Below are 60,948 nucleotides of genomic sequence, written 5' to 3' on the forward strand. Positions count from 1 at the left end.
CCAAAATTGAACTTTTTTGCCAACAATGCAAAACGTTATGTTTGGCGTAAAAGCAACACAGCTCATCACCCTGAACACGCCATCCCCACTGTCAAACATGGTGGTGGCAGCATCATGGTTTGGGCCTGCTTTTCTTCAGCAGGGACAGGGAAGATGGTTAAAATTGATGGGAAGATGGATGGAGCCAAATACAGGACCATTCTGGAAGAAAACCTGATGGAGTCTGCAAAAGACCTGAGACTGGGACGGAGATTTGTCTTCCAACAAGACAATGATCCAAAACATAAAGCAAAATCTACAATGGAATGGTTCAAAAATAAACATATCCAGGTGTTAGAATGGCCAAGTCAAAGTCCAGACCTGAATCCAATCGAGAATCTGTGGAAAGAACTGAAAACTGCTGTTCACAAATGCTCTCCATCCAACCTCACTGAGCTCGAGCTGTTTTGCAAGGAGGAATGGGAAAAAATGTCAGTCTCTCGATGTGCAAAACTGATAGAGACATACCCCAAGCGACTTACAGCTGTAATCGCAGCAAAAGGTGGCGCTACAAAGTATTAACTTAAGGGGGCTGAATAATTTTGCACGCCCAATTTTTCAGTTTTTGATTTGTTAAAAAAGTTTGAAATATCCAATAAATGTCGTTCCACTTCATGATTGTGTCCCACTTGTTGTTGATTCTTCACAAAAAAATACAGTTTTATGTCTTTATGTTTGAAGCCTGAAATGTGGCAAAAGGTCGCAAAGTTCAAGGGGGCCGAATACTTTCGCAAGGCACTGTACAGTTGATGTAGGAAGTTGACATACACCTTAGCCAAATACGTTTGAACTGAGTTTTTCACCATTTCTGACATATAATCCTAGTAAATATTCCCTGATTTAGGTCAGTTAGGATTACCACTTCATTTTAAGAATGTGAAATGTCAGAATAATAGTAGAGAGAATTATTTATTTCCGCTGTTATTTCTTTCATCACATTCACAGTGGGTCAGAAGTTAACATACACTCAATTAGTATTTGGTAGCATTGCCTTTACATTGTTTAACTTGGGTCAAACGTTTCAGGTAGCCTTCCACAAGCTTCCCACAATAAGTTGGGTGAATTTTGGCTCATTCCTCCTGACGGAGCTGGTGCAACTGAGTCAGGTTTGTAGGCCTCCTTGCTTGCACATACTTTTTCAGTTCTGGCCACAAATTTTCTATGGGGTTGAGGTCAGGGCTTTGTGATGGCCACTCCAATACCTTGACCTTGTTGTCCTTAAGACATTTCGCCACAACTTTGGAAGTATGCTTGGGGTCATTGTCCATTTGGAAGACCCATTTGTGATCAAGCTTTAACTTCCTGACTGATGTCTTGAGATGTTGCTTCAATATATCCACAAAATGTTCCCCCCTCATGATGCCATCTATTTTGTGAAGTGCACCAGTCCCTCCTGCAGCAGAGCACCCCCACAACATGATGCTGCCACCCCCGTGCTTCACGGTTGGGATGGTGTTCTCCGGCTTGCAAGCCTCCCCCTTTTTCCTCAAAACATAATGGTCATTATGGCCAAACAGTTCTATTTTTGTTTCATCAGACCAGAGGACATTTCTCCAAAAAGTACGATCTTTGTCCCCATGTGCAGTTGCAAACCGTTGTCTGGATTTTTTTATGTTGGTTTTGGAGCAGTGGCTTCTTCCTTGCTGAGCATTTTACTGTGGATATAAATACTTTTGTACCTGTTTCCTCCCGCATCTTCACAGGGTCCGTTGCTGTTGTTCTGAGATTGATTTGCACTTTTTGCACCAAAGTACATTCATCTCTAGGAGACAGAACGCATCTCCTTCCTGAGCGGTATGACGCTGCGTGGTCCCATGGTGTTTATACTTGCGAACTATTGTTTGTATAGTTGAATGTGGTACCTTCAGATGTTTGGAAATTGCTCCCAAGGATGAACCAGACTTGTGGAGGTCTACAATTTTTTTATGAGGTCTTGGCTGATTTCTTTTAATTTTCAAGCAAAGAGGCACTGAGATTGAAGGTAGGCCTTGAAATACATCCACAGGTACACCTACAATTGACTCAAATTATGTCAATTAGCCAATCAGAAGCTTCTAAAGCCATGACATCATTTTCTGGAATTTTCCAAGCTGTTTAATGGCACAGTCAACTTAGTGTATGTAAACTTCTGACCCAATGGAATTGTGATACAGTGAATTATAAGTGAAATAATCTGTCTGTAAACAATTGTTAGAAAAATGACTTGTGTCATGCACAAAGTAGATGTCCTAACCTGACAAAACTATAGTTTGTTAACAAGAAATTTGTGGAGTGGTTGAAAAACAAGTTTTAATGACTCCAACCTAAGTGTATGTAAACTTCTGACTTCAACAGTAACGTACGTAATCTTTCTAATTCATTAGGCACTACAGATATACAGTATCATTGATTGAAAAAGCTATTTGCATGTGAAAATAACCTGGGATGCATTTGTTTCCATGTCATTTCAACCAAAAAATGATACTGTATGTGATGACGTTGAATCAATGTGGAAAACTGATTGGATTTTAAAAAGTAATTAAAGTAAGTGAATGTAGTCTTTTTTTCCACCATCTTTGAACCTAAATCGTTGAACTGATGTTGAACTGACATTTGTGCCCAGTGGGATGCTAGTTGATGAAGTACAAGATGTAAACAATAACAACATAATTTACAAGCCCAACAGCAACTTCCTTAATGGTCATGGAAGTACTGGGTGTCAGAAATACATACAGCATCACAGCACAATCTGGAGACTGGGGATTGCTTTAGAACCCACCCTAATAATAGAGAATATTGAATGTTATCAGCTGCCATTTGAGCTGTATGCTAGAGGATATGGCCTTATATAGACACAGGTTACAACAGGTTGACAGGTTTGAAGTTGTTTGAGTAGCAGCTGCCCGGGTAACTGGGGTCACAGAGGAGATTCCTCCAGTTCAGCCCTGAAAGGAAGTGAATGCAAGTGACAGCACAGGAGTCCAAAATACATTGAGAAACACAAAGGAGTCCAAAAGTATTTCTGAATGTGTGCTATGTAGATTATTTGATAGCAGGCCATTTGTTTGAGGAAAGATGGTCCTGTCTGTCCATGAAAGAGTTAAAAATAAGACTAAGAATAATAGACCTAACTGATTGGATTTATATAGTGCTTTTCTAGAGCTCAAGGATCTTTACATAGTAAAACTTGAGGTAGTCTCCTGAGTTTGGCAGCTGTCGTAGTAATAGCCTTGAATACTGGGCAGCAGCTGTTTTCTCTGTGGGACACTGAATTCAACGGCTTTCACACCACGGCTGTTTAGTCCTGCAATCCACCCCACAAACAGGACTATATCTTGAGGGAACATGGCAATGGACATTAGACAGTCATAAAAGTAAACAGAATATTTAATGTCGTAAGAAATATGATTGTGAAATTAAAGTGATGCTTCTTTGTTGTTTCCAAACAAGATGTGGCAGCATTAGCTTACTTTGGCCTGGTTTTTCTGTAACATGGCTGTCTCTTAGCTACATTGTATAGCAATTGTAATATCCCAGACAGAGTAGAGGGTGCCATAAACAGCCACTTGAGCTCCCCATGACCCCAGACACTCCACGCAAAAGCCATCTTAGTCCGACTCTCTGGGGCCCATAAAAGTGACCATCACCTGTCTCACATCAGTATGTAGTGAATTTACAACCAGACACATTCTGGCTGTCACCTCCCACTCTGGGATTAAGGTGGGGATAAGGAGGCCAACGGATGCAGAGATGCAACCTCAAGTCAAAACCTGCAGTGGAGACAGCCTATAGTATAAACACATTTAAAAATAACCCCACATCTCACTCCAATACCATCTGGTCAAACAAACCACGCCAAATGTAACCCAGTGATGCTAATCTGAGATATATTGGCAATAAAGTTAAAATAGCAGTGGCTTGTGAGGTCCAGCAGTTGGTGCCGCTGCTGACCCATGTATACCAGGGGGGTCGATGTGGGTTTGAACCTGACCCACTGCCCTTGTGAGTTGAATTCCTGTCTTTTCTCCACTGTCCTATCTGTTAAATAAAATGACAATTTCCACTCCTTAAAAAAAAGGAATAGTACAAGCAAAGTGGTTAACTTTGTGGTTAACATTCCATCTAATTGAGCAGTTCTCAATTAATCTTATTTTAAATTATTTAACAATCTTTTCATTCTTCAACTGATTATGATAAACACTGGTAGCTGAATCTAAAACTATGAAACAGTACATTTCAAAAATACATTTAAATAACATTAATAGTACGGGACCAATGTGTCTGCTTAATTAGTCTTCTCATCCCATGTCATTACTTCTGGGTTTAGGATCACTTTAGAGAGAGTGTAATATAATGCTTGTTAGGAAGTCACAATTATTTCAAATTTTATTGGACCACAAACTCCTCCACAGTTAATCCCTTCCCTTCCTGCTTCCTCTGGCAAAAAAAGGATGGGCGGCCAATGGTTGCGTCCTACGTAATCAACTGTGTGACTGTGTCATCGACTGCACTGAGTCTTAATGGCATGTTGGTGCGTTCAAGACAACTGGGAACTCAGAAATATACGAGGTCAAATCATGACGTTAGTGATCTTCAGGTCGGGAAGTCGGTGCTCTAGCAAGAGGCCCGAGTTACTGAGTTGGAATTCCAAGTTGGATGACTGTTCGAAACGATTTTTCCCAGTTGGAGCTATTTTTTCCAGAGTTCCCAGTAGTCTTGAACGCACTGAAGTCAGAGATTTCCGAGTTCCAAGTTGTTTTGAATTAAGACATATTTCATCAACTGACAGATTGCTATAACGTATGATGTTAGTTGATAGGTAAAGTACCTATCCAGGCGTTGTAAGATCTGGCAAGGTCTAAGCAGTGGAACATAACCCTTGATTTCAGATAATCAGATGAGGTAGTTCAGGGCGACAACAACATTGTGACTGCCTTAACCTCTACCTACAGCCCCTTGATCACGTATCTGACAGGGCTAAATAGATGGAAGCAGTAAGTTGGAAACACTACCTCCAACATAAAGTGAGTTTATGTGTATCAATAGTGCTGGCTTCACGCGCTTGTCGGAATTGGGCAACTGGGAAGTCGTAAATGCGACATGATTGTGTTCATGCGCTATTAAACTCGGAACAATTCTTCAACCAATAAATAGCCTAAGACTTTAGCTAACAAAATGTTTTACTAATAAAGTTAACTAGCTTGCTTAACATTGACAATGGCCATACTAGCTAAATTATACATATTGATAGGTTAGTAATAGTCAAAAACGGATTTGCAGTCATTTTTTGGTTGAAAATGTAAAAAATCAGTGGTGAAACTTCACAACTCGGCTTGATTTTCTCACTTCCCCACTTTTAATTCTCACTAAAAGGGTCATTCAAGTGAAATTTCCAATTGGGAACTCATTCCGACAGCATGTAAACTCAGCATAGGTCTGGGCTCCTTCAGCCAGGTAATGTGCTTGCCTAGTCACCCACTACCAAAGGAGACCGACTGCTTTGCCCCAAGTAAGCAAAGCAAAATAGGTGCGCTCACTTTAATTAAGGAAGGTTGCGATTTCACCGGTCGTCACTAGTTACCACAGCCACAAACCCCGCAAATTCCTACAATTTCGCTTCTTAAAATGTGAACCATAACGAAACTACTAACATTATGCCTAACCTTAACTTCAAATTAAGACCAAAATCTAATTTTAGTTTCAATAAATTTTTACGATAGCCAATGTTGACTTTGTGGCTATGGTAACCGATTCCACCGGTGGATAGATCCAAAATGGACGCCGGAGTAAAAACTGCACTGAGCTTTAAAAACTTCAGGAATAACAAAAGGGCAAAGAGGATACAATCAAGAGTAGACACACCTTCTTCGTTATAACCAGAAGAATCGTAAAACGGTTGGAAGGCTAAATTATGAATCTTCCGGTAATGACACAAATTGATTGTTGACTGTAAATATAGACAAATTGCATTGGCTAGTGTTAACTAAGCTAATGTAACCTGTCTGCCCTCCGCTTTATGATATTCACGGATGATGATGCACGATAGTGATGACTTGATAACAGTGATGTGTGTTTCAGGTAATGTCAGCAGGTAATGTCAAACTGTTTAGCTAGCTCGCTAACATTAGCTAGTTAATTTATAGCTAACGGACTAGTTAACTAACCTTATCGGACCAGCCAGCTAACATTACCTGGCGTTCTAGTTAACAACTGGGAGATGAATTGCTAGCTAATTGAGCAAATGATAGCCATACCACCTCTAGATATAACCTAGGTTCTGGTCCAAACACTTAAAAAACACACCCTCAAATTAAGTGAACACTTCTGATGACGTCTGACGAGTATACACTTTCAGGGCGAGGTATGTATGATTTTTTATGTATTGATTTGATATTAATAAATAAAATAAAAATGGTATGAATGATTTTTAAATGGACCACACTTGGCCGGAAACTCGTCACTCGTTCATCCCGCGATGATTGTGTTCTCAGCCACCCGTAGCTTGTGGGTGTTTTTATATGCGCTACAGTCAATTATGAGTGTATGTCTACTTATATTAAATATATAATTATTAATATACGCCTACTGTATGATAGCTTGCAAATTAATTAGCTAACAAACGTTAGCCTGTCTAGCTGGAACATATTCTACAATTTCCAAAAGATAACCAAACAAAAACATATTTACTTTTTATGTAGTAGCAAAATGTCTAACTTATTTGCATTTATTTTTACTTACTGTATGTTAACTTATCCATTTGATATTGTTTTTAAGTTTTCGTGGACTTTTCTTAGCGGATGTACAATCATAGCGAATTGAATTATGGGGAGTTTCAGGCCCGGAGTGAACACTCGCGAAGCCGACTAAAAACGAGGACTGAGGGGCTGACATTGCAAACTTCCCTTGCTTAGCTAATCATTTGCACCACCCTCCAAGATGGCGACGGGGATTCCCCCAAGGGCATAAGTGGATGAGGGTGTCTTTTGGATTGTAGCCCTAGTATTACTATTTACCCATTGTCATGATTAGGACATTTCGGTCACCATGGATACTAGCAGCATAATTAGATGGCTAATAGTAAGCTAGCTAGCTGATCGTTAGTCATGATATAGCCCAAAGACCAGCAGATGGCGATATTGAGTCGTTTCATCATACGTCCAAACACATTAGCTGTGTTCGACCACACTAACCATACGATTTGTGATGTAAATTGAGTATGTAGTATACTTATTGGTCATAGTATGGATAGTTAGTATGCCAAAAGTTCCCAGCAGTACTACATTCTACAAAATACGAAGAATTCACTCAGAGGACACTGTCTGTACTTTTAAGGCCCGTAATGAAATTCTTCAGAAAATGTGCGTGGCTTCACACCGTTTTCAGATTTGAGGAGGAAAATATACAGTCCGACAAGAGCAGATACAAATTCATTGCTTTAACTAATTTTGACAAATGTTAAGAAAATGTTGAGCAATGTAATAAACTAATGACTTTTCAAATAAATAACACAACACGTTTTGTTGGCTCACAATGTGTTGGCTACGCTATCTTTACGAACCGCATATCATTACAGCAGTAGGTATGTTAGTTAGCTACCTCATTAGTTGGCTACTAATATATTGAACTTGCCAGTGTATTAACTATATGCTAACTAACTGCCCAACGTTTATTGATTTGATTATTCACATCATCCTAAGCTAAGTGGTATAGTCAAATCAAATTTTATTTGTCACATACACATGTTTAGCAGATGTTAATGCGAGTGTTGCGAAATGCTTGTGCTTCTAGTTCTGGCAATACAGTAATAACCAACGAGTAATCTAACCTAACAATTCCACAACTACTACCTTATACACACAAGTGTAAAGGGATAAAGAATATGTACATAAAGATAAATTAATGAGTGATGGTACAGAACGGCATAGGCAAGATACAGTAGATGGTATAGAGTACAGTACATATGAGATGAGTAATGTAGGGTATGTAAACATTATATTAAGTGGCATTGTTTAAAGTGGCTAGTGATACATTTTTACATCAATTTACATTATTAAAGTGGCTGGAGTTCAGTCAGTAGGTTGGCAGCAGCCACTCAATGTTAGTGGTGGCTGTTTAACAGTCTGATGGCGTTGAGATAGAAGCTGTTTTTCAGTCTCTCGGTCCCTGCTTTGATGCACCTGTACTGACCTCGCCTTCTGGATGATTGCAGGGTGAACAGGCAGTGGCTCGGGTGGTTGTTGTCCTTGATGATCTTTATGTCCTTCCTGTGACATCGGGTGGTGTAGGTGTCCTGGAGGGCAGGTAGTTTGCCCCCGGTGATGCTTTGTGCAGACCTCACTACCCTCTGGAGAGCCTTACGGTTGTGGGCGGAGCAGTTGCCGTACCAGGCGGTGATACAGCCCGACAGCATGCTCTCGATTGTGCATCTGTAGAATTTTTTGAGTGCTTTTGATGACAAGCCAAATTTCTTCAGCCTCCTGAGGTTGAAGAGGCGCTGCTGCGCCTTCTTCACAACGCTGTCTGTGTGGGTGGACCAATTCAGTTTGTCTGTGATGTGTACGCCGAGGAACTTAAAACTTACCAACCTCTCCACTACTGTCCCGTCGATGTGGATAGGGGGGTGCTCCCTCTGCAGTTTCCTGAAATCCACAATCATCTCCTTTGTTTTGTTGACGTTGTGTGTGAGGTTATTTTCCTGACACCACACTCCGAGGGCCCTCACCTCCTCCCTGTAGGCCGTCTCGTCGTTGTTGGTAATCAAGCCTACCACTGTAGTGTCGTCCGCAAACTTGATGATTGAGTTGGAGGCATGCATGGTCATGCAGTCGTGGGTGAACAGGGAGTACAGGAGAGGGCTCAGGATGGACCCTTGTGGGGCCCCAGTGTTGAGGATCAGCGGGGTGGAGATGTTGTTACCTACCCTCACCACCTGGGGGCGGCCCGCCAGGAAGTCCAGTACCCAGTTGCACAGGGCGGGGTCGAGACCCATGGTCTCGAGCTTGATGACGAGCTTGGAGGGTACTATGGTGTTAAATGCTGAGCTGTAGTTGATGAACAGCATTCTCAAATAGGTATTCTTCTTGTCCAGATGGGTTAGGGCAGTGTGCAGTGTGGTTGCGATTGCGTAGTCGGTGGACCTATTGGGGCGGTAAGCAAATTGGAGTGGGTCTAGGGTGTCAGGTAGGGTGAAGGTGATCTGGTCCTTGACTATGGTCCTTGACTAATAATTTTGCAAGCCCAATTTTTCACTTTTTGATTTGTTAAAAAAGTTTGAAATATCCAATAAATGTCGTTCCACTTCATGATTGTGTCCCACTTGTTGTTGATTCTTCACAAAAATACAGTTTTATATCTTTATGTTTGAAGCCTGAAATGTGGCAAAAGGTCGCAAAGTTCAAGGGGGCCGAATACTTTCGCAAGGCACTGTATAATCGAAGAGAATTCCTTTGGTACATAATGAGGTCGACATTTGATTGTGAGGAATTCTAAGTCAGGTGAACAGAAGGACTTGAGTTCCTGTATGTTGTTATGATCACACCACGTCTCATTAATCATAAGGCATACCCCCCCGCCCCTCTTCTTACCAGAAAAATGCTTGTTTCTGTCGGCGCGATGCGTAAAGAAACCAGCTGGCTGCACCGACTCCGTTAGCGTGTCTCGAGTGAGCCATGTTTCCGTGAAGCAAAGAACGTTACAGTCTCTGATGTCCTTCTGGAAGGCAACCCTTGCTCGGATTTCATCAACCTTGTTGTCAAGAGACTGGACATTGGCGAGTAGTATGCTAGGGAGTGGTGTGCGATGTGCCCGTCTCCGGAGCCTGACCAGAAGACCGCTTCGTTTGCCCCTTTTACTGCATCGTTGTTTAGTGTCGCCGGCTGTGCTGCAGACGTTTACTGACACCGGCCATATTAAACGGAAGTTGAGCGTTGGTAAATTCATCAGTTATTCTGCGCTCTGGCACACTCAGACGAGAGTGCTCTGAAATCGGAGTAGATAGCCAGAGTGAATTTATGTCCATTATGTCCATACTTCCGACAGAGATGGCCGCCTCGCTTCGTGTTCCTAGGAAACTATGCAGTATTTAGTTTTTTTACGTGTTATTTCTTACATTAGTACCCCAGGTAATCTTAGGTTTCATTACATACAGTCGGGAGGAACTACTGAATATAAGAGCAACGTCAACTCACCATCATTTCGACCAGGAATATGACTTTCCCGAAGCGGATCCTGTGTTTTGCATAAATTGGTCATAACATTTGATCTGATCTTCATCTAGGTCACAACAATAGACAAACACTGAACGTTTGACATCCCTAGTAGTATTCATAGTAGTACAACATATGTACACCATAGGCAGTGGTGGAAAAAGTACACAATTGTCATACTTGGGTAAAAGTAAAGATACATAATAGAAAATGACTCAAGTGAAAGTCACCCAGTAAAATACTATACTGAACAAAAATATAAACGCATCATCTAAAGTGGTGATCCCATGTTTCAGGAACTGAAATAAAAGATCCCAGAAACGTTCCATACGCACAGGTGCACCTTGTGCTGGGGACAATAAAAGACCACTCTAAAATATGCAGTTTTGTGAAACAATGCCACAGATGTCTCATGTTTTGAGTGGGGGTTATGGTATGGGCAGGCATAAGTGTGCAATTGGCATGACTGCAAGAATGTCCACCAGAGCTGTTGTCAGAGAATGTTATGTTTAGTTCTTTACCATAAGCCCTCACTTTAGAGACATGGTACGTCCAACCGGCATCTTTAGCGCAGACCACGTGTAACCATACCAGCCCATGACCTCCACATCCAGCTTCTTCACCTGCAGGATCGTCTGAGACCAGCCACCCGGACAGCTGATGAAACTGATGCATATTTTTGTCTGTAATAAAGCCCTTTTGTGTGGAAATACTCATTCTGGTTGGCTGGGCTGACTATCCAGTGGGTGGGCCTATGGCCTCCCAGGCCCACCCATGGCTGCATCCCTGCCCAGTCATGTGAAATCCATAGATTAGGGCCTAATTAATGTATTTAAATTGACTGATTTCCTTTTATAAAACTGTAAAATCATTGAAATTTGCATTATATTATATATATATTTTATTAAGACAAAAATATATATATTTTTTTAATTTAAAAAATGTTTATCCCCTTTTCTCCCCAATTTCGTGGTATCCAATTGTTAGTAGTTACTATCTTGTCTCATCGCTACAACTCCCGTACGGGCTCGGGAGATACGAAGGTCGAAAGCCATGCGTCCTCCGAAACACAACCCAACCAAGCCGCACTGCTTCTTAACACAGCGCGCATCCAACCCGGAAGCCAGCCGCACCAATGTGTTGGAGGAACATCGTGCACCTGGCGACCTGGTTAGCGTGCACTGCGCCCGGCCCGCCACAGGAGTCGCTAGTGCGTGATGAGACAAGGATATCCCTACCGGCCAAACCCTCCCTAACCCAGACGACGCTAGGCCAATTGTGCGACGCTAGGCCAATTGTGCATCGCCCCACGGACGTCACGGCCGGCTGCGACAGAGCCTGGGCGGTGGCACAGCTAGCACTGCAAGGCAGTGCCCTAGACCACTGTTGTTCAATAGATTTGAGTGAGTCTAAAAGTATCTGCTTTTAAATATCAAAATTAATAGTAAATGCTCAAATATACTTAAGTATCAAAATTATAAATATAAAAATAATAAATCATTTCGAATTCTTTATATTAAGCAAACCAGAAAGCAAGATTTTCTTGTTCTTATTGGTATTTGATATTTTATTATGATCCTCATTAGCTGTTGCAAAAGCAGTAGCTACTCTTTCTGGGGTCCACACAAAACATGAAACATAATACAGAACATTAATAGAACAGTAATGTTATTTGAATTTACAGATAACCATGGGCACACTCCAACACTCAGACATAATTTACAAACAAAGCATTTGTGTTTAGTGAGTCCTCCAGATCAGACGCAGTAGATGACCAGGGATGTTCTCTTGATAAGTGCGTGAATTGTACCATTTTCCTGTCCTGCTAAGCATTTGAAAAGTATATATTTTCTTTGGAATGTAGTGGAGTAAAGGTTGCCAAAAATGTAAAAAGTACAGACACCACCAAAAAACTCCTTCAAATTATGTAGAAATATAAAGTGGATAGTGTCTTTGTCATGTAGTAGAATAAATGGTGTATAATTCATGATTGGTATCCATTTGTTGCTACGATTTCAATATTTGTATACATCTACAATGACTAGCTGGCTGTTTTCTCACATTAAGGGTTGCCCTAGTCACATTTCCACACAAAATAGTTGGTGCAATACACATAAAGCATTGTAAAATTCCTTTGTGTCCTTAAACTGATGAGGCTGCTGTAAACTTGTGACAGACTTGTTTATTGTGACACCCTATGGGGCTATTCTTTCCCTTGGTATCTTCCCTAATTAGATTTCTCCATAAACAAGGAGAGCAGGGGTCAGAGTCTGAAGTACACAATAACACAAGAACGTTGAGATGCTGTTTGGTCAACAATTGATATGTTATTAATTCATCAACCTGTCTGAGGAGTGGAAACTGTGGATGAAGGCTTCGGTTTATACCTAAGCTATACCTAACTAATTACAACATTTTTACACTGACTTGGAAACCGAAATGTTGATTGAAATGCATTCGCCCAGTCCACATAAGACCAATAGATAACAGATAACAATACTTTATTTTGTTCTACTTTCAGGAGGTGAAGTAGTGAGTGGAGCCTCTCTCCCGCCAACAGCCTAGCATGGACAACTTCTTCAAGGCTGCTGTATGTGACCTGGACAAGCTTCTGGATGACTTTGAGCTCAATACAGGTTAGATGTGGTTACTATAAAAAAAAACATTGATAGCATATATTTATTTTTATTTTCTCTTATCTGGGTTGGGAGGGTGTGGTGTTAAAGCTGCAAAATGTAACTTTTTGGACGACCTGACCAACTTTACATAGAAATGTGAGTTATAGATATGTCATTCGCATTGAAAGCAAATCTAAGAAGCAGTAGATCTGTTCTATGTGCGCTATTTCTATGCTTCCCATTCTAAAGTTTTGTTTTTGCGTATTTTACTTTGGGTTTGTACACCAGCTTCAAACAGCTAAAAATACTCTATTTCTGGGTATTGAAAAATATATTTCACAGCGGTTTAGATGGTACAATGATTCTCTACGCTAAACATTGCTTGTTTTGTCACATGAACTCAAATCAAATCAAATCAAATTTATTTATATAGCCCTTCGTACATCAGCTGATATCTCAAAGTGCTGTACAGAAACCCAGCCTAAAACCCCAAACAGCAAGCAATGCAGGTGTAGAAGCACGGTGGCTAGGAAAAACTCCCTAGAAAGGCCAATACCTAGGAAGAAACCTAGAGAGGAACCAGGCTATGTGGGGTGGCCAGTCCTCTTCTGGCTGTGCCGGGTGGAGATTATAACAGAACATGGCCAAGATGTTCAAATGTTCATAAATGACCAGCATGGTCGAATAATAATAAGGCAGAACAGTTGAAACTGGAGCAGCAGCACAGTCAGGTGGAAGTTGAAACTGGAGCAGCAGCATGGCCAGGTGGACTGGGGACAGCAAGGAGTCATCATGTCAGGTAGTCCTGGGGCATGGTCCTAGGGCTCAGGTCAGTTGAAACTGGAACAGCAGCATGGCCAGGTGGACTGGGGACAGCAAGGAGTCATCATGTCAGGTAGTCCTGGGGCATGGTCCTAGGGCTCAGGTCCTCCGAGAGAGAGAAAGAAAGAGAGAAGGAGAGAATTAGAGAACGCACACTTAGATTCACACAGGACACCGAATAGGACAGGAGAAGTACTCCAGATATAACAAACTGACCCCAGCCCCCCGACACATAAACTACTGCAGCATAAATACTGGAGGCTGAGACAGGAGGGGTCAAATAAGGCAAACTATTAGAATTTTAACAACCAGGAAATGGTGGAGCGAATTCTGCATATTGCACCTTGAACTGAAAAATTTATATTGTTTTTAAACTAGTTGATACTTGTACATGTGGTGCACATTGTACTTTGTAGTTGCTAACTTAAAACGTGTTGCTCACATGTTCTGCTGAGATATTAACGACAGAATTGTTTAACGGATAAATCTCTCTTTCCCTCCCGACCAGATGAGCACAACTACAGATCAGTCTCTCTGACACCTCCCGCGTATCCCGGTCACTCTCTGGGCCCCCAGGGTTTCCTTCTGGAAACCTCCACAGTTCCAGTTCCGCACTCTCTCCTTGACCTAAACTCCCTGCACTATGGCACTGCCCCCAGCTGCCCCGACTGTTCCAGCCCCAGTCCTGGAGATTGCCAGGCCAAGGGACGGCCTCTCATGGGGGTTGACCTGCTCTCCTCTGTGGACGGCCGGGGGGCTGCTAAGAGCTGTGCGCCACCCTTCCCCAAGCGGGCCCTGAAGCCTGTGTGTGACCTGGTCAGTGACACAGGCTCAGCCCACCTCCTCCTCCGGGCCAACAGCCACGACGCCTTCAGTGAGCTGGATGTGGTGGAGAGACGGCTGGAGGAGGAGCTTCTGGTGGACTTCACCAGCCCCTTGGTAGCACTGCCTGAGGACTCCTCAGCAGGTCTGGGTCCCGGCCTTGGGAGGACTGAGGGGAGGGAGGCTGCCGGGGGAGGGGAGGGGCTGCTGGGGCTGGACTCTGGTGGTTACTCTGCCACTCTCAGTCTGCTGGATGTGATTCTCCCTGCTGCTGTGGAGAGGCCCCCCTCACTGAGGAACTCTGAGTCTGGAGAGACGGAGGAAGAGAGAGACAGAGAGGGAGAAGCGACAGAGGTGGCCTTCGTCAACCAACACCTGAAAATCACACCAGCCCGCCAGGACCAGGCTAGTGTCCCACCTGTTGCCATAGACACCAAAAAAGAGGACACTCCCACGTGTGATATCGACACAGAGACCAGGGAGGAGGGTGAGGGGTCTTTGGAGCCCTCTGAGCTGACTGAAGCAGAGAGCTCTGGGAGCTGCACTGGACAGGAACCTAACCCTGAGGACGGCAGTGGTGGTGTGGCCGAGAGCCCATCAGCAGAGACAGAGCTTTCACTGTCCTGCCTGCCCATGGGCGTGTCCATGTGTGGGGCCCTGGTGGCCTCCAAGAACCCTGAGGAAGCCATGGGAGGGGGGGGAGGGGAGGCTGGCCTAACTGAGACCTTAGAGGCAGAGTCCCTGTCTGCTTTCGAAGTCCAGGAGGAAGTTACTCTCCCAGAGAACCCTGAGACTGTGGGGGACTGTACCAACCCTGATGATGCCCCTGAAAACAAACCTGTCCAGTCACCTAGCACACAGAGCCCAGAGACAACCACCATGCCTTTCCACCTGGTAGCCTCGGCTCCCACCGTCTCCCAGCGGCCACTGAAGGTCAGCTTCTCCCTAGTGGAAAAGCAGCCAGTCACAGGGGCTCCACAGCGCCCAGCCTCCCCTACCTCAGAGCCCAGCCCCAACCCAATGGACCCACCTGCGTTTGGGTTTGAGTACCTGCCAGAGAGCGACCAGGCCGGGCTGCTTGTGACAGATGAGGAGCTGGACGCCTTCCTCCGGGGGGAGACCCAGGGCCAGGAGGACAATGGGGTCCCTGACTGCGGGAGGCCCGGGGAGAACCTCCAGGATGAGGGCTTCTCCGAGCTCAACGGGAACCTGGAGGAGCGGCTAGTGGAGGAGGAGCTGCGGAGATGCAGCCGGAGCCTAGGGGAAGGGCTGGAGAGGCTGGCCTCCCGGGAGAGTGACAGGACCTTGTCCGCAGAGGGGGACGTGAGTCGAGCTCTCTCCGCTCCCTCCCAGGACCCCCCCAGCCCCAGCCACAAAGACTCCAGCCCCTGTAGTCCCCGTAACCTCCCACCACCCTACTACGGAGGGGCCCGACCCAAACAGCTGCACTGTCAAGCACCTAGAGCACCTCCAGCAGCGGGGGAGGACCAAGGGCCCAGTAGCCCCACAGACCGCACCGACACTGGGGAAGAGGTGGACCAAAGCCCCTCTCCTCCCAGCCCCAACCCTGCCGAGGACCCCTCTAACCAAGGTGTACCCTGTCCAGGTTACTCCCCGCCTGAGCTCTATGTGAGCAGTGTGGGGTACGACGAACTGTCGGAGCCCCCACCCTACCCTGGCAAGCCTGCTGGAGAGGGGAGCGGGTCCTCAGAGGGGAGGGAGGCGGAGGATGAAGATGGGCTGGGGTGCAAGCAGCCCCCCTGGGTGCCGGATTCGGAGGCACCCAACTGTATGAACTGCTGGCAGAAGTTCACCTTCACCAGGAGGAGGCACCACTGCCGGGCCTGTGGGAAGGTACGTACCCAAATCTGGCCATGAAGGGACTTTCTTTACCTTCATTTCTAGGGTCATCTTTTGCACTGTTGTTGATAACATATGTGGTGTTTTGAAGATATTCATTTTTATTGACATTAGGTGTTAGTAGCTAAATATACTTTTACATAGTAACACATAATAAAGAGCTCTAACATACACTGAACAAAAATATAAATGCAACATGCAGTTCCACGCTCTCTCCCTGACCTAAACTCCCTGTATTATGACACTGCCCCCAGCTGCCCAACTGCCCCATCCCCAGTCCTGGTCCCATGTTTCTTGAGATTAAATAAAATATCCCAGAAATGTTTTATACACACAAAAAGCTTGGTGCACAAATTTGTTTGCATATTACCTTTGCAAGATAATCCATCCACCTGACAGGCATGGCATATCAAGAAGCTGATTAAACAGCATGATCATTACACAGGCGCACCTTATGCTGGGGACAATGAAAGACCACTCTAAAATGTGCAGTTTTGTCAAACAACACAATGCCACAGATGTCTCAAGTTTTGAGTGGGGGTTATGGCACGGGCAGGCATAAGCTACGGACAATGAACAATTGCATTTTATCAATGGCAATTTGAATGCACATAGATACCGTGACAAGTTCCTGAGGCCCATTGTCGTGCCATTCATCCGCCGCCATCACCTCAAATTTCAGCATGATAATGCAAAGCCCCATGTCGCAAGGATCTGTACACAATTCCTGGGAGCTGAAAATGTCACCGTTCTTCCATGGCCTGCATAGTCACCAGATATGTCACCCATTGAGCACGTTTGGCATGCTCTGGATCGACGTGTACAACAGTGTGTTCCAGGTCCCGCCAATATCCAGAAACTTCGCACAGCCATTGAAGAGGAGTGGGACAACGCATTTCCACTGCTCCGGAGTCCAATGGTGGCGAGCTTTACACCACTCCAGCCGACAATTGCCATTGCGCATAGTCATCTTTGGCTTGTGTCCGGCTGCTTGGCCATTGAAACCCATTTCATGAAGCTCCCGACGAACAGTTTTTGTGCTGATGTTGCTTCCAGAGGCAGTTTGGAACTCGGTAGTGAGGGTTGCAACCGAGGACAGACAATTTTACACGCTTCAGCACTCTGCGGTCCCGTTCTGTGAGCTTGTGTGGCCTACCACTTCGTGGCTGAGCCGTTGTTGCTCCTAGGCATTCCACTTCACAATAACAGTACTTACAGTTGACCGGGGGCAGCACTAGCAGGGCAGAAATTGGAGGAACTGACTTGGAAAGGTGGCATCTTATGACAGGACCACGTTGAAAGTCACTGCGCTCTTCAGTAAGGCCATTCTTCTGCCAATGTTTGTCTATGGAGATTGCATGGTTGTGTGCTCGTTTCTATACACCTGTCAGCAACAGGTGTGGCTGAAATAGCCGAATCCATTCATTTGAAGTGGTGTCCACCATCATGTGAAATTCATGGACTAGGGTCTAATGAATGTATTTCAATTGACTGATTTCCTTATATGAACTGTAACTCTGTAAAATCTTAGAAATTGTGGCATGTTGAGATAATATTTTTGTTGAGTACAAGTGTGTGACCCAGTCACAAAGATCCTGAATATGAATGGAAGCTGAAGAAAATAATAAATAGGGTAATCTCTTCCTCTCATAATGAAACAATGAAACATAATTAAACAATCAGTTAACGTCAATACAGCAGTGATACTGCCAATTCCAATGAAGCACATTTCTGTATTTACTGAGTCAGAGGATTCAAGTGTAAATGTGGGTTACAATGTGGAGCAGTGATCTACCTATGATTCAGTTCATCCAGACTGTTACCTATCTTCTCTTTGTAGAGAGAACACTTCCAGGCTCGTGTTTACAAAGCAACACGGAGTTCCCTGCTTACATACGTCACACTTGATCACACAGTATGGCACGATATCGCCTATATACCACACCCCCATCCTCTGCTGCTACAAAAAGTATTTAGTCAGCCACCAATTGTGCAAGTTCTCCCACTTAAAAAGATGAGAGGCCTGTAATTTTCATCATAGGTGCACTTCAACCATGACAGACAAAACGAGAAAGAAAATCCAGAAAATGACATTGTAGGATTTTTAATGAATTTATTTGCAAATTATGGTGGAAAATAAGTATTTGGTCACCTACAAACAAGCAAGATTTCTGGCTCTCACAGACCTGTAACTTCTTTAAGAGGCTCCTCTGTCCTCCACTCGTTACCTGTATTAATGGCACCCGTTTGAACTTGTTATCAGTATAAAAGACACCGGTCCACAACCTCAAACAGTCACACGCCAAACTCCACTATGGCCAAGACCAAAGAGCTGTCAAAGGACACCAGAAACAAAAGTGTAGACATGCACCAGGCTGGGAAGATTGAATCTGCAATAGGTAAGCAGCTTGGTTTGAAGAAATCAACTGTGGCAGCAATTATTAGGAAATGGAAGACATACAAGACCACTGATAATCTCCCTCGATCTGGGGCTCCACGCAAGATCTCACCCCGTGGGGTCAAAATGATCACAAGAACGGTGAGCAAAAATCCCAGAACCACACGGTGGGACCTAGTGAATGACCTGCAGAGAGCTGGGACCAAAGTAACAAAGCCTACCATCAGTAACACACTACGCCGCCAGGGACTCAAATCATGCAGTGCCAGATGTGTCCCCCTGCTTAAGCCAGTACATGTCCAGCCCCATCTGAAGTTTGCAAGAGAGCATATTTGGATGATCCAGAAGAAGATTGGGAGAATGTCATATGGTCAGATGAAACCAAAATATAACTTTTTGGTAAAAACTCAACTCGTCGTGTTTGGAGGACAAAGAATGCTGAGTTGCATCCAAAGAACACCATACCTACTGTGAAGCATGGGGGTCGAAACATCATGCTTTGGGGCATTCTGCAAAGGGACCAGGACGACTGATCAGTGTAAAGGAAAGAATGAATGGGGCCATGTATCGTGAGATTTTGAGTGAAAACCTCCTTCCATCAGCAAGGGCATTGAAGATGAAACGTGGCTGGGTCTTTCAGCATGACAATGATCCCAAACACAAAAAACAGCATTTCAAGGTCCTGGAGTGGCCTAGCCAGTCTCCAGATCTCAACCCCATAGAAAATCTTTGGAGGGAGTTGAAAGTCTGTGTTGCCCAGCAACAGCCCCAAAACATCACTGCTCTAGAGGAGATCTGCATGGAGGAATGGGCCAAAATACCAGCAACAGTGTGTGAAAACCTTGTGAAGACTTACAGAAATGTTTGACCTCTGTCATTGCCAACAAAGGGTATATAACAAAGTATTGAGGTAAACTTTTGTTATTGACCAAATACTTATTTTCCACCATAATTTGCAAATAAATTCATTAAAAATCCTACAATGTGATTTTCTGGATTTTTTTTCTTCTCATTTTGTCTGTCATAGTTGAAGTGTACCTATGATAAAAATTACAGGCCTCTCTTATATTTTTAAGTGGGAGAACTTGCACAATTGGTGGCTGACTAAATAATACATTTTTGCCCCACTGTAAATATAGCTTACTCGGAGGCATGTCAATTATTCTTATTCCAGGTTCTCTATATATCTCCTCTTCTCTGAGGTCTGAGAAGGCAGGTCTAACAGCCCAGTGACTAAAGCCAGAGCTAAGGCCCTAACAGCCCAGTGACTAAAGCCAGAGCTAAGGCCCTAACAGCCCAGTGACTAAAGCCAGAGCTAAGGCCCTAACAGCCCAGTGACTGAAGCCAGAGCTAAGGCCCTAACAGCCCAGTGACTGAAGCCAGAGCTAAGGCCCTAACAGCCCAGTGGCTGAAGCCAGAGCTAAGGCCCTAACAGCCCAGTGGCTGAAGCCAGAGCTAAGGCCCTAACAGCCCAGTGGCTGAAGCCAGAGCTAAGGCCCTAACAGCCCAGTGACTAAAGCCAGAGCTAAGGCCCTAACAGCCCAGTGACTAAAACCAGAGCTAAGGCCCTAACAGCCCTGTGACTGAAGCCAGAGCTAAGGCCCTAACAGCCCAGTGGCTGAAGCCAGAGCTAAGGCCCTAACAGCCCAGTGGCTGAAGCCAGAGCTAAGGCCCTAACAGCCCAGTGGCTGAAGCCAGAGCTAAGGCCCTAACAGCCCAGTGGCTGAAGCCAGAGCTAAGGCCCTAACAGCCCAGTGGCTGAAGCCAGAGCTAAGGCCCTAACAGCCCAGTGGCTGAAGCCAGAGCTAAGGCCCTAACAGCCCAGTGGCTGAAGCCAGAGCTAAGGCCCTAACAGCCCAGTGGCTGAAGCCAGAGCTAAGGCCCTAACAGCCCAGTGGCTGAAGCCAGAGCTAAGGCCCTAACAGCCCAGTGGCTGAAGCCAGAGCTAAGGCCCTAACAGCCCAGTGGCTGAAGCCAGAGCTAAGGCCCTAACAGCCCAGTGGCTGAAGCCAGAGCTAAGGCCCTAACAGCCCAGTGGCTGAAGCCAGAGCTAAGGCCCTAACAGCCCAGTGGCTGAAGCCAGAGCTAAGGCCCTAACAGCCCAGTGGCTGAAGCCAGAGCTAAGGCCCTAACAGCCAGTGGCTGAAGCCAGAGCTAAGGCCCTAACAGCCCAGTGGCTGAAGCCAGAGCTAAGGCCCTAACAGCCCAGTGGCTGAAGCCAGAGCTAAGGCCCTAACAGCCCAGTGGCTGAAGCCAGAGCTAAGGCCCTAACAGCCCAGTGGCTGAAGCCAGAGCTAAGGCCCTAACAGCCCAGTGGCTGAAGCCAGAGCTAAGGCCCTAACAGCCCAGTGGCTGAAGCCAGAGCTAAGGCCCTAACAGCCCAGTGGCTGAAGCCAGAGCTAAGGCCCTAACAGCCCAGTGGCTGAAGCCAGAGCTAAGGCCCTAACAGCCCAGTGGCTGAAGCCAGAGCTAAGGCCCTAACAGCCCAGTGGCTGAAGCCAGAGCTAAGGCCCTAACAGCCCAGTGGCTGAAGCCAGAGCTAAGGCCCTAACAGCCCAGTGGCTGAAGCCAGAGCTAAGGCCCTAACAGCCCAGTGGCTGAAGCCAGAGCTAAGGCCCTAACAGCCCAGTGGCTGAAGCCAGAGCTAAGGCCCTAACAGCCCAGTGGCTGAAGCCAGAGCTAAGGCCCTAACAGCCCAGTGGCTGAAGCCAGAGCTAAGGCCCTAACAGCCCAGTGGCTGAAGCCAGAGCTAAGGCCCTAACAGCCCAGTGGCTGAAGCCAGAGCTAAGGCCCTAACAGCCCAGTGGCTGAAGCCAGAGCTAAGGCCCTAACAGCCCAGTGGCTGAAGCCAGAGCTAAGGCCCTAACAGCCCAGTGGCTGAAGCCAGAGCTAAGGCCCTAACAGCCCAGTGGCTGAAGCCAGAGCTAAGGCCCTAACAGCCCAGTGGCTGAAGCCAGAGCTAAGGCCCTAACAGCCCAGTGGCTGAAGCCAGAGCTAAGGCCCTAGCTGCCCAGTGGCTGAAGCCAGAGCTAAGGCCCTAACAGCCCAGTGGCTGAAGCCAGAGCTAAGGCCCTAACAGCCCAGTGGCTGAAGCCAGAGCTAAGGCCCTAACAGCCCAGTGGCTGAAGCCAGAGCTAAGGCCCTAACAGCCCAGTGGCTGAAGCCAGAGCTAAGGCCCTAACAGCCCAGTGGCTGAAGCCAGAGCTAAGGCCCTAGCTGCCCAGTGGCTGAAGCCAGAGCTAAGGCCCTAGCTGCCCAGTGACTAAGCCAGAGCTAAGGCCCTAACAGCCCAGTGGCTGAAGCCAGAGCTAAGGCCCTAACAGCCCAGTGGCTGAAGCCAGAGCTAAGGCCCTAACAGCCCAGTGGCTGAAGCCAGAGCTAAGGCCCTAACAGCCCAGTGGCTGAAACCAGAGCTAAGGCCCTAACAGCCCAGTGACTAAAACCAGAGCTAAGGCCCTAACAGCCCAGTGGCTGAAGCCAGAGCTAAGGCCCTAACAGCCCAGTGACTGAAGCCAGAGCTAAGGCCCTAACAGCCCAGTGACTGAAGCCAGAGCCAAGGCCCTAACAGCCCAGTGACTGAAGCCAGAGCCAAGGCCCTAACAGCCCAGTGACTAAGCCAGAGCTAAGGCCCTAACAGCCCAGTGGCTGAAGCCAGAGCTAAGGCCCTAACAGCCCAGTGGCTGAAGCCAGAGCTAAGGCCCTAACAGCCCAGTGGCTGAAGCCAGAGCTAAGGCCCTAACAGCCCAGTGGCTGAAACCAGAGCTAAGGCCCTAACAGCCCAGTGACTAAAACCAGAGCTAAGGCCCTAACAGCCCAGTGGCTGAAGCCAGAGCTAAGGCCCTAACAGCCCAGTGACTGAAGCCAGAGCTAAGGCCCTAACAGCCCAGTGACTGAAGCCAGAGCCAAGGCCCTAACAGCCCAGTGACTGAAGCCAGAGCCAAGGCCCTAACAGCCCAGTGACTAAAGCCAGAGCTAAGGCCCTAACAGCCCAGTGACTAAAGCCAGAGCTAAGGCCCTAACAGCCCAGTGGCTGAAGCCAGAGCTAAGGCCCTAACAGCCCAGTGACTAAAGCCAGAGCTAAGGCCCTAACAACCCAGTGGCTAAGCCTACACTGATTTAAAGCAGCATTACACAGGAGTCCCAGGGGCATTAACACTATAAGCTACTTACTGCAGTACTACAGGATATGGAAGGGATGATCAGCGAGGGGCTACGTTTTCTGTGGAAAATAATGAACGACATGGAACTAACCTTCCACAGAGTTGCATTACTTTCAGGAGAATGCGTAGAGCCCCAAATTGATTATCCCTTTTTATACCATGGCTATAATTTAACACATTTGCCTCTAGAAATGTGTTTATTTGTCAGTAGAAATGTGTTCAACATCCACTGAAGTAGCTAGCAAGTTTACTAGTTGCCTTTTTAACCAAACAAACTGACTTGCTAGTTTAGTTAACCAAACCTGTAATGGCCTGGGTGTAGCTGGTACAGAGGAGTCAGGTGCAGGACAGCAGAGATGATTAATAAAAGTAACTTCATTCAAAATGACCAAATACATGTAGTAATACCAAGCCCACACAAAAGGACCGAAATACAATAAAACAAACACACACATAAACCATGGGGAAAACAGAGGGTTAAATAATGAACATGTAATTGGGGAATTGAAACCAGGTGCGTAAAACAAAGACAAAACAAATGGAAAATGAAAAGTGGATCGGCGATGGCTAGAAGGCCGGTGACTTCGACCGCCGAACGCCGCCCGAACAAGGAGAGGGACCGACTTCGGTGGAAGTCGTGACAAAACCAACAGTCTTAGGTTGCTATTATGAAAATAAAATTCAACAATGTAAGTAATGTTTTCATTTCGACTTTTGCTTTCAAAAGCAGCTCAAACATAGAACATGTATGAAGGAACTATAGCCATTGAATTCTACCATGCTGATATACCGTACTTTATAGGGAAATAATGCATGCTCTAGAATGCTCTTCAAACCAATCAGACATGAGTATTCAACAATACCATGGTACTGTATAAAGAGGACTAGTCTAATGTACTTTACCACCTCCTTTGACTTCTCTTCTTAATTGCTGCACAATCAATTATATCAATTATTCCTTTAATTCACTGCTTTTCTTTATGCTAGGGCAAGACATGGGTCACACACTTAACATTGCATGAATAACTTCATGTAGATTGCGTGTACGTATAGTGGTGTGTTGCAGTAGTGTTTGTCTCCTGCCTGAAATTTGTCCTCCCACCCGTGATGCAGGTGTACTGTGCCATCTGCTGCAACAGGAGATGCAAGCTAAAGTACCTGGACAAGGAGGCCCGGGTGTGTGTCGTCTGCTTCGAGACCGTACACAGAAGTAAGACCCAAGGTTTGAGTGTGTTTTCGTCTAGAAGATCATACACATGTTTAAGAATGTATGTGTTGTCTGCTATTATACAGTGAGGTGTGTGTGTGTGCGTGCGTGCGCACATCCATTTTCTTCCGAGATACTAATCACACACCACCATCCGATACGTGCACCTCAGCTGACTGCTCTGAATTACTCTGTATTGTCAGGCTCCTCTTCTCAGAACAACATGAACAAAGACTCTGATGTCTGAAGAACACAGTCTTCACAGCCTAGTGTCTGTTGCTGTAGTGTAGTTAGTAGGCCTCAGCTCTGCTCAGCCTTGGGGGCTTAAGGGAGCTCTGTTGTCAGTGAATGATGCAGGGAAAGGAACCCAGTTTATGTTGACTCTGAACTGCTAGCCCTATAAGGTGACTCATTCATCTTTAAACTGTTTCAACTTGGAGTTGTCATTAACAGACCATGTCTGGAGTTGTCATTAACAGACCATGTCTGGAGTTGTCATTAACAGACCATGTCTGGAGTTGTCATTAACAGACCATGTCTGGAGTTGTCATTAACAGACCATGTCTGGAGTTGTCATTAACAGACCATGTCTGGAGTTGTCATTAACAGACCATGTCTGGAGTTGTCATTAACAGACATGGTCTGTTATATGCTAACCACACCACTTGCGTCACAAAAATATATTTAAGCATACATGAACTCGGTGCGGGTCGTGCCTATCCCAGTGGGTTAACTGCCTGTTCAGGGGCAGAACGACAGATTTGTACCTTGTCAGCTCGGGGATTTGAACTTGCAACCTTCCGGTTACTAGTCCAATGCTCTAACCACTAGGCTACCCTGCCGCCCTCATTAGTTTATAGAAGCAGATACCCATGTGTCATCTCCTCATTGGCTATACCCACGTGGGTGATTGAAAGATGAACTGAGTTTGGTCAGTTGTCGTGATAACTACGAAAGTTAAATGCCAATCGTCATATAAAGTCCAAAGAAGAAAAAGCCTGGAAGGAGGAGAGATGACTAGAAACGATCTGGCTAACAGTTTTATGTGTGAATTAATTGTTGGCGTAGAGGACCTTGTGCATTTCAGGTAAAATAACAGCTCCACGTTTATATCCCAGGACAAATTAGCTAGCATCTGCAAGCTAGCTAGCTAAATTGCCATAAATGTTTAATGCTTTCGACCTGTACCCAAATGAATATAATTGGTTCAGAGTTTGTTTTGATATTTCAGCCTGCGTGTTGTGATGGTGTTTGGTGTGGGGGGACAAAATCAATTTGCGCCCGTGTGGTTGGTTTGGGTAGGGTGTTAGAAGAGTCGCTTTATAAAGGTTCATCATATCTAGAGCAATACATGACTGATGAATAGCCCTGGTTTTTTAGATGGAAGTTGTTGTGCTTGTTTGTTTGGCATGGTCACAGTGTAGCAAACGTCACTAGCCGTGAAATGCTTGCTTCCTCCGTCCTTGTTTCCTCAATTTATCTCAAAGCTCATTGGAGGAGAGGACCCAATGTCCCTCTCTTGGACCTCCTCTAATTGGCTTTCTGAGGAATTGAGGAAGCAAGGACTTAACAGCAAGTGAAGTTTTCAGACGCAGCCTAAGAATGACCAGGGATCTTCGGTGAAGTTACATGTGCATTGTAATCTCAAGGCTAAAATGGCTACCTTGTATCAGAGAGCCTAGTGCCTAAAGTGCTTTCTTACACAGCCTGCGTGAAAAGGTTTACTTTGTTTGAGTGTGTCTGTGTGGGACTGCGTAAAAACTTAAGACCAGGTTGTGTAAGAGTATGTGTGATTGTGTTTTCTTGTGTGTGTGTGTGTGTGTGTGTGTGCGCCCCTGTCTCTCTGTGTGTCTGCTTTCTCCAATCTCCTGTCGTCTCCTGCCCTCCTGCTCTATTGAACAACGACTCTAGCCTTCACTGGGAGACTGAGCTGCTATAGAAACAAAATGTCTAGAACCTCCATCCCCATTGAAAACAATGCTTTTCTATGTGCTCGCAGATCACTACTAACCAGTGATTTACGTTGTTCTATGCTGTTATTGGTGAGTGGAGATAAATAATGTGGAATTAAAAAGTGTTTTTGTTCTATGCATCCCTTCTCTATGGTTCTGCTTCCCCGGTCAGGTGATGAAGGACTTTATCCTCTCCAGAGACTGAGCTGAGGTTAGAGTCAGGACATTATGACTGGTGCAGAGAGGATGGGGAGAGAGAGAGGATGGGGAGAGAGAGAGGATGGGGAGAGAGAGAGGATGGGGGAGAGAGAGGATGGGGGAGAGAGAGGAGGGGGAGAGAGAGCTAAGTAGTTATGGCTGAGAGGAGTCAGGACGTTGGTGTGTGTCCTTGACTGTGAGTGTGGGACTGGAGCCACCTGACGCAGTGAGAGTGTAATACACACACACACACACACACAGCACCTTGATTCCCTTTCTGGCACAGACACACATACTCCGAGCTTCTCTGCGGTCCAGGGACAGGCTGGTGTGACTATTCTATTCTCGGCTCCTTGTCTGCTGTGTGAGTGTGGTAGAGATTGCGTGTGAAGGAGAGAGGGGGCCGTCTACTTTGCTTGGGCCTGTGAGTGCTGGGACAGAGTGATGCTATGCTCCCTCCCTCCCTCCATCCCCCCCTCATTGCTCTCATCAGTATGGGGAGCAGCCTGTGAGGTTCTCAGTACACCCCCCTGCCTGCCTGGAGTCTGCGGCTAACGCAGCTAACAGCCCATTGGGGCTAACAGAGCTAGCTTCAGTCACTAGCATCTACTGTAACAAGGCTAATATAGTTAGCTTCAGCTAATACAGACAATTTACATTCAGCTAACTGGGGCTAGCGTCAGTAAGGCTAAGTAGGTTAGCGTGACCAAGGGGACCTTCTTACCTGGGAGTTTGGAGGAGTGAAGACGAGGAAAAGGTAAGATGGGAACGGACTTTTATAAAAAGAGAAGGAGAAGCTTGATGCTCTAGCTCATACTGGTTTATCTGTCACCATCTCATTCTCTCTCATACTGGTTTATCTGTTACTATCTTATTCTCTCTCATACTGGTTTATCTGTTACCATCTCATTCTCTCTCATACTGGTTTATCTGTTACCATCTCATTCTCTCTCATACTGGTTTATCTGTCACCATCTCATTCTCTCTCATACTGGTTTATCTGTCACCATCTCATTCTCTCTCATACTGGTTTATCTGTTACCATCTCATTCTCTCTCATACTGGTTTATCTGTTACTATCTTATTCTCTCTCATACTGGTTTATCTGTTACCATCTCATTCTCTCTCATACTGGTTTATCTGTTACCATCTCATTCTCTCTCATACTGGTTTATCTGTTACCATCTCATTCTCTCTCATACTGGTTTATCTGTTACCATCTCATTCTCTCTCATACTGGTTTATCTGTTACCATCTCATTCTCTCTCATACTGGTTTATCTGTTACCATCTCATTCTCTCTCATACTGGTTTATCTGTCATCATCTCATTCTCTGTTTGTTGTTGTGGTGCGCAACGTGGAGAACTTTCTGCGTGATGTCTCACACACACACACGCACACACAGACACAGCATGCATGCTGCTTACATACACACACGCTGAATGTATTTCAGGTCATGTCTGTGTTTATCTGTATGGGCTTGTTGAGTCTGCTCCCAGCTTGGTGAAGGACACTGACTGCTGGCGTTGTTATGCTGTGTCATTCTGTCAGTCTGAGATCAAGGTGAAACTCTTCAACTGTCTGTAGGTGTGTGTGTGACTTCGTGTTCTAGTGTACGTGTGTGTCCCTGTGTGTGTTTGTGTGTTGTACAGGTAGCCTGACAGACTGTTAGCTCGGGCCAGTCCAACCAGGTTGATAAAGATCATATGACGTTATTACATCACTATAATGCAGTCCAGAGCCCAGTCAGCACTTCTCTCCTCCCCCCATTAGGTCATCACTCACTTTCCTTGAATCAACTCCTCTACTCTCTTTCTATTTCTCTCTCTCTCTCTCTCTCTTTATATATATATATCTCACCCTCTCTCTATATTTCTCACCCTCTCTCTCTATATCTCACCCTCTCTCTCTATATATCTCACACTCTCTATATCTCACCCTCTCTCTCTCTATATCTCACCCTCTCTCTCTCTATATCTCACCCTCTCTCTCTATATATCTCACACTCTCTATATCTCACCCTCTCTATATCTCACCCTCTCTCTCTCTATATCTCACCCTCTCTATATCTCACCCTCTCTCTCTATATATCTCACACTCTCTATATCTCACCCTCTCTATATCTCACCCTCTCTCTATATATATCTCACACTCTCTATGTCTCACCCTCTCTCTCTCTATATCTCACCCTCTCTCTCTATATATCTCACCCTCTCTATATCTCACCCTCTCTCTATATATATCTCACCCTCTCTATATCTCACCCTCTCTCTATATATATCTCACACTCTATATCTCACCCTCTCTCTCTATATCTCACCCTCTCTCTATATATATCTCACCCTCTCTATATCTCACCCTCTCTCTCTATATATCTCACACTCTATATCTCACCCTCTCTCTCTCTCTATATCTCACCCTCTCTCTCTATATATCTCACCCTCTCTATATCTCACCCTCTCTCTCTATATATCTCACCCTCTCTCTCTATATATCTCACCCTCTCTATATCTCACCCTCTCTCTCTATATATCTCACCCTCTCTCTCTCTCTCTATATCTCACCCTCTCTCTCTATATATCTCACCCTCTCTATATCTCACCCTCTCTATATCTCACCCTCTTTATCTCTATATCTCACCCTCTCTCTCTATATCTCACCCTCTCTCTCTATATCTCACCCTCTCTCTCTATATCTCACCCTCTCTCTCTATATATCTCACCCTCTCTCTATATATCTAACCCTCTCTCTCTATATATCTCACCCTCTCTCTCTATATATCTCACCCTCTCTATATCTCACCCTCTCTCTCTATATCTCACCCTCTCTCTCTCTATATCTCACCCTCTCTCTCTCTATATCTCACCCTCTCTCTCTATATATCTCACCCTCTCTATATCTCACCCTCTTTATCTCTATATCTCACGCTCTTTATCTCTATATCTCACCCTCTCTCTCTATATCTCACCCTCTCTCTCTATATCTCACCCTCTCTCTCTCTATATCTCACCCTCTCTCTCTATATCTAACCCTCTATATATCTCACCCTCTCTATATCTCACCCTCTCTCTCTCTATATCTCACCCTCTCTCTCTATCTCACACTCTCTATATCTCACCCTCTCTCTCTCTATATCTCACCCTCTCTCTCTATATATCTCACCCTCTCTATCTCACCCTCTCTCTATATATATATCTCACCCTCTCTATATCTCACCCTCTTTATCTCTATATCTCACCCTCTCTATATCTCACCCTCTCTATATCTCACCCTCTCTCTCTATATCTCACACTCTCTATATCTCACCCTCTCTCTATATATATCTCACCCTCTCTATATCTCACCCTCCCTCTCTCTATATCTCACCCTCTATATATCTCACCCTCTATATATCTCACCCTCTCTATATCTCACCCTCTCTCTCTATATATCTCACCCTCTCTCTCTATATCTCACCCTCTTTATCTCTATATCTCACCCTCTCTCTCTATATATCTCACCCTCTCTCTCTATATATCTCACCCTCTCTATATTTCACCCTCTCTATATATATCTCAACCTCTCTATATCTCACCCTCTCTCTCTATATATTCTCTCTCTATATCTCACCCTCTCTATATCTCACCCCCTCTCTCTATATATCTCACCCTCTCTCTCTCTATATCTCACCCTCTCTCTCTATATATCTCACCCTCTCTCTCTCTATATCTCACCCTCTCTCTCTCTATATCTCACCCTCTCTCTCTATATCTCACCCTCTCTCTCTCTATATCTCACCCTCTATATCTCACCCTCTCTATATCTCACCCTCTCTCTATATCTCACCCTCTCTCTCTATCTCACCCTCTCTCTCTATATATCTCACCCTCTCTCTCTATATATCTCACCCTCTCTATATCTCACCCTCTCTCTCTATATCTCACCCTCTCTCTCTATATATCTCACCCTCTCTCTCTATATATCTCACCCTCTCTCTCTCTATATCTCACCCTCTCTCTCTATATATCTCACCATCTCTCTCTCTATATCTCACCATCTCTCTCTCTATATCTCACCCTCTCTCTCTATATATCTCACCCTCTCTCTCTCTATATCTCACCCTCTCTCTCTCTATATCTCACCCTCTCTCTCTCTATATCTCACCCTCTCTCTCTCTATATCTCACCCTCTCTCTCTCTATATCTCACCCTCTCTCTCTATATCTCACCCTCTCTATATCTCACCCTCTCTCTCTCTCTCTATATCTCACCCTCTCTCTCTCTCTCTATATCTCACCCTCTCTCTCTCTATATCTCACCCTCTCTCTCTATATACACTGCTCAAAAAATAAAGGGAACACTTAAACAACACAATGTAACTCCAAGTCGATCACACTTCTGTGAAATCAAACTGTCCACTTAGGAAGCAACACTGATTGACAATAAATGTCACATGCTGTTGTGCAAATGGAATAGACAACAGGTGGAAATTATAGGCAATTAGCAAGACACCCCCAATAAAGGAGTGGTTCTGCAGGTGGTGACCACAGACCATTTCTCAGTTCCTATGCTTCCTGGCTGATGTTTTGGTCACTTCTGAATGCTGCCGGTGCTTTCACTCTAGTGGTAGCATGAGACGGAGTCTACAACCCACACAAGTGGCTCAGGTAGTGCAGCTCATCCAGGATGGCACATCAATGTGAGCTGTGGCAAGAAGGTTTGCTGTGTCTGTCAGCGTAGTGTCCAGAGCATGGAGGCGCTACCAGGAGACAGGCCAGTACATCAGGAGACGTGGAGGAGGCCGTAGGAGGGCAACAACCCAGCAGCAGGTTCGTGCTTACAGCCCAACACCGTGCAGGACGTTTGGCATTTGCCAGAGAACACCAAGATTGGCAAATTCGCCCCTGGCGCCCTGTGCTCTTCACAGATGAAAGCAGGTTCACACTGAGCACATGTGACAGACGTGACTGAGTCTGGAGACGCCGTGGAGAACGTTCTGCTGCCTGCAACATCCTCCAGCATGACCGGTTCTTTGGGGGGCCGCACAGCCCTCCATGTGCTCGCCAGAGGTAGCCTGACTGCCATTAGGTACCGAGATGAGATCCTCAGACCCCTTGTGAGACCATATGCTGGTGCGGTTGGCCCTGGGTTCCTCCTAATGCAAGACAATGCTAGACCTCATGTGGATGGAGTGTGTCAGCAGTTCCTGCAAGAGGAAGGCATTGATGCTATGGACTGACCCGCCTGTTCCCCAGACCTGAATCCAATTGAGCACATCTGGGACATCATGTCTCGCTCCATCCACCAACGCCACGTTGCACCACAGACTGTCCAGGAGTTGGCTGATGCTTTAGTCCAGGTCTGGGAGGAGATCCCTCAGGAGACCATCCGCCACCTCATCAGGAGCATGCCCAGGCGTTGTAGGGAGGTCATACAGGCACATGGAGGCCACACACACTACTGAGCCTCATTTTGACTTGTTTTAAGGACATTACATCAAAGTTGGATCAGCCTGTAGTGTGGTTTTCCACTTTAATTTTGAGTGTGACTCCAAATCCAGACCTCTATGGGTTGATACATTTGATTTCCATTGATAATTTTTGTGTGATTTTGTTGTCAGCACATTCAACTATGTAAAGAAAAAAGTATTTAATAAGAATATTTCATTCATTCAGATCTAGGATGTGTTATTTTAGTGTTCCCTTTATTTTTTTGAGCAGTGTATATATCTCACCCTCTCTTTCTATATATCTCACCCTCTCTATCTCACCCTCTCTCTATATCTCACCCTCTCTATCTCACCCTCTCTCTCTATATATCTCACCCTCTTTCTCTCTATATCTCACCCTCTCTATCTCACCCTCTCTCTCTATATATCTCACCCTCTCTATATAGCTCACCCTCTCTCTATATATATCTCACCCTCTCTATATATCTCACCCTCTCTCTCTATATATCTCACCCTCTCTCTCTATATCTCACCCGCTCTCTCTCTATATCTCACCCTCTCTCTCTATATCTCACCCTCTCTCTCTCTATAGCTCACCCTCTCTATAGCTCACCCTCTCTCTCTATATATCTCACCCTCTCGATATAGCTCACCCTCTCTTTCTCTATCTCACCCTCTCTCTATATATATATATATCTCACCCTCTCTATATCTCACCCTCTCTCTCTATATATATATATCACCCTCTCTCTCTATACAGTGGGACAAAAAAGTATTTAGTCAGCCACCAATTGTGCAAGTTCTCCCACTTAAAAAGATGAGAGAGGCCTGTAATTTTCATCATAGGTACACTTCAACTATGACAGACAAAATGAGAAAAAAAAATCCAGAAAATCACATTGTAGGATTTTTAATGAATTTATTTGCAAATTATGGTGGAAAATAAGTATTGCAGGTAACCATCGTTAAAAGAGGAAGAACAATGATTCCAAGCACCACCCTTCTTTTGAAGCTTCCAGTCTGTTATTCGAACTCAATCAGCATGACAGAGTGATCTCCAGCCTTGTCCTCATCAACACTCACACCTGTGTAAACAAGAGAGTCACTGACATGATGTTAGCTGGTCCTTTTGTGGCAGGGCTGAAATGCAGTGGAAATGTTTTGGGGGGATTCAGTTCATTTTCATGGCAAAGAGGGACTTTGCAATTCATTTGATCACTCTTCATAACATTCTGGAGTATATGTAAATTGCCATCATACAAACTGAGGCAGCAGACTTTGACAATTAATATTTGTGTCATTCTCAAAACTTATGGCCACGACTGTACCTACCTGTCTCTCCCCTCCCTCTCCCCTCTAGCCCAGGCGCTGGAGCGTATGAGGAGTCCGCCAGGTCCGAGCCCCAACCCCAACGTCCCGTCAGAGTACTGCAGCACCATCCCCCCCCTGCAGCAGGCCCGGGCTGCAGGCACCCTCAACTCCCCTCCGCCCACCGTCATGGTGCCTGTCTCCGTGCTCAAAAACCCTGGCAGCGACGGTACGTATGCAACCCTACATGGGCCGTTGTAGTCGCTAGTTGTGTAACAGTAGTCCCAAAAGCGTAAACATCCGGGTACTCTCCATAGAATAGCTTATTCAGCCACAGTTTAGTTATGATTACAATTTTTATTTTTTATTCTGATTTTCTATTTCTTGTTTTATTTTCTGTTTGTTTCACATTTATATTAATTTTGACACTCTAATCTAAACAACAGTTTAAATGAAAGGGAAAGTGACAGAAGTTCCTGTCCCTGTGTGGTCCATGTGTCAGGTTGTCCTCGTGAGCAGAAGCGTGTGTGGTTTGCAGATGGCATCCTGCCCAATGGAGAGGTGGCCAACACCACCAAGCTCTCTGTGACTGGCAGGAGGGGCTCCCAGGAGTCCAGCCCTGTCACACCTGACCCACCTACGGTAAAAGGCATCATACACACACACTGAGACACACGTATGTGGCTAGACCCCACACAGAAACACACATAAAGAGCACATACACATGTAACCTGGACACATACATACATATATCTCTCTTTCTGTCTGTTAATACGTCTATTCATCCATATCTTATCCGTCTGTGTCCTCCAGGCTGGCAGCAGAGTGTCCCCTGGCTCTGCAGCGGTGTCGGAGGGTGGTGTGTCGGCCTCAGTCGAGGTGGTGCGCCCAGTGTCAGGACCCTGGGACTACAGCCTGCTGTGTGGGGTGGGGGGCTGTGTAGAGAGGAGCCCCAGTCTGCTGCCAGAGGATGAGGAGGGCTTGCCACCTCTACTCATCACCACCGGAGAGGAGGAAGGAGGAGGGGATCTATTGGTGGAGGAGCGCCCCGCCACCTGCCAGATCCTTCTCTTATTGGAGGAGGGAGGGCCGCGACCTTTGACCTTTGTCCTCAACGCAAACCTGCTGGTCAACATCAAACTGGTCACCTGTGAGTTGAACACCCATCTCTACTCTCCTATTCTTCCTGGGGTACATCTCAATAATGTGAAGTGTCTTCCTCTTGTCTCCTTTCCTTCATCTGCACTGATCTGTAAAGACGGGACAAGTGAAACAATGTAGCCTACCCGATGCCTACTGGGGGCTAGCTTTCACCTGTCCAATTCTTTCAGATCAGTTCTTATTAAAGGAAAGGTGACAAGGAGAGAGTATTGAGATGTACCCCTAGGCCCATTCTAAAAACGAATGTGTATCCTGTGTGTATCTCTGTTATTTTTATCAGATTGTGGTCATAGGTGTTTAGCAGGCAATGTGTGTCTGTATTTGTCTGTGTATCCTCACTGTGTGTATGTCTACTGTGCTGTAGACTGCTGTAGGAAGTGCTGGTGTCTGGGCTCCAGTGGTCTACAGACTGTGGGACAGAGGGAGGTGGTGTTCATCCTGGAGGTTCTGCCAGAGGAGAGGGCTCTGCCCAAAGACCTGTTCACACTCTACCTCTCCATCTACCAGGACGCACAGAGAGGTAACACACATACCAGGACACCCACACACACACACGCGCACTCTGTCACGCCTCTCCATCTACCAGGACGCATAGAGAGGTAACACACATACCAGGACACACACACACATACACACACTCACACTCTGTCACGCCTCTCCATCTACCAGGACGCACAGAGAGGTAACACACATACCAGGACACACACACACACACACACACACACACACACACACACACACACACACGCACTCTGTCACACCACTCCATCTACCAGGACACCTAGAAAGCCACACACACACACTGCCCACTATGTGCCTCTCCCTCCTCACCTCCAGGGAAGTATGTAGAGGAGCTGGGCAACGTGGCATTCACAGGTAGTTTCCTGGGGAGTAAGGAGCACGGCGGCGTGCTGTTTTACTCCCCTACCTTCCAGCCCCTGGAGGGCCTCTGTCTGCCCCCACAGCCCTTCCTCTGTGGTCTGCTCATCCAGAGGCTGGAGGTGCCCTGGGCCAAGGTGTTCCCCCTCAGACTGCTGCTACGGCTGGGAGCAGAACACAGTGGTGAGCCCCCAACAGTTACTAGCCTGTCTAAGTTCAGTGGAAATAAATACACTGAGTATACAAAACATTATGAACACCTGCTCTTTCCAACACTTAGACTGATCAGGTGAATCCAGGTGAAAGCTATTGATGTCACTTGTTAAATCCACTTCAATCAGTGTAGATGAAAGGGAGTAGACAGGTGAAAGAAGGATTTTTAAGCCTTGAGACAACTGAGACATGGATTGTGTGTGTGTTCCATTCAAAGACAAAAAGTGCCTTTGAACGGAGTATGGTAGTAGGTGCCAGGCTCACTGGTTAGTATCAAGAATTGCAACGCTGCTGGGTTTTTCACGCTCAACAGTTTCCCATGTGTATCAATAATGGTCCACACCCAAAGGACATCCAGCCAACTTGACACAACTGTTGGAAGCATTGGAGTCAACATGGGCCAGCATCCCTGTAGAAGGCTTTCAACACCTTGTAGAGTCCATGCCCAGACACATTGAATCTGTCATGAATGCAAAAGGGGGGGTGCAATTAAATATTAGGAAGGTCTCCTTAATGTTTTGTACACTCAGTGTACACTATATATACAAAAGTATGTGAACGCCCCTTCAAATTAGTGGATTTGGCTATTTCAGCCATACCCATTGCTGACAGGTGTATAAAATCGAGCACACAGCCATACAATCTCCATTGACATTAGAATGGCCTTACCGAAGAGCTCAGTGAATTTGAACGTGGCACCGTCATAGGATGCCACCTTTCCAACAAGTCAGTTGGTCAAATTTCTGCCCTGCTAGAGCTTCCCCGGTCAACTGTAAGTGCTGTTATGGTGATGTGGAAATGTCTAGGAGCAACAGCGGCTCAGCCGCGAAGTTGTAGGCCACACAAGTTCACAGAACGGGACCGCAGAGTGCTGAAGCGCGTAGCGTGTAAAAATCCTCTGTCCTCGGTTGCAACACTCACTACCGAGTTCCAAACGACCTTTGGAAGCAAAGTCAGCACAAGAAGCAACGTCAGCCGAAGAACTGTTCGTCGGGAGCTTCATGAAATTAGTTTTCCGTGGCCGAGCAGCCGTACACAAGCCTAAAATCACCAAACATCGGCTGGAGTGGTGTAAAGCTCGCCGCCATTGGACTCTGGATCAGTGGAAACACATTCTTTGGAGTGATGAATCACGCTTCACCATCTGGCAGTCCGAAGGACGAATCTGGGTTTGGTGGATGCCAGGAGAATGCTACCTGCCCCAACGCATAGTGCCAACTGTAAAGTTTGGTGGAGGAGGAATAATGGTCTGGGGCTGTTTTTCATGGTTTGGGCTAGGCCCCTTAGTTCCAGTGAAGGGAAATCTTAACGCTACTGCTTAGAATAACATTCTAGACAATTCTGTGATTTCAACATTGTGGCAACAGTTTAGGTAAGGCCCTTTCCTGTTTCAGCATGACAATGCCCCCGTGCACAAAGCGAGATCCATACAGAAATGGTTTGTCGAGATCTGTGTGGAAGAACTTGACTGGCCTTGACAGAGCCCTGAACTCAACACAATCAAACACATTTGGGATGTATTGGAACACCGACTGTGAGCCAGGCCTAATCGCCCAACATCAGTGCCCGACCTCACTAATGCTCTTGTTGCTGAATGGAAGCAAGTCCCCGCAGCAATGTTCCAACATCTAGTGGAAAGCCTTCCCAGAAGAGTGGAGGCTGTTATAGCAGCAAAGGGGGACCAACTCCATGATTTTGGAATGAGATGTTCGACAAGCAGGTGTCCCCATTTGGTCATGTAGTGTTCATGGTCATTCGTTTTAGAAGGCTATTCACAAATCTGTTTTGATAGCTGTTTCAAACTTTTGAACTTGATCAAGTCCTAGATATCTGCTGTAGACTGGAGGCTACTGCGATCACCACTGCTTTCACTTTACACACGTGCCCATAACTTACAATAATGACATGGTGAAATAATAATGAAATTATTATAACAAGTGTTTAGATGTATGTGGAGCCTGATTCTAATGACCTTTGGGTTTTTTGCAGTGTACCCCAGCACTCTGGTCAGCGTCCGCTTCAGAGAAACTGTGTTCAGAGAGACAGGACACACCATCATGAACCTGTTGGCTGTAAGTACTGAAAACACACACAGACATGGTTATAAAGAATAGCTGGAGTCTTTTATTGTAAATCTCATGTATTTTAGAGGATTTCCTTTTCTTTTAGCAATTTGACGCACTGCTTTGCTTTATCTTGGCCAGGTTCCAGTTGTAAATGAGAACTTGTTCTCAACTAACCTACCTGGTTAAATAAAGGTGAAATAAATAAATTAAATTAAATTAGAGACAGAGGACCTAAATGACACACAGAGCTAGATCAGGTCTCCGATGGGAGAACATACTGCAGTAGTTTGGTTCCCTGCCAGCTGTTGTCTGGCGGAAGGAGAGGGGAGCCTTTAGTGGTCTCAGGTGGTACAGCAGTTAGGTTTGCTGCCTTCAGAACACATGAACGAACGAACAAACGTCTCTCTCTCTCTCTCTCTCTCTCTCTCTCTCACTCACACACAGTGTGTAATTTCTGTCCAATAATGACTTTAAAGAGTAGTGTAGGCCACATACTATTAATGTCCCCAAAATAAACCGGTGACGTGTGTGTTTTGATCATTCACAGGACCTGAGGAACTACCAGTACAGTCTGCCTGCTGTGGAGGGTCTGAGGATCCACATGGAGATGGGCCACAGCTACATCGACATTCCCAAGAGCAGCTTCCCAGAGGTTAGACCAATGTGTGTGTGTGTGTCTCAGGGTTCCCAGGAAAACACCATTCTAAACAGCGCACATGATGCGAGCAGTTCCATAGCCTATGTGACAGAGATGAACATCTCTTTTAGAAATGTTGAGAGGGAAGATCTAAAGATGCAACAACTAGCATGGGTTGTGAATATGACAAGGGTTGTGAATATGACAAGGGTTGTGAATATAGCATGGGTTGTGAATATGACAAGGGTTGTGAATATGACAAGGGTTGTGAATATGACAAGGGTTGTGAATATGACAAGGGTTGTGAATATGACAAGGGTTGTGAATATGACAAGGGTTGTGAATATGACATGGGTTGTGAATATGACATGGGTTGTGAATATGACAAGGATTGAGAAAATGACAAGGATTGTGCCTTTAGATGCTGGAGAAAGTTGATTTAAAATACTGTTTTGAATGTCATTTGAGGAAGTATATATAAAATAATTCCATAATTCTTATGGTCGGAATTTGGATAGGCTACTTTGAAACAAAAAAAGTCCTTGTTTTAAACAATTATGTTTAAATAGTTTCAGAAAAGCTGACTGCCTCCACTCAGGGGGGGGGGGTATACAGAAGATAGCCCTATTTGGTAAAAGACAAAGTGCATATTATGGCAAGAACAGCTCAAATAAGCAAAGAGAAATGACAGTCCATCATTACTTTAAGACATGAAGGTCAGTCAAAATGGAAAATGTCAAGAACTTTGAACGTTTCTTAAAGTGCAGTTGCAAAAACCATCAAGCGCTATGATGAAACTGGGTCTTATGAGGACCGCCACAGGAAAGGAAGACCCAGTTACCTCTGGTGCAGAGGATACGTTCATTAGAGTTACCAGCCTCAGAAATTGATGCCCAAATAAATGCTTCACAGAGTTCAAGTAACAGACGCATCTCAACATCAGCTGTTCAGAGGCGACTGTGTGAATCAGCCCTTCATGGTTGAATTTCTGCAAAGAAACCACAACTAAAGGACACCAATAAGAAGAAGAGACTTGCTTGGGCCACTAAACACGAGCAATGGACATTCGACCGGTGGAAATGTGTCCTTTGGTCTTGAGTCCAAATTGGAGATTTTTGGTTCCAACTGCCGTGTCTTTGTGAGATGAGGTGTGGGTGGACAGATGTTTCCCACGTGTATTTCCCACCGCAAAGCATGGAGTTGTTATGGTGTGTGGGTACTTTGCTGGGGACACTGTCTGTGATTTATTTATAATTCAAGGCACACTTAACCAGTATGGCTTCCACAGAATTCTGCAGTGATACGCCATCCAATTTGGTTTAAGCTTGGTCCCACTATCATTTGTTTTTCAACAGGGCAATGACCCAACACTGACCCAGGTTGTGTAAGGGCTATTTTACCAAGAAGGAGAGCGCTGGCGGCAGGTAGCCTAGTGGTTGAGTGTTGGACTAGTAACCGAAAGGTTGCAAGATTGAATCCCTGAGCTTACAAAGTAAAAATCTGTCATTCTGCCCCTGAACAAGGCAGTTGTTCCTAGGCCGTCATTGAAAATAAGAATTTGTACTTAACTGACTTGCCTAGTTAAATAAAGATAAAATAAAATAAATATTTGTTTTAAATGGAGTGCTGCAATAGATGACCTGGCCTCCACAATCCCCCCGACCTCAACCAAATTGAGATGGTTTGGGATGAGTCGGACCGCAGAGTTAAGGAAAAGCAGCCAACAAGTGCTCAGCATATGTGGGAACTTCTTCAAGACTAGTGGAAATGCATTCCAGGTGAAGCTGGTTGACAGAATGCCAAGAGTCTGCAAAGCTGATATCAAGGCAAAGGGTGGCTATTTGAAGAATCTCAAATATAAAATATATTTTGAATTATTTAAAACGTTTTTGGTTACTACATGGTTCTATTTCTGTTATTTCATAGTTTTGATGTCTTCACCTATACATTGTAGAATAACAGTGTTTTTATAACTTTTGACCGGTAGTGTATATGTGCGTGTTTTCCAGATGCTGAAGGTTGTGAATGCGTCTAACGAGCATGTGATCAGTGTGGGTGCCGGGTTCAGCTCAGAGGCTGACTCCCACCTGGTCTGTTTCCAGAACAACGAGGGCACCTATCAGACCCAGGCCAACAGCCAGCCTGGCAAGACACGCACAGGTCTGTAACAACCCAGATTGCCCACTAGAGGTCAGAATAAACTGTTTGTTTCTTTTGCTTCAGAAACCAGGGTTGTGTTCATTAGAGCAAAATCTAAAATGTTTTGCAACAGAAAATGATAAAGAATGTTTCTTATTGGACAACAACATTTAGCCCACCCCTGTTTCAGTCAGTGATTTTTTTATATTTGGTGGATAATGAATACGTCCCACATATGAAGCAGGTGTTTCTTTTGGAGTTGTGGTCTTGACTAGTTGAAACATTAAGTAGTCCTTGCTTGTCATTCTGTTTGTTAAAACATATATATATTTGTAATTAAATGAAAGAATATACTTGATTTGTGTCTTTGTCTTTTATCAGTACCAAACCAGAATTCAAACTAAATGGGTAAATCTGCTGTGATTTTATCTATGATATTCTGTTATTCTAACCAGTGTATTATTGTGTTATTCTATAGTGACGGGGGCCAGCTTCGTGGTGTTCAACGGGGCCCTGAAGGCCTCGTCAGGCTTCATCGCCAAGTCGAGCATCGTGGAGGACGGCCTGATGGTTCAGATCCCCCCAGAGACCATGGAGGCCCTGCGTGCCGCCCTGAGGGGGCAGACTGACTTCCACATCCCCTGTGGCAAGGCTGACGGAGGGGAGCTCCGGGACAATGTCACCGTCCGCTGGATTGACTGGAGTTCCCCCGTCAACGCTGGGTAAGGGATATGATACACACCAAAACATACAGACTCATATACACATAATGGGGATCTTCTCCCTTGGTGCATGATTGGTCAATACATGAATGTATGTGTGTATGTCCCTGTAGTGTGACCAGTGGTGTAGACAGGAAACCTCTGGAGGGGGTCCACAGTGTGAGGATGCAGCAGGACACAGAATTTGAGTCGGACGGACGCACCATCAGGTGTACTGAGGTATGACACAAACACACAGGTCATACATACAGACATGGAATTCTGTTCGCCTTCTGAGTCACATCTCTCTGAAACACACACATTCAGTCACTCAAACCTGTCTGTCTGTACCTGTGGAACGCCATCCTTCTGTCTGTCTCTCCCTCCAGGTGTTCTACTGGCTGAAGAGTCCAGACATGTCCCTGTCTGCGGTGCTGCCGTCCTGCAGTGTGTTCCACAGGGAGATGGCTGTGGCCAGCTGTAGTGCTCTGACCCCTCACCTCTCTGTCCTCTCAGCCAGCGGCATCAACTCCCTCGCCCTCAGAGTCTCTACACACACTGACATGGTAACTAATGTACTAACACACTGTAATGCTATGAAAGGGTATCACTTTGTGACAAATGTATCTGTGAACAGAGCTATAAAAACATTTGGTTGATTTAATATTCTAGAAACGAGACCCACTGGAGCCAAACAAAACTGTAAGGATATTAAGGATCTTAACTGAAGTGTGTGTGTGTGTGTGTGTGTGTGTCAGGTGGAGTACCAGGCCGGTTCAGGAGGTAGGCTCCTACCCCAGCACTATATGAACGAGCTAGACAACGCTCTGATCCCCGTCATCCACGGAGGTTCAGCAAGAGTGCCACAGACAGCCATGGACATGGAGTTTATCTTCTACATCACACACACTGTCTAACACACACAGTCTCGCACATGGAAACACAAAAACTGTTAAACACTGTACGTGCCATTACACACACACACACACACACACACACACACACACACACAGCCTGGATGTCTTTTCTCAAAGTAAAAGGCTGGAGCTCAGAGGACCTTGGACAAACTGACAGAAACTGAGTACACAAACAGCCAATCAGGCGTGGCTAATAACTGAACTAAAGACACACGCCGCCAATGGCAGGACATTCCCACAGAGTCTCTCTCTGAAGGCCTTAGAGAATAGAGATGTAGGCCTTTGTTCCAGGATGGACAGTGGAGAAACTGGAACAGTGAAATGGCTTTAAGTCTGAGAAACATTATGAATGCTGCTTTAACCCACGAGGCCAAACACTTAGCACAAATAACAACAACAATCCCAAAAAGAATGAACTCTCCTGAAACTGACTTTTCTCATCTCTTCCTGCTCTGCCTTGACTTCTTACTGGCATCTGTCTGTCAGCCAGCCAAGGAACACCTTGTTGAATGTTTCCAACCGACACTGTCAACAAACTGCTTTCTGTTCTCTACTCTTATTTTCATCTATTTACTGTATATTTAGAATGACCACATGATAAAACAGTGACGAATTATATTGAAGTTACTTGATTGACAGCTGTATGCCAAGCTTGAGAAGAGCAGCATGACATGAGACACTGATGTGCTTTGTAGAAGTTTCTAGATAAACTGTTATTTGAGGATGTGAGCGCTATTTTCGAATGAGTAAATTCTAGAATGGCGTTTTGAACTTCTTCTCTCTTCATCGGCAGAGTGCAGAGTCTTGTTTAGCAGACCAGTGGTCTCTCCAGTTGTGTGTTATATGTGGGGAATTCTCGGACAACCCTCACTGTCTCGTCCAAATCTATAGAAATTATATCAAGCTTTTTTAAGCTTAAAGTACTATTTTTTTGGGAACCGTTACGTAAATGGAATTGATGTTCGTATTTTTGATAGGACGTTAGCTAGCTGAGTCACTTTCGCAGGTGTCGTGCAAATGAGGCCTGAGGAGCACAGAAAAAAACGATGGACAAGAGTTTCCCCTGATGAGGAACACTGTAAAGGTATTAAATCTTCCCTTCACATTTTGTCTGGCCTCAGTTATTAGCTGCCCTAGAAAGCCTTGAACCAGCCAGACACATTATTCAACAATATCTCCGATACTGACTGATGTTAATTGATATGGTCCAATCTTACTGATGAAGGTGAGTGTTAATGTAACATTGATCTATATAAATTCCTATTGATGCATATGATTGACGTTGATTGACCATATCTTCATTTCTCATCCTGTTGTGTTGCGGCGCTCTTAAAACCCTTTAGAGTCGACATAATAAGTAACATTTAAAAAAAAACATCAACATCCTTCAATTGAAACTAGAGATATCTGATATCTCATTCCACCGCATCCGCCTATGGCGGCCTTCCGCATCTACGGTGAAAGGTGGCAGAGCTACAGCGGTGTTTGTCAGACCATGAGACATCCCAAAAATCAGTCTCACGAAAACGTCTGTAACATCCAAACGGTTTGCCCACTATGGAAAAGGGAGACTCACAAACACCATGGTGTTCTCTGTATTGCTCTACGGGAGTCATCTGAAGGTTTGCAATCAATGTGTGTGTGTGTGTATATACAGTGCCTTGCGAAAGTATTCGGCCCCCTTGAACTTTGCGACCTTTTGCCACATTTCAGGCTTCAAACATAAAGATATAAAACTGTATTTTTTTGTGTAGAATCAACAAAAAGTGGGACACAATCATGAAGTGGAACAACATTTATTGGATATTTCAAACTTTTTTAACAAATCAAAAACTGAAAAATTGGGCGTGCAAAATTATTCAGCCCCCTTAAGTTAATACTTTGTAGCGCCACCTTTTGCTGCGATTACAGCTGTAAGTCGCTTGGGGTATGTCTCTATCAGTTTTGCACATCGAGAGACTGACATTTTTTCCCATTCCTCCTTGCAAAACAGCTCGAGCTCAGTGAGGTTGGATGGAGAGCATTTGTGAACAGCAGTTTTCAGTTCTTTCCACAGATTCTCGATTGGATTCAGGTCTGGACTTTGACTTGGCCATTCTAACACCTGGATATGTTTATTTTTGAACCATTCCATTGTAGATTTTGCTTTATGTTTTGGATCATTGTCTTGTTGGAAGACAAATCTCCGTCCCAGTCTCAGGTCTTTTGCAGACTCCATCAGGTTTTCTTCCAGAATGGTCCTGTATTTGGCTCCATCCATCTTCCCATCAATTTTAACCATCTTCCCTGTCCCTGCTGAAGAAAAGCAGGCGCAAACCATGATGCTGCCACCACCATGTTTGACAGTGGGGATGTTGTGTTCAGGGTGATGAGCTGTGTTGCTTTTACGCCAAACATAACGTTTTGCATTGTTGCCAAAACGTTCAATTTTGGTTTCATCTGACCAGAGAACCTTCTTCCACATGTTTGGTGTGACTCCCAGGTGGCTTGTGGCAAACTTTAAATTACACTTTTTATGGATATCTTTAAGAAATGGCTTTCTTCTTGCCACTCTTCCATAAAGGCCAGATTTGTGCAATATACGACTGATTGTTGTCCTATGGACAGAGTCTCCCACCTCAGCTGTAGATCTCTGCAGTTCATCCAGAGTGATCATGGGCCTCTTGGCTGCATCTCTGATCAGTCTTCTCCTTGTATGAGCTGAAAGTTTAGAGGGACGACCAGATCTTGGTAGATTTGCAGTGGTCTGATACTCCTTCCATTTCAATATTATCGCTTGCACAGTGCTCCTTGGGATGTTTAAAGCTTGGGAAATCTTTTTGTATCCAAATCCGGCTTTAAACTTCTTCACAACAGTATCTCGGACCTGCCTGGTGTGTTCCTTGTTCTTCATGATGCTCTCTGCGCTTTTAACGGACCTCTGAGACTATCACAGTGCAGGTGCATTTATACGGAGACTTGATTACACACAGGTGGATTGTATTTATCATCATTAGTCATTTAGGTCAACATTGGATCATTCAGAGATCCTCACTGAACTTCTGGAGAGCGTTTGCTGCACTGAAAGTAAAGGGGCTGAATAATTTTGCACGCCCAATGTTTCAGTTTTTGAGTTGTTAAAAAAGTTTGAAATATCCAATAAATGTCGTTCCACTTCATGATTGTGTCCCACTTGTTGTTGATTCTTCACAAAAAAATACAGTTTTATATCTTTATGTTTGAAGCCTGAAATGTGGCAAAAGGTCGCAAAGTTCAAGGGGGCCGAATACTTTCGCAAGGCACTGTATATATATATATAACTTTACATGTCTATATTTCCAAGTTTAAGTGTATTTTTGTTAGTGTATGTAGGGCAGACAACTGACTACTTGTATTTTCGAATTTTAGAAATATCAGAGCTTGTAATATTGGGTTACATGAACTCCTGTGGCCCATCCCCCCCCTCCAGCCAGGCTTGGTTCTGCACCTTTTGACATAAGGGGGTGTGTCACAATGTATATACATTTAACCACTTTTGCAGTAGAATATTTTTACACAAGCATCCATTTCATAAATGGGAGACATTAGAGATATGGAAAAGCATGGTTGTACCTTCGGTAGGGGTATCTCAAAAAACCAAAGCCCTTTTTGCCGATTGACCACTAGCCTATGTATCACTAGCACAGGTTCTTTATTTTTTATTTCACCTTTATTTAACCAGGTAGGCTAGTTGAGAACAAGTTCTCATTTGCAACTGCGACCTGGCCAAGATAAAGCATAGCAGTGTGAGCAGACAACAAAGAGTTACACATGGAGTAAACAATTAACAAGTCAATAACACAGTAGAAACCAAAGGGGGAGTCTATATACAATGTGTGCAAAAGGCATGAGGAGGTAGTCAAATAATTACAATTTTGCAGATTAACACTGGAGTGATGAATGATCAGATGGTCATGTACAGGTAGAGATATTGGTGTGCAAAAGAGCAGAAAAGTAAATAAATAAAAACAGTATGGGGATGAGGTAGGTGAAAAAGGGTGGGCTATTTACCAATAGACTATGTACAGCTGCAGCGATCGGTTAGCTGCTCAGATAGCTGATGTTTGAAGTTGGTGAGGGAGATAAAAGTCTCCAACTTCAGCGATTTTTGCAATTCGTTCCAGTCACAGGCAGCAGAGTACTGGAACGAAAGGCGGCCAAATGAGGTGTTGGCTTTAGGGATGATCAGTGAGATACACCTGCTGGAGCGCGTGCTACGGATGGGTGTTGCCATCGTGACCAGTGAGCTGAGATAAGGCGGAGCTTTACCTAGCATGGACTTGTAGATGACCTGGAGCTAGTGGGTCTGGCGACGAATATGTAGCGAGGGCCAGCCGACTAGAGCATACAAGTCGCAGTGGTGGGTCGTATAAGGTGCTTTAGTGACAAAACGGATGGCACTGTGATAGACTGCATCCAGTTTGCTGAGTAGAGTGTTGGAAGTCATTTTGTAGATGACATCGCCGAAGTCGAGGATCGGTAGGATAGTCAGTTTTACTAGGGTAAGCTTGGCGGCGTGAGTGAAGGAGGCTTTGTTGCGGAATAGAAAGCCGACTCTTGATTAGATTTTCGATTGGAGATGTTTGATATGAGTCTGGAAGGAGAGTTTGCAGTCTAGCCAGACACCTAGGTACTTATAGACGTCCACATATTCTAGGTCGGAACCATCCAGGGTGGTGATGCTAGTCGGGCATGCGGGTGCAGGCAGCGACCGGTTGAAAAGCATGCATTTGGTTTTACTAGCGTTTAAGAGCAGTTGGAGGCCACGGAAGGAGTGTTGTATGGCATTGAAGCTTGTTTGGAGGTTAGATAGCACAGTGTCCAAAGACGGGCCGAAGGTATATAGAATGGTGTCGTCTGCGTAGAGGTGGAACAGGGAATCGCCCGCAGCAAGAGCAACATCATTGATATACACAGAGAAAAGAGTCGGCCCGAGAATTGAACCCTGTGGCACCCCCATAGAGACTGCCAGAGGACCAGGTGGCTGGTGGCCCCTATTGGGCCCCTATTGGGGAGGACAGGCTCATAGTAATGGCTGGAATGGAATTAATAGAATGGTATCGAACACATCAAACACGTTTTCTATGCGTTTGATACCAATCCATTAACTCCATTCCAGACATTATTATGAGCCGTCATCCTCTCAGAACCCTCCTGTGGTCACTAGAATGTTTACCTATAACCCACTGCTGGGTCTGTCCGTGATAATCAACTGCCTGGATATCATGAAAACGGACTTATTTTTTTATTTAAATTCTTAGGTCCACCTGGTCCTGTTGTGTTAGCGGGGAATTATGTCATTTTGCCCTGTAACCTTCAACCCAGCATCAGTGCTGTGGGCATGAAGGTACAGTGGTCCAGACCAGATATGGCCTTCGCTACTGTCCATCTTTATGAAAACCAAAGAGACATAGATGAGGGGCCGAGTGACTCCTACAGAGGAAGAACAGCTCTGTTCAAAGAGGACCTTCAGAGAGGCAACATGTCATTAAAACTGATCCGAGTGAAACTCTCTGCCGAGGGGAAAATGAAATGCTCGGTTCAGACGCCGACCTGGTTTGAGGAGGCTGATCTTGAAGTTTCTGTTAAAGGCATGAGTAATTCAGATGCACAACATTATAAATTGTTTGTCAAATTGACTTCCATCTATTGATTACATATTTAAGCAGGGATGCAATCAGTCCTTAACACAGACAATATTTAAATGAGTCCTGTGACTTATGATGCACTTTAAGTGATGTTAGAATTTAGAAGAAGGATTCTTGGTCAAACATCAGCAATTGTGATTATTTATTGATTGTACATTTACAATACAGGTATTTGATTTTCCCCAATGTAAGTTTAACTGCCTGTCACACAAGTCAAAATTACATTGTGATCCATATTTACTTCTGTGTAGGTGCAGGATCTATACCACTGGTCTCCATTGGGGAAACTTTGTGTTTTAGAATAACAATAAAATTACAATACTGTTGTGTGACAAATGCAAACAAGATTGATATGGTACCAGTACAATACTACTGTGTGCCTGGATCTGATATGTAAATCTACAGGCTGGCACCCTGAGCCAGAAGTGGTGTGGCTGGACAGTGAAGGAGGTATCCTCACTTCTGAACTACTGTGACAGGACATGTGGTTGTTTACAGCCGTGACACCAACAGGTTCATCTGCAGAGTTCAACAGAAGCTGATCGATCACACAACACAATATTAATATTCCAGGTAAGAACTGTTATTTCAGTAGAATAGGATAGAACTTCACCCGAAAACATCAAATAAAACCATCACATCACATTCTGCTGGGTATGCCTAGTACATATACATTATTGTTCATTGTTCAAGGGTAATTGATCATTTTGCTGTCACAATATACAACTTCAAACAAACAGACACAAAGCTGGGAGCACAGCTGAAGGAGTGCCATGGGACAATGAGAAAACGAGATGAAAGTTCACCCTGTCTTCCCTCTGTAGGGATCATGATGCTTAAAACAACTTTTTGTTTCAGGTGATTTGTTTCCTAAAACACCCATTGGGATCTATATTGTGGCCAGAGTTGGTGTTTTCATAGTTTCTCTAATTGCTCTGTTCATAGCAGTTATCAGGTGGAAACAGAAAAGGAGAATGAGAGGTAAGTCATAATTATGTTTAACTGTTCAACATAATCACTCTTTTAAAACAAGCATGTTTTCAGCATGTTTTCTGCTGTCTGGAGTCAGTCCTTTGTCATAGGCACTGCCCATCCGAACAATAAAGGAATAATACGCCACAGAACAAGGATTTTTTTAAATGTACTTATCATCAATGCCTACATTTCATATCTATAGAGGTGGAGGATTTGTTACCACAGGATCTGATATGGCTATAAGTTAATCTTTCTATCTGGAGCAGGAAATTCTGAATGATTTTGCTATTAAGTTAGCTTGTTAACACATCAAGCCCACTTCCTGGAACAAACCCTTGATGCTTTTGTTCCAAGCCTCCAAAACCCAAACAGGATAACATCATCAGTATACCTGACCCCCCCCCCCCCCCCCCCCCCCCCCCCCCCCCCCGACTGTATTCCTGCAGAACATGAACCCTTCTTCCCATAGTCAAAGAAACAAGTTGCCATTATTTAGGGGCAAAGCAGGGCCTTATGACTGTACCCTTGACCTAAAAGTTAAGTCACTATAAAGTCACTTGGTCTTGGTCACAGGTAATGCCGACTAGAACAAGGTTTTTGATGGAAGCATACAGTAAACCAAGTAACATTTATTGGTTAATGTTTCATAACCAGCTCATATACAATACATTAGAATTAAGTACCTAACCTGCTTTTCTTTCATTTTCAGGTAATGCGTGGAGTCGGGGTAAATTACTATGATACTATGATGCTGTTTTTGGTCATTTATACCCATTGACTCATGAAGAATGTCATTAATAAATGACTCATGAGCTTAGTTCAACTGTCTTACTCTAATCCACAACCAAATCTTCCATGAACTCTGGCCTTTGACCGTCTAAATCTGTCTGAAGAGATTATTGAAAACAACCTGTTAGGTTCTAAATGAACCTAGTAAAACTTCAACCAAGTGTATTCACCCATACAGCTGCATAAGACAAAAGACATGTTCACACAAACACTGATGTTTAACCCATTCTCCTATACTCTGTCTCCTCCTAAACATCTATACTCTGTCTCCTCCTAAACATCTATACTCTGTCTCCTCCTAAACATCTATACTCTGTCTCCTCCTAAACATCTATAATCTGTCTCCTCCTAAACATCTATACTCTGTCTCCTCCTAAACATCTATACTCTGTCTCCTCCTAAACATCTGAACAGCCAGTGCATCTCTGTTGCTAGACAGAACCTTACTGATATCTGTTCTTCCTCACTTCATCTGACCTGAATTCGGCCCCAAATTGCTCACTCCTCCCCAACTCACGGCTGTCATGTTGACTTGTACAAGACTGTGTCTCTTCTCCTCCCATAGGACCCCTGATGGCTAACAATAACATATCCGAACAGAATGTAAACATTATACATTCCCCTCTCTCCCTCAGTGACATGAAAAAGGTTATTTCATATTTTGAAGTTTAAAAGTCAGTTCCCAACAAACCCATAGCTTTAAATTGTGGTTAAAATGATCATGTTGACCTCATGCATTCATACAGCTGTAGGTCCATCTATGAATTTCAGAGTGGTTACTGTACATTTCTCAAGCCCCATCCCTCAGCTTTATAACAAACCAAGTGGCGGGGCTACCTATTGATTCTTTAAGGAATGGCTGACCATATCTTTTTTTTAACCAAGTTTCCACTTACTAAGACTGTTTGTTCTCAATCAATCCCGACAGGTTTAAGTTGATATTTGGGTTATTTAGTTACTTTCAGCAGCCCAGTCTCAAAAATACCCCAAATGACTCCATTAGCCTCACTCTGTACAAGAACATGATAGCTGCAAGTTGCTAAATAACACAAATATAGGGCCTCCTGAGAGGCACAGCGGTCTAATGCACTGCAGTGCTTGAAGCATCACTACAGATCCGGATTCGATCCCGAGCTGTGTCGCAGCCGGCCGCGACCGGGAGACCCATGAGGCGACGTTAGAGGAGGGTTTGGCCGGCCAGGTTGTCCTTGTCCCATCGAAGCTCTAGCGACTCCTGTGGCTGGCCGGGCACATGCACACAAACACGGTGGCCAGTTGTACGGTGTTCCCTCCGACACATTAGTGCGGCTGGGTTCCGGGTTAAGTGAGTAGAACGGCTTGGCAGGGTCGTGTTTTGGACGATGCCTAGCTCTCGACCTTCGGCTCTCCCAAGTCCGTAAGGGAGTTGCAACGATGGAATAAGACTGTAACTACCAATTGGATATCACGAAATTGGGGAGAAAAAGAGGTACAAGTTTTAAAAAATAAGAAAAAAACAATTATGCACTTAAAAAAACTGTCTGGGTGGATCGTCAATAGTATTGCCAAGCAAATAATCGAATTGTGTCTAGCCTGAACCATCCCTGTGTGTGTAGTCTATGTCTGTGTGTGGATGAATTGACTATTTTGGCAAAGTTATTCTATGTAAAGGTAAAAGGAATCACAAGGTGTCATACCAGGTGTGACTGATGATATTAAAGACTCAGATGTTACTGGTGCTGCAGATGTTACTGAGCTCCCAAGGGGTGCAGCGGTCTAAGGCACTGCATCTCAGTGCTAGAGGTGTTACTACAGACCCTGGTTCTATTCCAGGCTGTATCACAACTGGCTGTGATTGTGAGTCCCATGGGCCGGCGTACAATTGGCCCAGCATCGTCCAGGTTTGGCCGGTGTAGACTGTCATTGTAAATAAGAATGTGTTCTTAACTGACTTGCCTAGTTAAATAAAATAACAAATGCATGACCAGCACAGATCAAAAAAGTGAGTTTGATTGTTTAATTCTCCAATCAAGAAATAACAGTACACTCTTGGGGGAAAAGGGTGCTATCTACAACCTGAAAGGGTTCTTCAGCTGTCCCCATAGGGGAACTTGTTGAATAACCATTTTTTGGTTCCAGGTAGAACCCTATCCACAGAGAGTTCTACGTAGAACCTGAAAGGATTCTACTTGAAAAGAAAAAGGGTTCTACCTGGAACAAAAAAGGGTTATCCTATCCAAATGTTTTATTTTTTTATTTCACCTTTATTTAGCCAGGTTCTCATTTAGCCAGGTTCTCATTTAGCCAGGTTCTCATTTAGCCAGGTTCTCACGAGCTGGCCAAGATAAAGCAAAGCAGTGTGACAGAAACAAGAACACAGAGTTACACATGGAATAAACAAGCTCACAGTCAATAACACAATAGAAAAAAAGTATAATCTTTTTGGAATCCTTTTTTCTACTGTGTTATCTTTTGTGTTATGCCAAACATATTTCCTGTATGTTTCGGATTATGTTTTGACCAATAGAAATGAATTGTAAATAAGAATATAATATGTTTCTGAACACCTTTACATTAATGTGGATGCTACTTCCGGCGCCGGCAGAGATGGCCGCCTCGCTTCGCGTTCCTAGGAAACTATGCAGTTTTTTGTTTTTTTACGTGTTATTTCTTACACTAGTACCCCAGGTCATCTTAGGTTTCATCACATACAGCCGAGAAGAACTACTGAATATAAGATCAGCGTCAACTCACCACCAGTACGACCAAGAATATGTTTTTCGCGATGCGGATCCTGTGTTCTGCCTTACAACCAGTGCCACGGGATGGTTCCCATGCAGCGACCCAAAAAACGACTCAGAAAAAGAGGGAAACGAAGCGGTCTTCTGGTCAGACTCCGGAGACGGGCACATCGTGCACCACTCCCTAGCATTCTTCTTGCCAATGTCCAGTCTCTTGACAACAAGGTTGATGAAATCCGAGCAAGGGTAGCATTCCAGAGGGACATCAGAGACTGTAACGTTCTCTGCTTCACAGAAACGTGGCTCACTGGAGAGACGCAATCCGAAGCTGTGCAGCCAGCGGGTTTCTCCACGCATCGCGCGGACAGAAACGAACATCTTTCTGGTAAGAAGAGGGGCGGGGGCGTATGCCTTATGGCCAACGTGACATGGTGTGATGAAAGAAACATACAGGAACTCAAATCCTTCTGTTCACCTGATTTAGAATTCCTCACAATCAAATGTAGACCGCATTATCTACCAAGAGAATTCTCTTCGATTATAATCACAGCCGTATATATCCCCCCCCAAGCAGACACATCGATGGCTCTGAACAAACTTTATTTAACTCTCTGCAAACTGGAAACGATTTATCCGGAGGCTGCATTCATTGTAGCTGGGGATTTTAACAAGGCTAATCTGAAAACAAGACTCCCTAAATTTTATCAGCATATCGATTGCGCAACCAGGGGTGGAAAGACCCTGGATCATTGTTACTCTAACTTCCGCGACGCATATAAGGCCCTGCCCCGCCCCCCTTTCGGAAAAGCTGACCACGACTCCATTTTGTTGATCCCTGCCTACAGACAGAAACTAAAACAAGAAGCTCCCACTCTGAGGTCTGTCCAACGCTGGTCCGACCAAGCTGACTCCACACTCCAAGACTGCTTCCATCACGTGGACTGGGAGATGTTTCGTATTGCGTCAGCCAACAACATTGACGAATACGCTGATTCGGTGTGCGAGTTCATTAGAACGTGCGTTGAAGATGTCGTTCCCATAGCAACGATTAAAACATTCCCCAACCAGAAACCGTGGATTGATGGCAGCATTCGTGTGGAACTGAAGGCGCGAACCACTGCTTTTAATCAGGGCAAGGTGTCTGGTAACATGACTGAATACAAACAGTGCAGCTATTCCCTCCGCAAGGCTATCAAACAAGCTAAGCGCCAGTACAGAGACAAAGTAGAATCTCAATTCAACGGCTCAGACACAAGAGGCATGTGGCAGGGTCTACAGTCAATCACGGACTACAGGAAGAAACCCAGCCCAGTCACGGACCAGGATGTCTTGCTCCCAGGCAGACTAAACAACTTTTTTGCCCGCTTTGAGGACAATACAGTGCCACTGACACGGCCTGCAACGAAAACATGCGGTCTCTCCTTCACTGCAGCCGAAGTGAGTAAGACATTTAAACGTGTTAACCCTCGCAAGGCTGCAGGCCCAGACGGCATCCCCAGCCGCGCCCTCAGAGCATGCGCAGACCAGCTGGCCGGTGTGTTTACGGACATATTCAACCAATCCCTATACCAGTCTGCTGTTCCCACATGCTTCAAGAGGGCCACCATTGTTCCTGTTCCCAAGAAAGCTAAGGTAACTGAGCTAAACGACTACCGCCCCGTAGCACTCACATCCGTCATCATGAAGTGCTTTGAGAGACTAGTCAAGGACCATATCACCTCCACCCTACCTGACACCCTTGACCCACTCCAATTTGCTTACCGCCCAAATAGGTCCACAGACGATGCAATCTCAACCACACTGCACACTGCCCTAACCCATCTGGACAAGAGGAATACCTATGTGAGAATGCTGTTCATCGACTACAGCTCGGCATTCAACACCATAGTACCCTCCAAGCTCGTCATCAAGCTCGAGACCCTGGGTCTCGACCCCGCCCTGTGCAACTGGGTACTGGACTTCCTGACGGGCCGCCCCCAGGTGGTGAGGGTAGGCAACAACATCTCCTCCCCGCTGATCCTCAACACTGGGGCCCCACAAGGGTGCGTTCTGAGCCCTCTCCTGTACTCCCTGTTCACCCACGACTGCGTGGCCACGCACGCCTCCAACTCAATCATCAAGTTTGCGGACGACACAACAGTGGTAGGCTTGATTACCAACAATGACGAGACGGCCTACAGGGAGGAGGTGAGGGCCCTCGGAGTGTGGTGTCAGGAAAATAACCTCACACTCAACGTCAACAAAACTAAGGAGATGATTGTGGACTTCAGGAAACAGCAGAGGGAACACCCCCCCCATCCACATCGATGGAACAGTAGTGGAGAGGGTAGCAAGTTTTAAGTTCCTCGGCATACACATCACAGACAAACTGAATTGGTCCACTCACACAGACAGCATCGTGAGGAAGGCGCAGCAGCGCCTCTTCAACCTCAGGAGGCTGAAGAAATTCGGCTTGTCACCAAAAGCACTCACAAACTTCTACAGATGCACAATCGAGAGCATCCTGGCGGGCTGTATCACCGCCTGGTATGGCAACTGCACCGCCCTCAACCGTAAGGCTCTCCAGAGGGTAGTGAGGTCTGCACAACGCATCACCGGGGGCAAACTACCTGCCCTCCAGGACACCTACACCACCCGATGCTACAGGAAGGCCATAAAGATCATCAAGGACATCAACCACCCGAGCCACTGCCTGTTCACCCCGCTGTCATCCAGAAGGCGAGGTCAGTACAGGTGCATCAAAGCTGGGACCGAGAGACTGAAAAACAGCTTCTATCTCAAGGCCATCAGACTGTTAAACAGCCACCACTAACATTGAGTGGCTACTGCCAACACACTGTCAATGCCACTGACTCTACTCCAGCCACTTTAATCATGGGAATTGATGGGAAATGATGTAAATATATCACTAGCCACTTTAAACAATGCTACCTTATATAATGTTACTTACCCTACATTATTCATCTCATATGCATACGTAGATACTGTACTCTATATCATCGACTGCATCCTTATGTAATACATGTATCACTAGCCACTTTAACTATGCCACTTGGTTTACATACTCATCTCATATGTATATACTGTACTCGATATCATCTACTGTATCTTGCCTATGCTGCTCTATACCATCACTCATTCATATATCCTTATGTACATATTCTTTATCCCCTTACATTGTGTATAAGACAGTAGTTTTTTTGGGAATTGTTAGTTAGATTACTTGTTCGTTATTACTGCATTGTCGGAACTAGAAGCACAAGCATTTCGCTACACTCGCATTAACATCTGCTAACCATGTGTATGTGACAAATACATTTGATTTGATTTGATTTGAGTTAATCATGATGAGTGAGAAACACATACATATCATACACAACCAAAACCGTCTTCATCGACCTTGCCAAGGCTTTCGACTCTGTCAATCACCATATTCTTATCGGCAGACTCAGCAGCCTCGGTTTTTCGGATGACTGCCTTGCCTGGTTCACCAATTACTTTGCAGACAGAGTTCAGTGTGTCAAATCGGAGGGCATGCTGTCCGGTCCTCTGGCAGTCTCTATGGGGGTGCCACAGGGTTCAATTCTCGGGCCGACTCTTTTCTCATGTATATATCAATGATGTTGCTCTTGCTGCGGGCGATTCCCTGATCCACCTCTACGCAGACGACACCATCCTATATACTTCCGGCCCGTCCTTGGACACTGTGCTATCTAACCTCCAAACGAGCTTCAATGCCATACAACACTCCTTCCGTGGCCTCCAACTGCTCTTAAACGCTAGTAAAACCAAATGCATGCTTTTCAACCGCTCGCTGCCTGCACCCGCACGCCTGACCAGCATCCCCACCCTGGATGGTTCCGACCTTGAATATGTGGACATCTATAAGTACCTAGGTGTCTGGCTAGACTGTAAACTCTCCTTCCAGACTCATATCAAACATCTCCAATCGAAAATCAAGTCGAGTCGGCTTTCTATTCCGCAACAAAGCCTCCTTCACTCACGCCGCCAAACTTACCCTAGTAAAACTGACTATCCTACCGATCCTCGACTTCGGCGATGTCATCTACAAAATTGCTTCCAACACTCTACTCAGCAAACTGGATGCAGTTTATCACAGTGCCATCCGTTTTGTCACTAAAGCACCTTATACCACCCACCACTGCGACTTGTATGCTCCAGTCGGCTGGCCCTCGCTACATATTTGTCGCCAGACCCACTGGCTCCAGGTCATCTACAAGTCCATGCTAGGTAAAGCTCAGCCTTATCTCAGTTCACTGGTCACGATGGCAACACCCATCCGTAGCACGCGCTCCAGCAGGTGTATCTCACTGATCATCCCTAAAGCCAACACCTCATTTGGCCGCCTTTCGTTCCAGTTCTCTGCTGCCTGTGACTGGAACGAATTGCAAAAATCGCTGAATTGCAAAAATCACTTTTATCTCCCTCACCAACTTCAAACATCTGCTATCTGAGCAGCTAACCGATCAAATAGCCCACCCATTTTTACCTACCTCATCCCCATACTGTTTTTATTTATTTACTTTTCTGCTCTTTTGCACACCAATATCTCTACCTGTACATGACCATCTGATCATTTATCACTCCAGTGTTAATCTGCAAAATTGTAATTATTCGCCTACCTCCTCATGCCATTTGCACACAATGTATATAGACTCCCCTTTTTTTCTACTGTGTTATTGACTTATTAATTGTTTACTCCATGTGTAACTCTGTGTTGTCTGTTCACACTGCTATGCTTTATCTTGGCCAGGTCGCAGTTGCAAATGAGAACTTGTTCTCAACTAGCCTATCTGGTGAAATAAAAAAATAAAAACTGCAAATGCATCCAACAAGTTTGTAAAGTCACAAACTTGATGTAGTCAGTTGTGCTAGGAATATGGGACCAAACACTGAACTTTTTACAAAATTGAATACACTATAAGTGAATTTGTCCAAATACGTATGGCACCTTCAAATGGGGGGGACTAGATACATAAAGTGCATTCATTTCTAAACGGTAAAACAGATATGTACAAAAATTCCCTCAAATAAAAGGTGACATTCTGTCCTGTAAAACATTTGATCTCAAAATCCAAAATGCTGGAGTATAGAGACAAAGGAAAAGTTTTAGCTTCCCTGTCCAAATAAATACGAAGGGGATCGTATATCGTTGGTAATCTAGTTTTTGCTTAGTTTTGAATCCATTCTAATATCTAAAGTCCTACAGATTACAATAGACCATGACATTCAGAATCCCTGGTTCTGTTATTGCAAAATGTCATTGTAAAGTGATAAGTTTAAATTGATCAGTTATATTCAAAAAGTATGTCTGTGATATGCACACAGGCTCTGATCTTAGTATTTGTCTCTTGTCTCAGTCCAAAGGGTTGTTATGGTCCCCAGGATACAACTGCTGAAACATGGTGAGTTGGATTCTTCACATAAACCTATTTTCTCCCTATGTATGTATTCAATACAAGCTACTGTGACACTTAATTTAATAGCCTGGCCGTTTATTTGCCTAAACTACGAAGCTGTCCGGCTTCTGTTGGAGACGTACAATACTGGAGGTTGGGGTTTCATGCTGTTTAGGTTGTGAAAAGCCGAACTCTACAAGTTGGTAGAAATAGCTACTGTCGTGAATAAGTTCTGTCATTGATAGCCCTGTTTGATATTTAAAACATGAATTGCAAAAGTGGTGAAGTGATCTTTCTTGCTTGTTGCACAGATTACACAGACATTCCCTATTATTCTGCGTGAGGTACAGATGGGCTATGGAATTCCAAAGGAGCATACCAGCGAAATGCTTGTCTGTGTATTTAAACATTTTGGCATGGCGTCTGTTAGAGACCGCCTTTATTTGCTAAAGTGTGAAGCGATGCTCGGCCATTATAAGAGACCTGCGCTTTTTGACAACTCTTACGTTTTGTAGAAGTTGTACGGTATGCAAACGTTGTGCATCAACGTAATAATTAAATGCAAGATCACCATTCTGCCCAGCTAATTGCGTTATTGTGTTCAAATTAAATGTATTGGTCACATACACGTGTTTAGCAGATGTTATTGTGGGTGTATCGAAATGCTTTTATTCTAGCTCCGACAGTGCAGTAATATCTAACAAGTAATATCTAACAATTTCACAACATATACCCAAAATACACGTAAATCTAAGTAAGGAATAGATTAAGAATATATATACATATGTCAGAGAGGCATTGGACTAAGATACAGTGGCATAGAATAGAGTACAGTATATACATATGAGATGGGTGACGCAATATTTACACACACTTAAAGTGATCAAGATAACATAGAATAGTATTGTAATGAAACAGCATGGAGCTGGCCTCGAACCCTCGACCTTCTAGACCGAAGTCCAGCGCGCTATCGACTGTGCCGCAAAAGCATGCTCGTGCTGCAGAGTCGATATCTGCGCTTATAAACCAAGGGTCGTGACAGTATAGAGTACAGTTTACACAAAAAAGATGAGTAATGCAAGATACGGAGACAGTGGATAGTGTTTCATTTCCTTAAAGTGGCCAGTGATTTCTAATCTATGTCTATAGGCAGCAGCCTCTGATGTGCTGGAGATGGCTGTTTAACAGTCAGTGGTGTAGTATAGAATACAACACAGTATATACATATGAAATGGGTGATGCAATATGTAAACACAATTTAAAAGTGACTAAGATACTGAAGAATAGTGTGGATTGCAGTTTATACATATGAGATGAGTAATGCTAGATACGAAAATTATTAAAGTGGATAGTGATCCATTTCTAAAAGTGGCCAGTGATTCCTAATCTATGTCTATAGGCAGCCGCCTCTGATGTCTTAGTGATGGCTGATTAGCAGTCTGATGGCCTTGAGATAGAAGCTGTTTTTCAATCTCTCGGTCCCAGCTTTGATCCACCTGTACTGACCTTGCCTTCTGGATGATATTGGGATGAACAGGCAGTGGCTTGGGTGGTTGATGTCCTTGATAATCTTTTTGGCCTTCCTATGGCATCAGGTGCTGTAGGTGTCCAGGGGGGGGGGGGGGGGGGTCTCCTGGAAATGTGTTGGCCAGACTGCACCACCCTCTGGAGAGCTTTGCAGTTGTGGGCGGTGCAGTTGTCATACCAGACGCTGATACAGCCCGACAGGATGCTCTCAATCTGTAAACGTTTGTGAGGGTTTTAGGTGATAAGTTCAATTTCTTTCGCCTCCTGATGTTGAAGAGGCACTGTTGCGTCTTCTTCATAACACTGTCTGTGTTGGTGAACCATTGTGATGTGTACGCCGAGGAACTTGAAGCTATCCACCTTCTCCACTGCGGTCCCATCGATATGGATAGGGGGGTGCCCCCCTGCTGTTTCCTGAAGTCCGCAATCATCTCCTTGGTTTTGTTGACATTGAGTGAGAAGGTATTTTCCTGGCACCACACTCCCAGAGCCCTCCCCTCCTCCCTGTAGGCTGTCACATCGTTGTTGGTAATCAAGCCTACTACTGTTGTGTCGTCTGCAAACTTGATGATTGAGTTGGAGGCGTGCTTGGCCACACAGTCATGGGTGAACAGGGAGTACAGGAGGGGGCTGAGCACACACCCTTGTGGGGCCCCAGTGTTGAGGATCAGCAAAGAGGAGGTGTTGTTTCCTACCTTCATCACCTGGGGGCGACCTGTCAGGAAGTCCAGGACCCAGTTGCACAGGATGGGTTTCAGACCCAAGGCCCCAAGCTTAATGATGAGCTTGGAGGGTACTATGGTGTTGAATGCTGAGCTATAGTCAATAAACAGCACTCTTACATAGGTATGCCTCTTGTCCAGATGGGACAGAGCAGTGTGCAGTGTGGTGGCGATTGCATCATCTGTGGATCTATTGGGGCAGTAAGCAAATTGAAGTGGGTCTAGGGTGGAAGGTAATGTGGAGGTGATATGATCCTTGACTAGTCTCTCAAAGCACTTCATGATGACAGAGGTGAGTGCTGCGGGACGATAGTAATTTAGTTCAATTATCTTTGCTTTCAATTATCTGGCCTTCTTTATTGTTATTGACATCAACCTCACTTCTGTTTTTAAGAGAGAAAGGGAGTGGAAAGTGGAGAAATTGATCCATTAAGTAAGTTTGCCATTTGACAGATTTCAAGCGGCAATCAGTTATTGGTCCATCCAGTTCATTTGTTTTAAATTAATGATATATGCCCATTGATTCATCAAGAGTATAACAATTCTCAACTGTATTGATTTTATTGCAGAACCCTACAACTATCCTCAGGCCTCAGGACAATGTTATTTTTTTGTGTTTGCTATTACAGTTGGTAAACAGAGAAAACAAGCATTGTCTGTCATGTCATTTGGTAAGTAGTGAGTGTGTTTGTGTTCTTGTAAATGTGTATCAGGCTATGTTATTAACAGTTTGGCATAGTTATACATGCCATGCCATAGTTGTTAATATCCATGACAAGTTGACTTCTTCCTGACTGAAACCAACGTGTTTGTTTCGACACCATATATATCTGAATGTACACCTACATGTAGTTTCTGCCCTCAAACTGGAATATTATTACATATTTTTGTCTTTATTGGAGATAGAGACAGTAACAAGGTTCCCATCCAACCTTTTTATGTGAGTAAAGTACATGTCGGATATAGAACACTTCATGACAGCCCCGATGGAAACCGCTAATTTGTCGGTTAACTTTCCAAATGTCGATAAAACAAAATACTCTAAACAAGGTGTGATGTTTTTGTGTCTGTAAAATTAATAATGCGAGAAACGGCGGTGGAAATGCATTTTTCTGCAAATATTGATATAGTAACCATCATCATATTTAAGTTAACTTGAGAGTCACGCGATGACATGTGTGGTCCTTCCACTACGACTCAGGAAACGATGCAGTTTATTAGGCTGCAGATGAAATAAATTATGATGAACTTCACAGTGTGGTGAAAGTGCACGGTGAAAAGCTTGATGCTCTTTTATATATCGAAGGTCTTATTCTGGTGACATGATGAATAATGTTTGGCTGCCGTTTGACAAATAAAAATATATTTTGTCCATAATAAGCTCATCGTGTAGATTATACCCGCACTGTATCTAAACTGTT

General features: G+C 44.8%; 1 protein-coding gene across 2 annotated transcripts; it reads left to right on the top strand.

Moving 5' to 3' along the window:
* The first annotated feature begins 5,774 nt into the window (after positions 1-5,774).
* LOC109868800 (zinc finger FYVE domain-containing protein 16) lies at positions 5,775-42,816 on the top strand. 2 transcript variants are annotated; one of them, XM_031802827.1, is made up of 16 exons: positions 5,775-5,941; positions 12,745-12,859; positions 14,172-16,339; positions 24,017-24,125; positions 33,048-33,224; positions 33,498-33,637; positions 33,809-34,145; positions 34,521-34,676; positions 34,994-35,218; positions 37,238-37,320; positions 37,862-37,966; positions 39,961-40,111; positions 40,569-40,812; positions 40,926-41,031; positions 41,181-41,357; positions 41,550-42,816. In XM_031802827.1, exons 2-16 carry the CDS (start codon positions 12,790-12,792, stop codon positions 41,706-41,708), a joined length of 4,407 nt encoding a protein of 1,468 aa, XP_031658687.1. In that variant the 5' UTR covers positions 5,775-5,941; positions 12,745-12,789; the 3' UTR covers positions 41,709-42,816. The 2 variants fall into 2 exon arrangements, with proteins under 2 accessions (XP_031658687.1, XP_031658688.1); XM_031802828.1 differs by having other exon boundaries at positions 24,017-24,113.
* The last annotated feature ends 18,132 nt before the right edge of the window (positions 42,817-60,948 follow it).

Source organism: Oncorhynchus kisutch, linkage group LG23, assembly GCF_002021735.2.
Source record: "Oncorhynchus kisutch isolate 150728-3 linkage group LG23, Okis_V2, whole genome shotgun sequence".
NCBI lineage: Eukaryota > Metazoa > Chordata > Actinopteri > Salmoniformes > Salmonidae > Oncorhynchus > Oncorhynchus kisutch.

What these genes read in the sequence shown, in the direction of transcription:
- LOC109868800 (XM_031802827.1), top strand. Translation starts at nt 12,790, where the DNA reads ATGGACAACTTCTTCAAGGCTGCTGTATGTGACCTGGACAAGCTTCTG. An exon ending in CTACCAGGACGCACAGAGAG is followed by an intron (nt 34,677 to 34,993) that starts GTAACACACATA and finishes CCTCACCTCCAG; the next exon opens with GGAAGTATGTAGAGGAGCTG. An exon ending in GCTGGGAGCAGAACACAGTG is followed by an intron (nt 35,219 to 37,237) that starts GTGAGCCCCCAA and finishes GGTTTTTTGCAG; the next exon opens with TGTACCCCAGCACTCTGGTC.